The sequence below is a fragment of the Coenobita brevimanus genome, chromosome 88, assembly GCF_032717465.1.
Source record: "Coenobita brevimanus isolate Jiangsu-jjx chromosome 88, ASM3271746v2, whole genome shotgun sequence".
Lineage (NCBI taxonomy): Eukaryota > Metazoa > Arthropoda > Malacostraca > Decapoda > Coenobitidae > Coenobita > Coenobita brevimanus.
In genome coordinates, this window is record NC_137041.1 from 22,387,960 (window position 1) to 22,460,048 (window position 72,089).

Genomic DNA, 72,089 nt, shown 5'->3' on the forward strand with positions numbered 1-72,089 from the left:
ACAAAATGTACGATAATAGAAAAATAGTAAGTATACGTACCAGAGACAACATTACCGTATGTATACGATAATTATCGTACGTGTGGCAACACTGAAACAGCTGATTTGCTTGTTTCGGCACTGCTGCCTACTTCGTTACACTGTTTAGTTGGACCTAGTACTGAGCGTAACTCATATAAAGATACTTTTTAGGTATAGCCATTTGAGGGCCGAGATTCACCCGGTGCGGAACGATGCGTAGGCACGTCCTCTCTCACTCGTGTGTGTGTGTGTGTGTGTGTGTGTGTGTGTTACAACTCGCCTCTCATTTCACGTTTACAGATTTCTAAGCTGTACATTTCTCTGCTTCTTCTACACTGCTTTGCTTCCCTAACATTCAGTAAATCTCTTCCTCCTCTACCCCTCCCCTATAACATCTTAATAAAAAATATATTCCATTACTAAAGGACACTCCTGTGGCAAAGTTTCCCCTCCAGAGTCAACTATACAATTAGGGTGGGTGCGTGTGTCAGCGAAAATATAACTCTTTGGTGGGGAAGAATGGGATGAGATGTTCAAGGGGAGGAAGAGACAGGGAAGGGACGAGGGATGATGGAAAAAAAAAAAAAACAGGGTACTGGGAGTTAATTTAAAGTGAAGGGGGGAAAGGCAGATAAAGTGTGGAGAGATGAATGAATACATGACTGGGAAAGGAATGGGATGAAATACAAAAAGAAACGGAATCGCCTGGGAAAGGATGAGAGGGACTGGAGAGAGCAAAATTATTGCAAAAAAAAAAAAAAAAAAAGTTGTACAAAGGGAGTGATAGCAGCTGGAACAAGGAGGAAAAGGAAAAACGAGAGAGAGAGAGAGAGAGAGAGAGAGAGAGAGAGAGAGAGAATAGTAATAGGAACGAGTAAACAGAGAATCGGCGGGATGGACTGAGAAAGAGTATGCAGCGTCAACGAAATGCCTCTGAGGAACGTAAAGACAGTGAGGGTAAGAGGAAGAGAAAAATGGATCAGAAGAGGATGCGTGTGTGGGACGACAGGGTTTGAAATTGTGAGTGCAGAGATGAATATATATATATATATATATATATATATATATATATATATATATATATATATATATATATATATATATATATATATGGAAGGGGGGCGAGAAAATGAGAAACTTAATGGTAAACAGAATGATTAGGGGATGTAGAGGTGTGAAGAGATGAAAGAAAATATTCTGAGAACGGGAGAAAGAATGAACAGAGGAACAGGTTGAGGAATATATAAGAGAGTTTTCCTATAAGGGAATGAGGAAGAGGCGAAAATCAGGAAACTTGGGACTGTGAGAAGGGTTTAGGGTGATAGGCTGAAAAGCAGGAGAGAGCAAAGAAACGGCATGAGATGGTTGCAAGGTGGGATTAAAGACTAACCTATGTATCATGGCATGAGAAGAAATTGAGGTCCAGAGAAACGGTGACAACTAAAGAGAGAAAATAATCGTTGTACTGACGATTAAAGTCTGTAGGATGAAAGGATGTATAGTGCCGGATATGGCTGGAGGCAAAAATGAAAAGAGAGGGATTTATTATGCACAGAAGCCCATAACATTCACCTTTATTGAAATGTATATTTCTTTAGCATCGTCATACTTTGCATCAGTAACCTACATGAGGATACTGAAGTGTACAAAGTAATATGCAGAGTAACTCACTAGGGTGAGGTGTTGCGAAGTCTCCAAGGTCACTTTCAAAACTCGCCTTTTGTGATGAGTGTTATGCAGCATATTCTGAGTCCCAGCTTCTCGGGCTCAGGTACGGTGCGACCTTGGGTTCTTTGTTCTCGACCGGGTCAGTCACAATCAAGGAAGGAAAGTCCAAACACAACTGGTCAAAGGCACACTTATACTTTAACAATAAACAACTACACACACAATCCGTGATCTAATCTATGTGACATAAAATAACAAGACAATCTCAGAAGGCTAGCTCTTACACTTAATGTTTCCACCTAGTTCAGCGAATTTGACCAGTGCACAGTACCTTTCCTTACACAGGGCAATTCCCACACACTGATATACATATGGTCCACACAGTACACCAGATGTGCCCTGTCTCAGGTATATGGCAAATACAGTCACATGTATCTCAGTAAACCCAGACGCGTGACATAGACAACAGTATATACTCAGGTCCTCACATAAATAATCGCGTAACATGAACGGCCTCCTATGCTAGTTATATGCATCTGCATGATCCAGATGATATCCTAGCTACCCTTATGCTGCGTGTGCGTGACATAGGACAGGAGAATATAGCACTTACGGTCTATTCACGTGACAGGGGCCGGGGGGGAGGAAGATAGAGAGAGAGAACACTATGGTGACATAGACTTATCTTACAGGGCTGATTACTGGGAGTATACCCTCTATGCCACCTTCGATGTACATTGACATGGACAAGTCTGGGGGGGGGAGGGGGATGCGACACTGGTGCTGTCTGTTGGGTATAACACTTGTAGGGGGGGAATAGTCACACTTGGGGACGACCCAGGGCCTGGCGCCACACACTCCACGTGTGAGTTTCTCTGTGAGGAGTTCACTGTTCCACACGGGGGAGGTAACACGGGGGGGGGGACACTGGGAGCACTGGGGAAGAGCCGGGGGGGGGTGCACTGGGGTCGAGGCTTACAGGCACTAGGGGACAAACAACCTCAGAATCTCTTTTACTCACAGGGCAGGCGGAGAGGGGTGCTCGGGTCAGGGGAGGCAGGAAACCGTTACGCCGGAACCCGCAGGTGGCATCCTGGTGTCTGGGGTGGGCTGTCCGGAGTGTAGTCCAGGGGTAGGTCACCTGTGGGGTCGCCACAAGTCCCATAGGAGTTTGTGGGTGGCGTGGTGGGTGGCCCTCCTTCTATGGAGGCCCTGGGCGATGCAGGGCCCTTCGGGCTATGGCCGAATAGGGCCAAGAGGCACGCAGCACGACGCTGGCCCTTAGACATAGATGGGGTCCTGAGGGCGGACCTGGGGAGGCCCGGGCCGAGGGTTGGCTGCGGAGAGGGCTGCGCCTTGGCTGGGCTGCGGTCTCGTCCAGCAGGGGCAGCCATCAGGAAAGGACTATGGCCACCTGTGCCGGGGGAGGTCTGGAGGTGTCGAAGGTGACCCGCTGTTTCCAGGGGCTGTGGCCTCGCCTGCAGGAGGAGGCCATCAGGGGTGGACTGCGGCCTCTGGCTCTGGTGGAGTCCGACAGTGCCTGGGGGTGAGGAAGGAGGGGCTGCAGTGACAGGACACCTGGCCTCGGGGATGTCTCGCCTGGACTGGTCTCTGGTGGGGTACCTGTGGGGAAGCAGATCCCCCCCCTCGGGAAGAGAGACAGGGAGAGGGGCACTTTGCTCTGCCACATAAGGGGCGGGGAGAGCAAGAGGCACTACCCTCAGTAGGAAGTCTGGGACTCATGGAGGGGGAGCGGCCAGAGGCCTGCTCTCCAGCTTGGTGGGCCTGATAAACCCTGCTGAAGCTCCGGTCAGGAGCACGAGCAGAGCAGAGGCTGAGGAGGGGTCTGAGGGGACTCCTCCAGGTGCTGCAGAACCTGGCGACAGCTGGCAGAAGAGGTCAGGTGGGCACTCCTGGCAACAGTCCCAGCTCCGTTGGAGTCTGCTCTTCTGCCGTTGGGACTGGGGTGCCTGTCCCGGCGACAACCCGGTGGGCACTCCTAGATAAAGCCACAGCTCCTGTGGAGTCTGTCCTCCGTTCGTCGTGTTGGGGCAGCTTTGGAGGACGACCGGTGGCCTGTCCAGAGTGGTATCTCCAGTGGAGTCTACCCCTGGGCCCCCCCTCCCTCCTAGGGAGTACCGGCAAAGGTCGTCCATAGGACGTGCCGACGAGCTGGCTCCCAAAGGTGGGTGGCAGAGGATGGAGAACTGGTGGTCACTCCACCCACAGTAGATCCAGTGGGCGCTACTGTGCCGCCGCTCCCCTAGGGTGTAGCAATTCTCGAGGCTCCTCCTGATGCCTCTCCTCTAATAGAGGCCGATCCAGTGGCTATGGCATCCGAGGGCTTGCATGGGACCTTTCTTCTGCAAGTCCCACCCCAATTGTGGTTTGTGTTTCCTCTGCTAAAGTATAGTGTACTTTCACTGTACACTGCCCGGTGATCTGGCTGTGGGGAAGAGGGGCGTTGGATCGGGGGGAGATATGTCGTCCCTACCTGGACGGCTCGTCAGAAAAAAACAGTCTCCCCGTCATCTCGTGGGGTGGGTCTCATCCCCCTTTACTCTCCCGGGGTGGTGATGTCGGTCTCACCCCGCCGTGCAGGTATTTCAGTGAACATAGGGAGGGTTGTGTGAGTGTCTGAATGGGTGAAAGGTAGAGAAAATGGGTGAGAGAGGATGATACAGCAGAGTAAACAATGTGAATCTGAGAGCGTCAAGTGAGCAAGGGAGAGGTTAGGGATGCAGCGAGGGTGAGTGTATTGGGTGCGCTTGTGAAATGGCGGAAAGGATCGGAGAAATTATAAGATCCCTTCCATCCCTTGCTTTGCAGCACAAAGCAAGGGATGGAAGGAGATAAAGGTTAACATTCATATCGGTATTTCTCAGATGACCTGGAGTGGATTCCAAGAGTTGTTCCAACAAATAAAGAGATAATGGTAACATCGGCAAAATCTCAAGCTCCTATGGAGCACTGTTATCTGAATGGAATCGTCTTGCGTGAGGTAGAAAAGAAAATGGAGTTTTGCAAATCTTAAACGGATTAATTTATGGGGGAAAGGGAAGATGGTGGTGAAGATAAGAGAATCGATGAGTATGGGAATGAGATGCTGGGAGTCAGAAGAGGGAGTTGGAGAGGGAGAGGGAGATGGAGTGGGAGAGGGAGGGGGAGTGGAAGGAGAAGGAGAGGAAGATGAAGACGAAAAAGGAGAGGGAGAGGGAGAGGGAGGGGGAGTGGAAGGAGAGGGAGAGGAAGATGAAGACGAAAAGGAAGAGGGAGAGGGAGGGGGAGTGGAAGGAGAGGGAGAGGAAGATGAAGACGAAAAGGAAGAGGGAGAGGGAGAAGACGGGGAGTGAGAGAAGGAAAGGGAGACGTAAAGGGAGAAGGAGGGGGGTGGCGACAGGGAAATAAATGGAAAAGGAGAGGGAAAATTAGGCAGAAGGACTGGGAGATGGGGAATAAGAGGAGAAAGGTGAGGGTGAAGTGAAAATCAGCAGAGAAACTACGAGAGAGGATGAAAAAAGGAGCAAGAGCAACCACTTCCTAGCATGACTTCGTTTATCTTTATTGTTCGTATTTCCAGACGATTTCATTCAGTTTGGGGGAGGATTATCCAGCAGCAATAGTGAGATACAGATTCTTATTTTTTTTACTCTTACCAAGCCAAAAATGTTCTTTGTATTTATACAGTTACAAGAAAAAGGAATAAAATGTCATCGCCTTCAATGAAATGAAATTGAAACAAAGGATAGAGGTCATGGATCTCAGGTAACGGACTGCCTAACTGAAATACAGAATCGGACACCCCAAAAATGTAAAGTCCAAGCCGTGTTTCACATACTCCTCCACAAATCCATCCGTCTCCTTCCTGGTCTTTCTCTTGATATTCTCTCATCAATTTTGTTTCTTTAGATAACACTCTGTCAACATTTTCTTTCTCCTTGTGTTCCACAAAACAATCGTCGTCGAGTGAAAGGAAACATAAGTTTAATCCCTATCGACTGAACGAATGTCAATAAATAGCATGTGAAAGAAGACGTAAGTTTAATCCTTATCGACTGCACGAGTGTCATTAACCTGCCGCATTCCAGCAGTTTTTTCACCACTGCCCCCACCCCCCCAATCCCAGCATTTTTTTTTTTTTTTTTGGCTCAACCCTCTGCTTTTTGTGAGAAACAAGAGGAAATAACATAGAAAGTGCTCACCTAGACCTAGAAGTGGTCTAAACAGGTCACCCTTTGCACACGTGGTGCCATGTTCTCTGGAGGTGTGCTGTGGCTGTCATGTTTTCTGTGATAGGGATTAGTAGGGGAAACCACTCGGAAAAGGTAGATATTTATTAGTTTGGTACCAAAAAAAAAAAAAAATGTAGTACAACAATGTATTGGTTTTCAAGCAAAAATATAGTCTTTATGGTTAAAATGCGTGACTTAAAGAACAGTGCCCCCGAAATATACCATAGTGCTCCCGACAACGGGGCAAGCAAAATACAGCCCAGTATGCCCGGGAATGTGCCAACACCCCCACATGGACCCCACGGGGTAGCCGCCACCAGTCGGAACAACTCCCGGCAACAGCAACATATGTCAGCCCAGGCCGTGTGCCCCAATGTCACGCAGCCACCACGCCGTCGCCGTCGTAGGAGAAGGACACTACCTTCACGGAGTGGGATTGTTGAGCCAGCTAAGGGTGTAGTTGTCATAGGCACTCCAGACAGCACCCCTCTTCGTGAGACGGCCTATTGTCACTCCGAAAGTGCTTCGGTAGAGACGGCCTATTGTCGCTCCTGCCCTCGTGAGACGGCCTATTGTCGCTCCGAAAGTGTTCCGCTAGAGACGGCCTATTGTCGCTCCTGCCCTCGTGAGACGGCCTATTGTCGCTCCGAAAGTGTTCTGCTAGAGACAGCCTATTGTCGCTCCCGCCCTCGTGAGATGGCCTATTGTCACTCCGACAGTGCTCCGGTAGAGACAGCCTATTGTCGCTCCCGCCCTCGTGAGACGGCCTATTGTTGCTCCGACAGTGCTCCGGTAGAGACAGCCTATTGTCGCTCCCGCCCTCGTGAGACGGCCTATTGTTGCTCCGACAGTGCTCCGGTAGAGACGGCCTATTGTCGCTCCCTTCCTCAAGAGACGATCTATTGTCGCTCCGAGGGTACACAGAAAGAGGCAAGGAAAGAGACGTCACTATGACAGGAGACTAGAGCCCAGGCCTCCCATCCCAGAGTGATCCAGACAGGCCTCACAGCCTCCCCTGGCCTCTGCTCTCTGCGTCTGTCTCTAGAGCAGATGTACCTGACGGGCTCCAGTGGAAGTCGATGCTGCAGCCCTCCTCTGTCGGCGCCCCTAGATGCTGGAGACCGCAGTCCACAGTCTCTCTTGATTCTCCCCAGGACACCCGGGCGTGATCTCCCTATGCCCCCACGATGCCGTAAGGCTCTCACTACAGGCCGAGACTTACAACAGAGGTTCCTGGAGCTATTCGGCCCCAGTCCTGAAGGCCACACTCCTGAGCCCTGCCCGGAAGCCACGGGTAGCCCAGGACACGAGAGGACGCCCTTACGAGTTGTCCCGTGCCCTCTTGGCACGCCTCACATTGGCGGTGCCCCTAGCCCAGCAGGATCACCAACGGCATGTTCCCGCCTATCCCCATGATGAATACGTGTGATGCTGCAGTACGAGTGATTTAGGTTAAGTGTGATTTCCCCTAGTATAGTATTGTGCAGTGACTTAATATAGTGAATATCAGGGGAGTAAGATCCTAGTGAGAAACTAAAGGACGAGTGTGTGGAACAGGATCTGATGAACTATCTTTATGAGTGACGTCCCTTAGCCTACATACAATTAGTAAGCCTGTGCCGCCTGGAGATTCCTCTGTAGTGACATACCCCTAATACTGTGAGCTCTAAAGGAATATTATGAAGGAGAGTATTAATGGTATTCCCTTCTCCCCCCCCACGCTGCCCATAAATCTTGTATATCACTCTCATCCCAGTATCCCGAGTAAGTGTGAATCAAGAATAAAATCAATTACCAAAGTCCCTTGGCTAGTGGAAAACGTATATGCTTCACTGCTAATATCTGCCTCTCTCCAGTATTACCATAACTTTCTCCAAGCCGTCACAAGTCACTCCCCGCACCCTCCCCTATCCCCTCCACGTGAGACTCACCCCCCCCCCCCGTGACTCCCGTGCGCGCCTATATTCACTGCACCCTTGATACACTAGGATTGATTGTATTGTCATTACTGTCAGAGAAGCAAGTATCCTGCGAGATACCCATCTCCTAGATAAGGTTTTATATTGCTATGTATTGTGCTGTAATATCTGCTGACTTGTCCTGTGTCTGATTGTGGTAATATACGTGTAAAGGTTGTTGCCTAGAGTTTTTGTGTCCTGCCTCTCTTTATTGCACTAAGCTCCGGTCTCGAAAGAGGACCCCGCTCCACATTAGGTGTAATAGGAACGGGAAGTCGAGCCTAATTTCACCTAGCATTACACTGGTGGCAGCGGTGGGATCTAGACCCCAGGCGTAAAAGAGAGGTAATCAGGAATATTTGGCAAAATGGCAACTAAACCGCACGTTCAGTTACCCAAATTTGACCCCAACCAGTATGATATACACACATATCTGGCAATAATTAGACCCTTACTGGATATTGGCTTTGAAAATGACCAACAAAAAATTGCAGTCACATTACCACTGTTGGGCAAAGCGGCGGCGAACATAGCACCGAAAATCGTCCCAGAGCTCACCTGGCAGAACTTTACAAAATTCACTGGACAAGCCATCACCCCATCATTAGGGAAAGTGGTGGCACTATCCCAACTGGATAGTCTAAAATTTGACAGGAATCTAAATGATACCCTAACTCTGACAAGACACCGAGTCACCACTGCCTACCCGGAGGCAGATGAAGAAACCCGGGAACAACTCACATTTCATACACTCCTCAGGATTCTCCCCGAGTATATTAAAGAACATTTCATAATACACGAACCGACGGGAGACCTGGATAAAGATATCAGTTTAATGAGGCGCCTTCTAGCCGTCCATGCCACCCCTCAACGCATCGGCGAAATAAATCAATTCCCCATTGACCTCATCACCATCAACCCATGGGAATTTTCCCCTTGCTGCCACGGATGCCTGATCCACGACATCCATGAGCAGCTAGAAGCTGCCCAGTGCAGCCAAATGACACGAGGGCGCTTACAAACCTCCCCACCATACGGAAATTCCCCTAAGCCTCAGGGGAAGAAAATACAAAAAAGGAAACACAAAAAGCGCCCCCCCACTGCCCCCACCGTAATGGTGGGGGCCACCTCACCTCCCCTTTCACTATCTCTTCTATTCTACCTTCCCCTATTCCTGCCCCTATTTCTAACCTTCCCACCCCATGCACCACTATACCCGCTCAACACAAAACCTGCCTCCCTCTTCACAGGCCTCCTAGGACCCTTCCCTCATCTTCCAATAACCTACTTCCTAAAATCCCCTCCCCCTGTCTACTGCCTTCCACCTACCACCCCGCACCGCTCGCTTTCCCGCCCACATGATTAACTCATTCACCTTCCCTACCACACCCTCCTCGCTCACCTCCCCTACCCCACCTTCAACCTCACCATCCCCATGGACCACCACCTCGTCCCCAATAACCTCACCAGATGCCTAGCCGCCCACCACACCCCGCACCTCACCACCCATCACTCTCTCACGAGCTCAGCCCCCTGCTACCACCTGCACCACCCCATCCCTGAACATTCAGACAACCCCGCGAGGCCGCATCTCCCCACCACCACCGGCTCCCTCTCCCCCTACACCTCACCCCACCTTTCCTCGCCTCCGACGACACACACCACCTGCCACATCCCACTCCACAGCCCCTGCCAAGCCACCACGGTTCCAGCACTGCACGTCATCCGCCATCACCCCCACACCCGCACCATCCCCTAGCTTCACACCCACCGCCCACCCCACACCACTAGCACAGAACCCTGCTACCGCCCAAACCACCCCACCACCAAACACCCTGATGGCGCCACAAGATCGCACTCCCTCCTCGCCACCTACACTCCAAGCCACCTCTCCTGCCACCTCACCACTGCTACCGACCCCACACCCCCAACCTCCCCCTGCTCCCGCACCACCTGTCACTTCCACATGCGAGTGCTATATTTCCTCCTCGCCATCCCCCTCCACCCCCCCTACCACCTCAGCCTCCCCCGCCGCCACCACCCCCCGCACCTCACCTGACATCTCACCCACCACACCTCGCTCACCCTCACCCCTTCCCTCTGCAGCCTCACCCTTTCCACCCGAGCCCACGCGCCCCGCCCACCCCGCCACCCCCACAGGACAACCCACTACCACCGCCCTCTCCCATCCACACCTACGCATGCCCACTCCGACGATCTCACCCTTCACCACGCCCCCAACATGCGCAACAGCCCGTGCTAACCAACCCTGCCCACCCCGCACGCCCACTTCCCCACCCACACCCACCCTCAGGACCACCACCACCCCCTCTGGCCGACTCTCACGCCCACCCGCCCGATACACCCACACTCCAGCACCACCCACCTCCCCACGACTTCACACCATCAAGCTACATCAGGCCCAAATCCCCTCCACCTGTACTCCCCAGAGACTCAATGCCACATTACCACGGCACAAGGCCTGGCCCCTACTCTCGGTGTCCAACACTCAGCTTCCGACCACACTGACAGCCACACCAAACAAGATGAGAGTAAGACGGGCCATATGGGCACCTACCCTTGGCAGGAACCAAAGACTCCGCGGGCCACAACACCTGCTAACCCTCCTCCAGTCCACCACCACCGCCTCCACACTCTTCCTCAACTGCGACCCGGAGCAGGAAGAAAACCCCTACACCGTCGCCTGGCAAACTGTGCTGCAACACCTCCAGCCCGTGTACACCACCTCCAACACACAAGCATTCCACCTCCAGCCACGAGGACGTGACTTTTTACAGGGGGAGAGTGGTAAAATGCGTGACTTAAAGAACAGTGCCCCCAACAACGGGGCAAGCAAAATACAGCCCAGTATGCCCGGGAATGTGCCAACACCCCCACGCGGACCCCACGGGGTAGCCGCCACCAGTCGAAACAACTCCCGGCAACAGCACATATGTCAGCCCGGGCCGTGCGCCCCTATGTCACGCAGCCACCACGCCGTTGCAGTCGTAGGAGAAGGACACTACCTTCAAGGAGTGGGATTGTTGAGCCAGCTAGGGGTGGAGTTGTCATAGGCACTCCAGACGGCGCCCCTCTTCGTGAGACGGCCTATTGTCGCTCCCGCCCTCGTGAGACGGCCTATTGTCGCTCCGAAAGTGTTCCGGTAGGGACGGCCTATTGTCGCTCCTGCCCTCGTGAGACGGCCTATTGTCGCTCCGACAATGCTCCAGTAGAGACGGCCTATTGTCGCTCCCGCCCTCGTGAGACGGCCTATTGTCGCTCCGACAGTGCTCCGGTAGAGACGGCCTATTGTCGTTCCCACCCTTGTGAGATGACCTATTGTTGCTCCGAAAGTGCTGTGGTAGAGACGGCCTATTGTCGCTCCCCTCCTCGTGAGACGACCTATTGTCGCTCCAAAAGTGTCCTGGTAGAGACGGCCTATTGTCGCTCCCTTCCTCGTGAGACGATCTATTGTCGATCTGAGGGTACACAGAAAGAGGCAAGGAGAGAGACGTCACTACGGCAGGAGACTAGAGCCCAGGCCTCCCATCCCAGAGTGACCCAGACAGGCCTCACAGCCTCCCCTGGCCTCTGCTCTCTACGTCTGGCTCTAGAGCAGACGCACCTGACGGGCCCCAGTGGAAGTCGATGCCGCAGCCCTCTTCTGTCGGCGCCCCTAGACGCTGGAGACCGCAGTCCGCAGTCTCTGTCGATTCTCCCCAGGACACCTGGGCGCGATCTCCCTACGACCCCATGTCGCCGTAAGGATCTCACTACAGGCCGAGACTTACAACAGAGGTTCCTGGAGCTATTCGGCCCCAGTCCCGAGGGCCACACTCCTGAGCTCAGCCCGGAAGCCACGGGTAGCCCAGGACGCGAGAGGACGCCCTTATGAGTTGTCCCGTGCCCTCTTGGCACGCCTCACATTGGCGGTGCCCCTAGCCCAGCAGGATCGCCGACGGCATGTTCCCGCCTATCCCCATGATGAATACGTGTGATGCTGCAGTACGAGTGATTTAGGTTAAGTGTGATTTCCCCTAGTATAGTATTGTGCAGTGACTTAATATAGTGAATATCCGGGCGAGTAAGATCCTAGTGAGAAACTAAAGGACGAGTGTGTGGAACAGGATCTGATGAACTATCTTTATGAGTGACGTCCCTTACATACAATTAGTAAGCCTGTGCTGCCTGGAGATTCCTCTGTAGTGACATACCCCTAATACTGTGAGCTCTAAAGGAATATTATGAAGGAGAGTATTAATGGTATTCCCTTCCCCCCCCCCCACGCTGCCCATAAATCTTGTATATCACTCTCTCTCATCCCAGTATCCCGAGTAAGTGTGAATCAAGAATAAAATCAATTACCAAAGTCTCTTGGCTAGTGGAAAACGTATATGCTTCACTGCTAATATCTGCCTCTCTCGAGTATTACCATAACTTTCCCCTAGCCGTCACAAGTCACTCCCCGCACCCTCCCCTATCCCCTCCACGTGAGACTCACTCCCCCCCCCTCGGCGCCCTTGATACACTAGGATTGATTGTATTGTCATTACTATCCGAGAAGCAAGTATCCTGCGAGATACCCATCTCCTAGATAAGGTTTTATATTGCTATGTATTGTGCTGTAATATCTGCTGACTTGTCCTGTGTCTGATTGTGGTAATATACGTGTAAAGGTTGTTGCCTAGAGTTTTTGTGTCCTGCCTCTCTTTATTGTACTAAGCTCCGGTCTCGAAAGAGGACCCCGCTCCACGTTAGGTGTAATAGGAACGAGAAGTCGAGCCTAATTTCACCTAGCATTACAATGGTATTGTTCCATATAGTGATTGCCTGGTTATTGCCCAATTCTTGCACATATGACTCACTATGACTTGTGTCAACTTATATTTAATTTTTTCAACTTAATATTTTTCCACTAACAGTATACCCATTTCCACTTTATGTAACTGTTACCACATATTTACAAGCCTTATGATTATATTTAGCGTAATATTAGTGCATATTACATAGTGAGCAAAACTCTTTATGACTGCTTTTTCAACTTACATTCAATTTTTCAACATGCATAATACTTTTCCACTAACATTACACCCATTTCCACTTTATATAACTGTTATCACATATTTACAGGCCTTATGATTATATTTAGCGTAATATTAGTGCATATTTACAGCACTTAGTATTATAGTGAGCGTCAAATTATTGCATATTTACAGCACTTAGTATTACTGTGAGCATCATATTGCAAGCACACACAGTATCAGTAATGCAGTAAGGTGTAGTGTTCTTTAAAGCAAGGCTCAATGCACAATCCAGTGTTGCAATCCACACACTCGTACCTCGTGTAATTTCTCTGAGTGGTTTGTCTTACTTTGGAGTGACGGCATACATGACAGCGGTGCTGGGGTCTAGGGTGATTCGGGTGAAGAGGGATAGTGATGGGGAAGTGGTGTGTGGTGAGGCATAGGGGAGTCTGGGTGTCAGAGGCGGGGTGGGGGCGGTGGTGGGGCCTGTCCTCTGCATATTTTGCGATGATTTCCTGAAACAGCTCCCTCACAAACCCCTCGAAGGTCTCAGAGGTTCCTGTGGTCATGGCATGGAGGTAGTGGGCTTTCAGGACCGTGATATCGAGCAACTGAAAGAAGAGCTTTTTGTACCATTTCATCATGGTCCTGGCACATTCCACACTGAAAATCATGGAGTCAGATTGGTCTACTTGCCTCACTTTGAGACTGCAGTCCAGTACCAGTTCCGGTTTCCAAATGTAGGGCCTCCTCTCTCTGCAGAAATCTACGGAGTTGGTGCAGTGTATCACAGGGCAGTGAACCATCGACAGGAGGAAAACTTCCCTGTTGTGGTTCCATACGGTGAAGATGTTATATGACTTAAAAAAAAAAAAAAAAAAAAAAAAACTCAATCTTGTCAAGTTTCCTCCCAACCTTGACCTTATGGTGACGGTTTTTCTTTACTGTGCCACAGGCTCCGGTGTCATGAAGGTGGAGGTACCAAGCGAGAAGAGGGCTAGTGTACCAGTTATCCAAGTACAGGACATGACCGCGATAAAGGTATTCCTTTATCATTATCTTTACCACGGCCCCACGGATCCACTACTTTGATCTTCTGTTATGTATGTCTGTGTGCCGGTGTACAAGACTATGCCTTGCACATAACCAGTTTTACAGTCACACATAACAAAGAACTTGAACTCAGAATGGTGTCTCTTGCTGGTATGTACTGCTGAAAAGAAATATTGCCTCTCCACAACACGAGACTCTTGTCTATGACAAGGTCTCTGTAAGGATAGAAGGATGAGCGGAACTTTTCCAGCAGGTGATCAAAAACCATCCTTATTCTCCTCATTCTATCCGTGTTATTTGTATTAGCAGGATCCTCGGTATCGTAAAAGTGGAGGTGTCTTAGAGTTTGTTGGAATCTATTACAACCCATTATCTTTCCAAAGAAAGGTGTGCTGGTCATAGGGTCCGTAGACCGGTATCCCAGAATTTGTCTTTTCCGTACAGTACCCATCAAGAGAACCAGGGCTAAAAAGGTAAACATCTCACCTGTGGTACCTGGGTAGTCATATTGCTGGGAGTGCTTACTTGTCATACCTTCACGCTTACTTTCATGGCACTGGCTGCATGCGAATGTGTTAGTTTGCACCACAATTCGCTCCACAAACTCCTCACCAATAAGAACAGGTGGAAGTAATCCACCCTGGTGGAGCCTGCATGGAGTCCAGAAGCCATGCAGCCAGACTGCCACTCCTCTGTGAACTGGTGAATAATTGGTGTGAAGTCACTCCCATCCTCCAGTTCCACAAAACACCAACGTCTCCATCCTCATCTCCATCCTCACCTTTGTTGGGGTGTGGAGGAGAGGGTGGTGGGGGTGGTTGGTTGGGGAGATGGAAAGCAGTGCCCTTCCCCACTTGCACTCCTCTTCCCTCTCCCTTTTCCCTTCCCTTTCCTTCCTTTCCCCACATCACTTGGCTGTGCGGAGGAAGCGCAGGAATCTTGCAGAAAGGAATAGGTGCTAGGGAATGGCTTCCCACCTGCCCACTGCCCGGGTGCACCATGGCACGAGCTCGCCCTGCCTCCATACCACCACCACTTTCCCTTTCACTGCTCACTCCCACCACACCACTCCCACCTACCCCATACAAAGTACAGGCCCCATACCCCTTCAGCTCCCTGCGGCAAAATCCTTTCCCTCCCGAGCCACGAGGCAACACCACGTCCCACGGCTCCTTCCTCGTCCTCGTCCTCGTCAGACTCTTCCTCTAGGGGCTGGAGAGAGGTGCGTGCACGTGGTTGGGGTCCAGGCTGACCTCTCTAGCCGCACGATATGTCACATACTGCCACTTCCTTGGTAACGGTACCTCCTCATAACTGCTGGTTGTTTTGTCTTCAGGCAGCACGTAGTCCTTGTCCTCCACATCGTCATCGATTGGGGAATCTCTGTTGCCTGTGAAGGCGTCAAAGGCAGCTTGAATTTCGTCGTCAGAGAGACCTCAGCACGCCATGTCTGTGCTGGGTTACTGCTAACAGGTGAGTGACCAAGACAAGGCCGTGCATGGGTCACGTGGGGTTAAGGAGTGTCCCCACCTGGCAGAAGGTTAAGGAAGGTGTCCACGTATACGTACCAAAAATCATGCACGAAATTTGAAAAATGTGCAAATAACAAACCTCGCAATTGTTAAACGTATGAATGCATCATCGGGTGTCACCATGACAAAACGTGGTGGCGTGTCCATACATCAACGGGACACCTCGGGTTAAGTCAGGAAGACAGTTTTGTTAACCCCAAATCTTCCCCTAGAATACAACCTGTGTGAGTCAGTTTCATCCAGGCTTCTAACTGTACTACTGACACAATATACATGCGTATCATTTCACAGTTAAAAAATGGAAATGCTTCACAAACACCTTCATATCTACACATGTAGGCTGTTTCAGTGCAATGACACATTTTCTAATGCAAAGAAGAAGCAACTAACGGACAGAAGCCGGCAAGATTTTTCCTTCCAAGGGGAAAAAAAAAGTAAAATTCAAGATCCGTTCATTTTGAGGTGTCTGGACATACTCTGTTTAAAAGACTGGCGGCCACAGGCAGTGGGAGATAAAAACAGAGGAAGATACAGTAGTTCCAGAGTTGACCCGTTGCACACATAAAAGACTGGGAGTGACAGTTATCTCTTGCATAAGGGAGATGGACAGAAAAGGGATGAGAGTTAGCTACCAGATGGGAGCTACGCTTCTGCCTTAGCAGTCGGGGAATATGTGCCAACAGTTCAGAGGAACGGTGATCCTTGAAGTAGTCATTATTAGTGAAAAACATGTGCAGGGTACTCATCTATTTCTTTCTTCGGAATTGGGTGGATATTGGCTTATTCCAAGAATTAGGGAATGAAGAAGTACATGTGCATAATAAGAATAATTTAGAACAGGAGCCAATTCTAGGGAACACTTTTTCAAAACAGTTGGAGGAATGCCACATGGAACTGCAACTTTGTTGGTTGATAAATTTTCTTGGATGGATTTTACGTACTGAGTCCGTATCTTAAGTGGACCAGTTTCGAGAGAATCAAGTTCTAGTACAGGGACGTCCTGACTGACTTCCTCTAAGCTAGAATTTGTGGCTTACATTCTGGAAAGGATGTTGGCTTTTCCACGCGGGTATTTTATATTGTTACCATCGGAATATTTTAGTGGGGGGGAATGGGTGAAGACTTGTGAAAGTTATTACTGAAAGAGCTGAGAGCTAACCAGAATATTCTATTGTCATTAGGATCATTTAATAGTTTGGATGTTTGGTTAAGAGGAAAGTTGATTTAGCGTGATTCATTACTGCTTGTTTATGGTTTCTAGCAATTTTAATTGACTGATGGAGTCAGACTTTTTTTTTTTTTAATACAAGTTATATTCCTCGGACTTTTGGGTCACTGATCTGACACAATTGCTGTCAAATCATTTTGGGGAGTTCGATCTTTTAGTAAATTGTTTACTAAGTATGAAAAATTCCATACCAACTGGTATTAAGTCATTAATGTGGGACTGGGTACAAATGATGTCACGAGAAGAAACCCTGCAGTGGAATATCAGCTAGATAATTTCTAAATCCATCCCAGTCTGCCCTGTCAAAGTGCCATCTAGTCACCCTGATATGTTCAGACGGGGTTTGGGGCAACTGACTAGAAAGGTTTTGATGAGACTGTGACCGGAGGATCCAAATTGTGACAGTATTTCTATTCTGTATTGATCTGTGTTATTTATCAGGAATAGCTCCAAGAGATAGGTGCTATGGTCAGGATTATCAGGTATTCTGTTTGGATGTTTTAACAATAGGAGTCGCCACAAACTCCTGAAAGTTGCCAGTGTTTGCCAGATCACTACATTGCGTGGGGTCACTACCCACTCAGAGCTGGTATACCTTCCTTTAAAAAACTTTCTATCGGGATTATTACTCATACATAAAGCATTATACTAGTATTATATTCATCATAGATATTTTGCTGATGCTCTAAATGAGATTTACACTGAAAAGCTCTCCATGGAGTTTACTAAAAAAGCATGAAAGCTTACTGTGTGCTTTTGCATTCGGCACACTTTTACTAAGTGTTATGAATCTCAGTTGTTGGAAAAGTATATCCTACAGATTCCAAAGATCGTAATCTTTCATCTGGCAAATCCTGACATGATTCTATCCATTATACACATAATAATAGTAAGAATTGTACGGCCGAAATCTTCGGGGGACGAGATCAGCCGACCCGAATTTTTAAAGGCGTGATCTTCCTCTTGCTTTGAGAAAACATCTCATTTCTGCTACAGTCTAATTTTCCATATATATTTTACCTGCACAGTGGACCATGACAGTATATTTTCCGGAATCATCAGGTAATTTCAAAAGGCGGGGAATCAGGTGTGGTGTATACACACCATCAGCGGCACCCTGGGACCCTGACAGCAGGCGTACTAACTACGCCACGCTACCCATAAGAAAGCGCCTGCATAAATTAGGAACTCAGCGGGTTCATACGATCTTTGATTATTTAAGTACCATATTTTCTTCATTTCTTATGTAAGATACAATTTCTTTATACTCATTTACAATGTTTCCTTACAGATGTACATTCACCACCTAAGAAAATGATTGCGATCAATAATAATCGCATGTAGGGGAGGGCTACCCAAAGGAAACACTGGGAAGCCATTTTCCAAGAGGCCGAATTAACACGAAATAACAACAATCATGAAATTAACGTTAGAGACTTTCTAAATGAAAACCTGGACAGAATATCTCTTTACCCTTCAGCAGACCCAGCCAGACTAAATGCAAACTCCCTCTTCACTTCTCCCATCACCACAGGAGAAATTACAAGTATCATAAAAACCTAAAAAAGACCTGCCCAGGTGATAGTGGCTTCAATAAATCCATCTTAATGAACCTCCCCAACTCAGCCATAACAGTATTAAAAAACATATTTAATGCTACCATCTCCAAGGGATATTTCCCTGATAAATTCAAAGAGGCCAGTCTAAAACTAATCCCCAAAAAGAACAACAGTCCTCATCTTGTAGAGAATTACAGACCCATATCACTCCTAGAAGTGTATGGGAAGGTACTAGAACGCATAATCAACAAAAGGCTAAGAATACATCTAGAAACAAACAATCTATATAACGAAAATCAATATGGGTTCCGCTACCACAAAGGCACCACACACGCAACTGCCATCGCTACAGAAATTATTGCCATCAATAAATCCAATAAATGTCAGTGTCATGTAGTTCTAAGAGATATCACTAAGTCCTTCGATAAGGTATGGCATCTCGGCCAAAAATACAAATTGCTTAACCTCGATGTTCCCACCATAACTGAAAAATTACTATGCGATATTTTAGACAATCATAAAGCAAAAATTAAGATCAATAACTTCACTGGTACCAGCTTAACCTTGGGTTGTGGTGTCCCTCTGGGAAGCGTTCTATCTCCAACCCTCTTTACCATCTATACAAGGGATACCCCACAAGCTACACACGGCATTAACATCAGCTACGCCGATGACATTACCCAGCTCATTAAATATCCCGGCCCGTCAAGAAATATCATGAACTCCAGAACGAAACACGACGTTGAAAAAATTAGTTCCCACGAAATTAAATGGAAAATGCAAACAAATATCAACAAATTTTCCGTAATTCAGCTGACCAACACTAAACAAGAACCACTAATAATAAATGATGAACCAATTGAATTTAAAGATGAGGGTAAAATCCTTGGGTTTAAAATTAATACGAGGGGTTATCTCGCTAGTGTAAAGGACAGAAAACAAAATGCTTCTGGAACACTATCCCGACTTTACAGATTCAAAGATATGCCAACAAAAATAAAAACCCACCTGGTTAAAGCTCTGGTTCTCCCCATACTTGAAGTTCTCCCCATTCCTACACACACCTTCAGCCACACCCAGTTAAAAAAAAAATCAAATTGTACAAAACAAAGCTCTAAGATTTACGACTAATCAACACTACCCCTACACATTAAACGCGGAACAGATACACGAACATACAAAACTTAAAGCTCTAAACATCAGACTACACAATCAAGCTAAAAAAATTTGGGAAAAAGTCAATATACACAACAACGAGACTTACACCTATCTCAAGAACATTGTTGATGAAGAAAACCTCACCTTGCAAAAATGGTTTCCTAGCAGCTTTAAAGCCATTGAAACTATCCCTAACCCTATATACTAACGCTTCTCAACCACTGAACCTTCACCCTAAAAAGAAACAATAAACATCTACTTTATATCTTCCCGTAATGGGAACACCAAATACAACCTAACTAGCTAGCTAGCTACACTTAAAAAAAGAAAGAAAAAAAAAAACAAGGTGGTCAGCCCACCTCCTTTCCACTCCCCCTTCCTGCTTCTTTTCCTACTTTCCCCTTCATCTCTCTCCTCTTCTTTCACCCACCTTCCTTAAAAAAAAAAAAAAAAAAAAAAAAGGTGATGGTTCGGACAGTGGGATGGGTCGGACAGTGCATTCCCTGAGAAAAGTATGGGACATGGGGCCGTGTGATCTTGCGTGAAAATGGGAGAGTTTGTTTACTTTGACCACACGGAACCTCCAAGCTAGAAACGCCTCACCTTTTATATGCAGGTCAGATTTTATGTTTTTTTTGCATCTCCTATGTAATAATTTGACTATATTGTAAGCTCTACCATTATGAAAATGCCACGCATCGAACTGTGCATTATCAGGGTGAATCTGTGTTGCATGTAGAACATTGCTATGAAAGACGAATGTTAAACTCTCTCGTGTGAAACTTGAGAATACCCGTCAGTTAATTACAGAGATTCGGGATGATTCGGACAGTTGAGGAGAGGGATGGTTCGGACAGTCCGAACTATCGCTCCATTACTACCAAGTCATGATCTTATCAAATGATAACGCTACTTTTGATCATTTAGATTTGAATTATATTTGAACACATTGTGAAACACCATTCTTAATAGTTTTTAGGGAATATATATTAATAGTTTTATTTATTTAACCTAATCCTCAAAGTGTTAAAAGAAGGAAGGGGTATTACAGCTTCTATTTCAGTCTTGCAGGCTACAGTATGCATTAAAAGGCTTAAATTAGTCCATCTGAAATAAGTCCTAGAAAGTGAAAAGTGGAGTCAATATTCGAGAGAGAGAGAGAGAGAGAGAGAGAGAGAGAGAGAGAGAGAGAGACAGACAGACAGACAGACAGACAGACAGATAAAGAGAGAGAGAGAGAGAGAGAGAGAGAGAGAGAGACAGACAGACAGACAGACAGATAAAGAGAGAGACAGACAGACAGACAGACAAAGAGAGAGAGAGAGAGAGAGAGAGAGAGAGAGAGAGAGAGAGAAGGCTAATTATGCATTATTTTGTAGCATAAAGTAAGAGGTTAAGTCATTTATTAATATATCTGGTGAAGGTTAATTCAGTTAAAAAATATATATTCTTTTTAACAGATATCAAGTAGTTCATTTGGATTCCGAAGTTTAATATTGTACTTTAGGAAAATGACATATATCTTTGAATTAATAAATGTTTGTTTTTGTCCAATATAACTCACATAATTTTAAGAGTATGCTGAGTAATACATATGGCCGAACCATCCCACCCTACTGTCCGAACCATCACCACTGGTAGGGATGGTTCGGACGATTTGGTCACTTGTGTTTAGTTAACTATAGCTTAAAGCTGAAAAGAGCTAAGAATGTCATATTATCAACCTAAAGAGCCAAATGATGTGGCAACATTAAGCATAAACCAGATTACAGTCCTGCTAAAACCTGAATTTTTATAAATATATTAAAAAAAAAAAGTCCGAACCATCACCTCCGTACCTAGACTCTCCCTAAACTGAGATGGACGCAAACCTTCCATTTCTATTATATTTTTGATAAAGAAGCCATTTTTTCTCCAGTATTATATGTATATAAGTAAAAAAAAATCATATTTTTAGTAAAGTAACACAAAAATTATATAACAGAGAGTAATTCAAGTTGAGCCCACATTTGCATTTTACATTAAGTTATCTGGCGAGCGGTGGCATCTTTTCCCATTTTGTGGGGGCTCGTATTGCGTGAGATTAAACGATTCTGGAATCTGCTCGCATTCTAGACCTGAATAGTTAGTCCTGGCGGAATGCAATAACCATTCTAGATTATGGACGTTATAATACACAGTCGGATTATTATACCCATCTTAATAAACTGGTTTTGGAATAGCAACTCTGATATTTTCAAGGCACTTCACGAGACATAAGAAATCAGGACTGCTAACATAGGGTAAATAAATGAACTGTACTGTATATTGGTACAGGTAAGCAGATGGTTAAGTAGTACATTGTTGCAAGTATAACGATAGAAGATTGGAGTTTTCGAGGAACTGGGTGTCTTTGGCTCCTGTAAAATATAACACGTAATAGATAAATCAGGAGTTAGGTATACCATAGACTCATCAAGTGAGTGTTATACTGCCTTGTGACGGTCACTGCAAGAAGTGAGTGGAAAAGTGAATGGTGGAATCATCAGTGAATGAGTGAACAGGACTCTAAGAAGATTTTATACCACTGATGAATAAATGGAGGGGAGTTTGTGAAGTCATGGACATATAGCTGGTGGAGTCGCCCTAAGCCGCGTGGCCAATATGGTCAGGTTAAACCAGCCCTCCCTCTCATCGGCCACATTAGTGTAGGCTAGGTCGTGTGCCAGACCGCTGTGATAGCCTCACTGGTGCTGCATTATACTTTACTATATGTCTTTTTTTTTTTTTTTTTTTTAGTAAATTCTCTAAGCAGAGTCTTACAGGAGCTGCCTATGTTGGATCAACCAGCTTACTGCAGTTATCCTCTTTTTTCATGTTTTTATGTTCTTTTTTTTTTTTTTAGTTTTAGCGTTAACGCTTACTGATGGTTTCCCCTTGTATTATGTAAAAATATTTTACTCTCACCTATTTATTTTATAGGAACAGGGCCTTAATACATTTCACACAATACATACTACATTGTATTCCGCTTAGCAATAGAAACTTATTAATGAAAGTCCTACTTTTCTACAGCTTTGAGAGATACCCGTTCGTTTAGTTCTGTGACCTGCCTATCTCCATTTGTGTATCTCACCTGAAGACAGGTCTCAGACACTGCTTTGATTACCAATACAAGATGATTGTGAAACGGATCACTTTCTGCCATACGACTTTGTAAACCTGGAAAATACTTTTGTTCTGGAACTATGACAATACAAACTTGATGATATTTTGGGAAACAAATACTGACAGTTTGAATAAGGGTGTAGCCTACTTCATTATAAAGCAACAAATTTTCTCACTCCATGGATGAGACGATAGGTCAGTGGCTTCAACCTGGCAACCTGATGCCGACTCCATCCTTTACAATTATCTCCATGCGTTAGAGCACAGGTTAGTTCTGCTGACGTATGTCTTATTTTGCTTAATCCTCCACCACACGATATGGTTAAGCTTTGCCAGAAAAATTTAGTAGAAAAGTGGCTCGAAAAGTCTTCAGTATGCAGAGTAAAATCGTCTATAGACAGGTGTAGAGGTAAGGGGAACAACGACATGAGGCGCTTGGCCGCTGTGCTCATTTCCGTATCTTGATTGTGAAAGCCTGTGGCTGGTTGTTTCACCCACAATACAGGGATACAAGGCCATTGCATCATCCAAGTTACCACAGTTACCTCCCGTAGATGCTGCTGTAAGTACTCATTTTACCTACCAGCCCACAACGGGTGGATGGACACCTGAGGCGAGTGGCGCCACTCCTTCACTAGCACTCAGTCACTCCATCACTGTCACAGCCGCTCACTGAATCACTCACTTATTACACTTCACTATTACTATCAATCACCAGTCACTCCATCACTATCACAGTCATTTGCTGAATAAGAAAGGAATGATGAAGAATCAGCACAAAGAAAAAAAAATATGGCTATATGGCACTGTTGGTGAAGAGGGAAGTAAAGCCTGGAAGAAGAACAGAAAAGCCAAGCAGAGAGGTACGAGAGAAGAGCAGAAGAGCACATTAAGGAGCGAAAGATAGGAGACAAAAAGCCCCCCTTCTAGTAGTCTCATACGACATGCAGGAATACTGGGGAAGCATTCCTTCCCCTCCTCCAAAAGGGAAACCCACTCACTAAATTACTCATTTATTACACCTTGACATCATTTCTGCAACGTTCACGGCCTTTCCTCAAACTTTCTGTTGAACACCACCTCTCCTCCTCTAAACCTCACCTCTTCCTTACCGAGATTTAGCAAACCCTTTTCTGTATCCTCCTACTTCCTCTATACTCATTTCATAGCCAAAAGTGGCTGTTGTGTATATGTACGCAACGACCTATCTTGCTCTCGTTTTTCTGAACTTGATTCTTCTGAATTCCCTACTCTCTGGCTTCGACTCTCCTGCCGTTCTATGACTAAATATATCTGTCCTGTGTACTTATCTCCTAATAATGAAGAATTAGCATGAAGAAAATACAAATGGCTATATGGCACTATCTTACTTCCACGATGGAACACATTCTATCCATTTCTGCATTCTCTGAAATCTCCATTCTAGGAGATATCAATGTTCACCACCACCTCTGGCTCTCCTCTCCTTTCACTGATTCACCTGGTGAACAAGCCTTCATCTTTTCTATCCTTAATGACCTAGAATAGCTTGTACAGCACCTTACCTGTATCCCTGACCGCCTTGGAGAGAGCTCCAACGTACTTGACCCCTTCCTTACAACTAATCCTTCTGCTTACACTGTTAATCTTTTCTCTCTGTTGGGCTTCTTCGGTCATACTCCTATTACCTTAACCAGTCCTATCGCTCCAGTACGGCCTGTGGATCCTCCAAAAAAACGTTATCTGTGGCACTTTGGACATGTGGATTGGGAGGCCCTCAGGCAGTACTTCTTTGATTTTCCCTGGAATGATTATTGCTTCCATGGCCGGAAGCCATCTGAGTGTGTCTTGCGCGTTACTGAGGTTATTCTCTTGGACATGGAAACATACATTCCATTTTCATATCCTTTGACTAATGCAAGAAACCCTTGGTTAAATCACGCTTGTTCTAATGCTGTCCGCAACAAGGAGAGGGCCTATAAAAGGTACCGGAGCCAACCCACCCCTGAATCACATTGTTTTTATGTTTCTACCCGGAATCATGCTAAGTCTGTTCTTCGCTCTCCTAAAAATAATTTCATCCGTACTAAATAGTCTCAACTCTCCAACTCGAATTTTTCCTGCTCCTTCTGGCACCTTACCAAAAACCTTTCTAACAACTTTACCTCATCATCCTTCCCTCCTTTTTTCTATTCTGATGGCTCTGTACAATAGCTATTTCTTCTACTGATAAAGCAGATCTCTTCATTCAGACTTTCTCCTCCAATTCAAACTTAGACAATTCCGGTGCTCTTTCTCCATCACTTCCCCCCTCTGACTTCCTCATGGCTGACAATAAAATTTCTTCAGCTGATGTATTTTCTGCGGGCACTGGCCTCAGCACTAACAAGGCATATGGACCTGATGGAGTCCCTCCTGTTGTCCTTAAGAACTGTGCTTCTGTTCTTACACCCTGCCTAGGTAAACTCTTTTGCTTTTGTCTTTCATCTTGTACCTTTCCTTCTTGCTGGTAGTTTGCTCTCATTCAGCCAGTCTCAAAGAAGGGTGACATTCTCAACCCTCTGACTATCGTCCAATTGCTTTAACATCCTGTGTCTCAAATGTTTTCGAGTGAATTCTTAACAGAAAAAAATTAAAGAATCTTTCCTATCACAACCTTCTTTCGGATCGTCAGTATGGGTTCCGTCAGGGATGCTCCACCAGTGATCTTCTCACCTACTTTCAGACTCCTGGTCATCCTCCTTTCGGGAGTTTGACGAAAGCTTTGCCATTGTACTTGACAGTTTAAAGGCTTTCAATTAAGTCTGGCATAAATCTTTAATTCCCAAACTGCCCTCTTACGGTTTCTATCCTTCTATCTGTGTCTTCATTTTAGCTTCCTTTCTGGTCGTCCTATAACTGCTGCTGTAGACGGCCATCGTTCTTCTCCTAGATCTATCAACAGTGGTGTTCCTCAGGGCTCTGTCCTACTACCAGCTCTCTTCCTTTTATTCATCAATGATCTTCTAAGCTGTACATCTAGCCCTATCCATTCATATGCTGATGATTCCATCCTTCACCTTTTCATTCGGTTTTCGCATCGTCCATCCCAGCAGTTACTTCTACAAGCAAGGGATGAGGCTATGGCACACCTAATATCTGACTTGGCTTGTATCTGTGACTGAGGTAAAAGTAATCTTGTTTTTAATACATCAAAGACTCAGTTTTTACACCTCTCATCTCGTCAAAATCTTCCACAAGCATAACCACTAATGTTTAATAATATCTTGCTCAATCCTGCATCATCCTTGAACATGCTTGGGGTTTCATTCACACGGGACTTATCTTGGAAAGATCATGTTGCATTTCTTGTAAAATATGCTTCCGAGAGATTAGGTGTGCTAAACCGACTCTGTGTCTTCTTTACCCCTGCACAGTTGTTGACTTTATACACGGGTTTTATTCGCCCCTGTGTAGAGTACAACCCTTATGTGTGAGAAGGCTCCCCACATACAGCTCTTCTCATCAGGATGGAGTCAAAGGCTATTCATCTCATCAACTCTCCTCCTCTTACTGGAGTTCACCACCAGAGGGCCGGACATAAACAAATCATTGCAGTGTGCAGCTCATATTCCTGTTTTTTTTGCTGGTCTTTGCTTTCCAACACCCTTCTCTCATTGCAGGAAGCAACATAAAGATCTAGGGCTTACTTCACCGTTAGTTGTGTTTTTCTAGTGTTTGGACTTAGTCTGTAGTTTGGGGGAGAAATTCAGTACGGCAGACAGGCCCCCCTGGTCGGGTTTTCTCGTTTCTGCGCATGCGCAGTACGACCTGTGTGACGTCATGGACGTGTCACCCCACTTCCCCTACTACCATTGGTCTGTTCTGTTGTGCTGGTGAAGCTGATGCTCCGCTCACTCTGCTACCTACCTAGGTGTGCAGCATGGAGTACTCTGGCCCTGCCTCTCTTGAGGACCTTGAAGCTGACCTGGCATTGAGTGACGAGGATAAGATGACTCAGAGTGACTGGCCACAGCTACCACAAAGTAGTAGCAATGTCTCGCTAGCTGGGGAAGTAGCTAACGAACCAGCACTATCTGTACCTGCCGCATCTCACCTCATTGGCCAGGCATCTTCCTCTGCCAAGTACCCCGTGCATAACACCTCGGACAGCAACAGTGAGCCTTCATCCCCTGGTGCCAAATCTTCCACGCGGCAGGAGACTTCTGGTCCCCTGCAGAGGGCAACCGCCCTTGGATCCAACACTCCTCATCTCCTGCAGCTTGTTCAATCCCCCCAAGTTTTGCCATTGCTTCCTGCCTCTATGCCTCTGGCGTTTGCACCCAGCGCTGACTACATGAAGCTTTTATTCAAAGACAACCCAACTGTGGACATCAAACTTCGACGGTTGTCTGAGGTCAACCGTGCTTTTCACGTTGACCGCACCCAAGGGGAGGTCAAGATGTTTGCAATCACTTCCCATTTTTTCTACATGTCCAGACGTCGCAGGGACATCCTAGATAGCATAAATAATGGAGAGTTCCTATTCCTTTCTTTGGAAATTCAAGACTCATCTGAGAGGCCCCACAAGTTTCCTACTTACCTCCTTACACGTTATCCTGTCTGCACTGATCCCAACTTGGCCAAGGAGCTGCCAGGTATCTACTCAGCCTGACGTTTCCACCAGAATGGCACTCCTATCAACCGGCTGGTAGTCACCTGGGTCCTTCCTCACCCGCCACCACCAACTGTCACCTTCAGCTTCCTTCCCTGCCTCCCATCTTGTGAGTTTTGCAACATGAAGGACAAGCAACTGTGGTGCTTTCGATGCTGGGGCATTGGTCACATCTCCCGGTATTCCTCCGAGCCAGAACAGAGTGCATGGTGCTCTGGCCAGCACGACTCTCGGACGTGTCCTTACCGACCCCCTCCACCTGCATTTGATACAGCCTTGATGCAATCCAACCTGCCACCTCCAGATACCTTGCACTGGAAATGTCCCCGATGTCATCAAGAAGGGATTAACGTTTGGCATGGCTGCACTAGATGCTGGGATAACCATGCCCCCATTGCCAAGGGTGGGACTCCACAAGCGTCACCACCACCACCACTCTGCGCTGCCGCTCCCCTTGCCTTCACTGTCAGTTTGGACTCAGTTTCAGTCACTGAACTTCGCGATGCTGTTGCCACTCTCAGGACTCGGATTAGCTCACTTATGGCATGTTTCAGTGCAATAGAAGCCCACATTGATGGCTTGGTTAGCAAGCAAGCCACACTTGAGACAACATTAAATTCCCTGGTTGAATCACAACAAGTCATTATTACGACTGTCACCACCCTTACGGAGAAGCTGGACTCCATTGTCACTCCCATTGGATAACTGAATGCTCCCCCCAGGGAGTCTTCCCCTCGTGGCACGCCCCGTAGCATCTCTCATGCTACCACAACTTCCTCATCTGGCACTCGAAAACGTCATGGCAAAGTTCGATAACATGGCACAACTGCATGCCATCTCTCGGAATGCCTGTGGTGTTACTAACTGGTCTAAACATACTGCACTCAAAGGATATGTGTGCAGTCGCCACCCGGATATCATTTTCATTCAGGAATCCTTTGTTGGTTGTACGCTACTCGGGGTAGAGGCACCGACTCTCAGTGGTTAAGTTTCTTACATAAAATGAGTTAGGAATAGACTTGTCACGTATGTCCACTCCTCCAGCCAGCACCGTTTCCTCCATAGCTCTGTAGATGACGAGACAACCTTCCAGCTTCTTGAGGTCACCATTGAAAGTGGCACAATTCGGTTGTGCAACATGTACTCTGCACCAGGCAGGTTGAATACAGCTGCTCTCCCAGCTCCCACCATCCATGGCATGATATACGAGTACATGGGGGATTATAATGCCCGACACCCTGCTTTGGGGGACCTTTCTGCCACAGTTAACCGTAATGGGCCTAAACTTCTTGAGTATAATCGTTGTAATCAGCTCGCCTGCTGGGACACCGGTGGGGCCACACACTCTTGAGGAGGCACACCAAATCACGTCCTTACAACCGGCCTCGTCGCATCCCAGGTCAGCTGTTCATCTATCCCTGTGCTCTTCTCTGATCATATTGCTCTCAGCCTTCATTATTCCCTCCCTGCTACACCTTCTGTACACAGATGCACTCTCATTGCAATCCCACCCAAGTACTGTCCTACATACATCTCCTATATGACCAACTTTATTCCCACGTTCGACCTTCATTGTCTCAAAAAGTTGTATTCATCACTTGTCAGCTCCACTCATGGCTCCTACACCCATTATGTCAGCAGGCCACACATTACATGCCATTATGATGCCCACACCTGGACACTGGTGGATAATTGCATTGCTCAGGCAGAGAGGAAGGCGGTGGAAGGCGGTTTTGCCTTTCAAAGACGACCTTCCTCCGAGAGTCTCCATTGGTATCGATTGTCAAGGGATGATCTAGTTGCTCTCCAGCACTGCATTTATGCCGATTCGTGGCATAAACTTACCGATAGCTTCAACCATCAAACACCTGTTGGTTCTATGTGGCGCCTGATCAACAAGGTTGTTAAGAAGCCCCCTAGTGTCCTCCAGCACTGTCCAGCACAGTATGCACAGGATCTGGTAGATGCCTGGTCTGCACAGTCATGGGCTTGCGCCCTTCCCACACACATACAGGATGTGCTCTCCACCCAGAAAAATTTTCGTGCACTCCGTCTCACTGCCGCTTTAATGAGGGACAGATGATAAGGATGGTGTGACTATAACTGATGATGAATTGCAACAGGCCCTCACCAGGGGTAGGGTAACGGCTCCGGGTGATGACAGCATCACTTTTTCTGTCCTATATGTTCTCCTGAAAGTTCCTGGTAATCCCCTTCTCCAGCTGTTCAACCTTTGCATCCGTCTGAGATACGTGCCACAAGCCTGGACCCACATTACAATCGTGCCTATTCCTAAACCTGGCGCTGATAAATTCCTGCCTGTTTTCCTCACCTCCTGCTTCAGTAAAGTACTAGAATGCATCCTTCTCACAAGACTCTTGTTTAGGTTGCAGGACAAGCTCTTGCCCCGACTGTACGGCTTTTTACCACAGCAAGGGACACATCACTTCCTCATGGAGCTATACACCCTTCTATCCCCCACCAGTGTGGTGTGACTGACATTGATTTAAAGAGTGCATTTGATGTTGCCAACAGAGACATCATCCTCGACCAGGTAGTGGATTTTGGAGTTAAGGGAAACCTGCTGCGATGGATACATGGTTACCTGAATAATAGGTCCTCTCGTGTTTTTTTTAAGGGTGCATACAGTACTGTTAAGGATTTTGAGCTTGGTACTCCAGAAGGTGGTGTCCTTAGTCCTTTTTTGTTTAATATCCTCATACATCATCTACTCACCCTCCTTCCTGACATCCCTGGAAGCACAATTACTTGCTATGCTGATGACATCTGCATTCACTCAAATTCTCCAGCAGATCTGCAACGTTTCCTTTGCTTGTTTCACGAGTCGGCTTCCAAATGTGGACTTATCTCTCCAGAAAAGAGTAGAATCTTCACTTCTTGTTCAGCAAGAACATTGCCTGTAATCTCTGTCAGGGACTGTGTTATTCCTCTGCACATGCAGTACCTTTATCTGGGGGCATCTGTATGGATTTCTCCCTCCATTCTTGCAAGACAACACGGGCATCCGAGTGTTCAGGATCTGCTGACCTGGCTGCAGCACTGCCTAAAACCTCTCAAGTGGCTCACTAATTATACTGCCAGGGTGTCTATTCCTGTAGCATGAACTATATACATAGTGTTTATTCGATCAGTTGTTGATTATCTCTCCCCTGCTCTTTGTCAACTTTCCAGAACAGCCAAACAACCTCTTGAGAAGTTCCAAAATGCAGTAATGAGACTCGTCCTGGGCTGCCCTGGCTCAACCAGAATTGTCAACATGCAACTTGAACTCAACCTTCCTCTACTTGTTGTGAGAATATACTCCGTGGTTACATACTTCAGCATTAAGTGCCTGCATTATCCTCAGCTTTCTCCCCACTACTCTGACATCATTCAGACTTCCCTTGATCCCATTGCACCTAGGCCTCTGCTTCGCAGTGGTGGTCTCTCACTAGTTAACCCGCCCCGTCCCGTCAACGTATGGGTACGTTGCAACATTTTGCATTACCAGTCCCAACAACGTACTGGTACGTGGTGGAATTGCAAGGTCCCTCATTTGCACAATTTTCAATTTTCGTGCGTGATTTTTCGTACGTATACATGGGACACCTTCCTCTATTCCTCTACAAGATGCCAAGCAGGGACAATGCCTTACACTGCATAACCTCCCCCTCCCCCCCTGCACGCGGTGGAAGACAATTCACCTGTTACCAGTGACCTGGCCAATAAAGACATTCAGGGCCAGGGTGATTCCCCAACCGATGACAATGTGGAGGACAATGTTTACATAGCATTAGAGGAAGAAACAGTCAGAAATGATGATCAGGTAATGTGGCAAACGAAGGTCAGGTATGGTGATGAGTTAGTGAGTGAAACAATGCTTGTAATGCCTATATTACTGTTTGAAAACCAATATACTCTCATACTACATATAAATTCGTACCAAGTAAATAAATAAATACCGTTTATGAGTGGTGTGAAATAGTTACCCTCCCATAGAACTCGTTTTCTTTGGTGCCAGCCTGTTAGAAAACCCAGTCAGGTAAGGAGGTACTGGTACCTAGATCGAGTATTTTAAACCTCAGGTGAGCAATTTCTCTATGAAATTTCGATGTTTCTCACCAAAAGCGGAGGTTTTAGCCACACACAAAAAAAATCGAAAATACCTCGGGACTGGGGGGGTGTCGGAGGTGCGAAATAGCTCGGGACGTGATGGGTTAATACTGTTTGTTCAAACGTCCGATAGCTAAACATCAACGTACCGGTGCTTGCTGAGGAGGTGGACTATGGCATTCCACCTTGGCAGACCCCTGTGCCTGCTATCTCATACACTCTGGCTCCAAGACTGACCTGTCTTTGCTTCAGAACAGCTAGCTTTAGAGACTATCGCCAGGCTGTCATCTTCCCTCCCTTTGGCCCACCATATCTACACTGATGGCTCCCTGCAGGAGGATGGCAGTGCTAGCTGTGCTGTATTTTCCCCAAGTCTGGACCCACCTCAAGGGGGCTGGTTGGGCCGTTGACTGCCAACCTCGTCGAGCTCTACGTATTGCGAACTACTTGGACTCCTGGATGCAGTTACTTTATTAATACGGACGAACAACAGTGGCTTGATCATCTGTGGCTCACAGCCAGCCCTCCATGCCCTCTCCTCTCCCAGGCCTGCACATCAACACCTCGTTCTGCAGATACTCCATCAATTGGCCACTGTCCACGATCGTTCACTGGTGGTGCACTTTCTGTGGATTCCCTCTCACGTTGGTCTCACAGCCAACAACACCGCTGACCTTGCAAGGACTGCCTGTGGACTGGATCTGCCTGCTGTGGATGTTACTAAAGCGTCTACCATTTGCTACAAGCAGATCATATGCAGAGCAGCCCGCTCCTCTATTCTCCACCGTAGAAATTCTGAGAGGGCTCAGAGTGCATCTATCCAACATTATGACCATTTTCTCCCTCGTCCCCATAGATATCACCACAGTGGTTTTATGGTTCGTCGACTGCCTCTGACTGGGCTACCGACCCATGTGGCAGGTGGCTGGGGCGGGCAACGTACCTCATTTCTCCTCCTGTAAGCTGTGTGATGCACCCAATGTCAACACCCTTGACCATTATTGCCTGCAATGTCCACTTGCCTCTAATTTAATACCACACAGACTCACATAAGTGGACACTTGTAAACATTTGTTGGAAGATGATAACCTAGATGTTATTCTCATGCGTCATCCACACTTTCGTGGGTGTTAATTTATTATAGTTAGACAGCGTGTCTTTCGTGGCACGAGCTTCCCTGTACTCACCTCACATATAGCTGCATGGCACTGTAATAGGTTTGTCGCCTTTGAGTGTAATAAATTAATCATATCAATCCTCTTACCGGTTCCCTTCAACCTCTGTCTCTTTCCCGCACTGTTGCCTCTTTATCTCTTTTCTATCACTACTTCAATGGTCACTGCTCCTTTGAACTGTCTACTTGCATCCCTCCACCTCTACGACGGGATGTAGCACCCGTCTGGCAACAAACTCTCATCCCTTTTCTGTCCAATTCTCTAATGCAAGAGTTAACGTTTACTCCCAGTCCTTCATTTGTGCAACAGGGCAACTCTGGAACTGTCTCCCTCTGTCTGTATTTCCTACTTCCTATGATCTCCAGTTTATCAAACGCAATGTGTCCAGGCTTCTCGAAATGAATAGATCTTGAATTTGGCTCTCTTTTGTATTGTTTTTGTCCTTTTTTCTTGGAAGGAACTGTTTTGTGGGGTGAGCCTTTGGTTCCTTCTTCGTCGCATAAAAAAAATATTACTCACTTATTCACTCCATAACTATCACAGCCACTCGCAAAATGACACAGTCACTATCACCATAACTCTCTCGGTCACTCCTTCATCAACACAGGCACTCAATCACTCGTTTACAGTGGCCACAAAAGTTTTTCCCTCATATACCTATTTTCACTCATAGACCTATTTTCACCCAGGTGTATGGACCTACATACCCCTAGACAAATATTTCTCAATTGAACCAACATACTCCTATGAACCTATTACTCATGTGTAACTTTTTTTTTTTTTTTTACCACGTGGAATATGGCATCCCTGTGGACCTATTTTCCACTCTGGACCAGTTTCCCTATAGACGTATGTTCACCCAGCAGGCTATTTTTCCTCATGGGCCTCCTTTCTTCATAGACCCTTTTCCACCTCAGTACCTATTTTACCCATGGTCCCCCTGTTTTTTTTTTTTTTCTACAATGACCCATTTTCACCAGTGACTTGTTTCCCCATGGACTATTTCCATTGATGAACTTTTCTTTTTTTTTTCTTTATGGACCCATTTACATCATGGACATGAATCCCTTCCAAGAACTTATTTTCTCCCTAAAAGAACGAGAGAATCCAGGTGCAGGAGTAGATGACGTAACAGAGGCTGTCGATGACGTTTTTGAGAATGTGGAGAATGATTTTAATTTCAGGCATACTCCCGAGGATTAATGCAGGGAATGCCTTCTTCAGCAGAGCATTTAGTATACGTAACAGAGTAAAGTCACTTTGCTTACAGGAAAAAGTTGAGTTCATCGACACGTGGAACCAGTTTCATGAGCAGCAAACACTTTTTGCGAATAATGGAGTACACTTGAATGCCGTTGGTTCGGCCCGTCTTGGTCATTTGCTTAGTGATGCCATACGATTCTTCTGGAGAAAAAACAAGACGTAGATGTCATACGATCCGATAAATCAATAAACAATGGATGCTCCCCACATCGGAAAGGAAAACACACTAAAGCTTGTAAATGCACCTAGTCTACATAATAAATTTTCTGATTTAGAGGCCCTTGTCTTTACCGAAGATTATGATGTAACTGATGTAACAGTATCGTGGCTAAATACTGAGCAGAGAGATTTTTTAGCAGAGTTTAATTTACCAGGCTATCAAATTTTCAGTAGTGAAATGATGAATCGAGCAAGGGGCGGAGTGTTGTTATATTTTAAATCAGGATTTCATCCAGTCGAAATTACCAAGCCATGTATTAAAAACATTGACACTATTTATATTCATAAATTCACTCTTGAGTTCATTGATTGTCCACCTGGTCAGCCACTCAACATCGATAATGAAATCTACAATCAAATTGCCGAAATATCTTGTATGCAAAGCACTGTAGTATTTGGTGACTTTAATTTACCAGATCCAAAATGGGGAGAAGCCCTATCCTCACACACAGGGTTAGACCTATATGCAAACTTGCAGGAAAGTTCTTTGTATCCATTTGTAAATTATCTGACACGTGGAACTAACATCCTAGATCTTGTCTAAGCCACATCAGAAAACGTAGTAAGTAATGTTACTGTAGGAGAAGAATCTAGTACAAGTGATCATCGTATAGTTACATTTAATATTAAATTCAGTATAGACAGTGCCAAGGCCAGTTGCGAGAAAGTGCCAGGCTTTAAGAGAACAAATTTAAAGAAATTAAAGGCAATAGCAGGTGCAGGTGACTGGCATCCCATTGTCGAGACTTTAGATATCAATGATGCATGGAATTTTTTTTTACAGAAACTGTCAACTTTACCATCATGTTCTGTATTCCAGTGTACAACGGAAGGCCTTCCAGAAATTCTAAACCCAAATGGTGGAACTCCGACATTAAACATTGTCCTGAAGCAAAAAATCTTGCATATAAGAATTATAATACCACAAAGAGTCAAAGTGATAAAAAAGAATACGATGTCCTTCGACGAAAAGCCAAAAAATTAATTAAATGCGGTGAGAAAAACCTTGAGACACATATTGCAGGTATCAGTAAATCAAATCCCAAAGAACGTTTCAGTTTTATAAGAAGCAAAAAGGTAATAATTCCATCAATCGGTCCCTTAACCCGTCCCGTCCCGGAGACGTGAATTCACGTCCTCACATGATGTGCACTCATACCCCTGAGACGTAAATTAATGCAGCAACATTGCAAGGTCCCTAATTTGCACAATTTTCAATTTAATTTGCACAATTTTCAATTTTCACGTGTGATTTTTGGTATGTATATACGGGACACCTTCCTCTACAAGATGCCAGGCAGGGACAATGCCTTACACAGCATGACCTCTTCCCCCCCCTGCATGCCCTTTTCTCAGCAATTCACCTTTTATCAGTGACCTGGCCAGTAAAGCCATGTCATGCCACGGTATGAAATTCAGGGTCAGAGTGATTCCCCAATCAATGACAATGTGGAGGACAAACATTAGAGGAAGAAACAGTCAGAAATGATGATCAGGTAATGTGGCAAAAAAAGGTCAGGAATGGTGATGAGTTAGTGAGTGAAACAATGCTTATAATGCCTATATTACCATTTGAAAACCAATATACTCTTGTACTACATATAAATTCATACCAAATAAATAAATAAATACCGTTTATGAGTGGTGTGGAATAGTTATCCTCCCATAGAACTCGTTTTCTTTGCAGCCAGCCTGATAGAAAACCCTGTAAGGTAAGGAGGTACTCCTACCTGGATCGAGTATTTTAAACCTCAGGTGAGCGATTTCTTTATGAAATTTCGATGTTTCTCACCAAAAGCGGATGTTTGAGCCATAAAAAAATAGGTCCAAAAATGTTGGGACTGGGGCGTACCACTGCCCAGAAAACGTCGGGATGGAGGGGGGGTTAATTACAGATAACGGAGAGCACAATGATGATGAAACTGTGATGGCAAAAGTTCTTAATACTTTCTTCGCGTCAGTATTTACAATAGAAAATATACATACGATTCCTACTGTTTCTCCCATGCCTATAGAAGAGGGCAATATAATCACTGACATTACAGTTACCGATCGCGACGTAATGCTTGCAATAAACATATTAAAAGAAAATAAAACACAAGGACCTGACAAAATATCGTCACGTGTATTGAAGGAACTACAGAATGAAATGCCAAAGCCTTCTTCTGAAATTTTTAACTTACCACTTAATAGCAGGAAGGTGCCACATGAATGGAAACTTGCTAAAGTAACGCTAATATTAACCCGTCATGTCCCGAGGTTTTCCGCACCTCCGACATCCCCCAGTCCCGAGGTATTTTCGATTTTTTTTTTGGGGGGGGGTAAAACCTTCGCTTTTGGTGAGAAACATCGAAAATTCATAGAGAAATCGCTCACCTGAGGTTTAAAGTGCCCAATCCAGGTAGGAGTTCCTCCTTACCTGAGTGGGTTTTCTAACATGCTGGCACCAAAGAAAACGAGTTCTATGGGAGGGTAACTATTTTATCCACTCATAAACGGTATTTATTTATTTACTTGGTACGAATGTATATGTAGTATGACAGTATATTGGTTTTCAACCAGTAATAAAGGCATTATAAGCATTGTTTCACTCACTAACTAATCACCATACCTGACCTATTTTTGCCACACTACCTGATCATTATTTCTGGCTGTTTCTTCTTCTAATGCTATGTAAACATTGTCCTCCACATTGTCATCGATTGGGGAATCACTCTGGCCCTGAATAACTTTACTAGCCAGGTCACTGGTAACAGGTCCTTTGCCAAGATAATGTCATGAGGGGGGGAGGGGGGAGGTTATGCAGTGTAAGGCATTGTCCCTGCTTGGTATCTTGTACAGGAATAGAGGAAGGTGTCCCGTGTATACATACGAAAAATCACGTGCGAAAATTGAAAATTGTGCAAATTAGGGACGTTGCAATTGCACGACGGGACTGGCAAATGCGATTCGTTGCAACGTACCCATACGTCGACGGGATGGGGCGGGTTAAAAAAGGGCAACAGAGCCCAACCAGAAAACTACCGCCTAATTAGTTTAACATTAGTGGGTTGCAAATTGCTTGAAACTCTTATCAGAGACAAGTTCGTGAAGCACTTAGAAACAATCTCATAAAAGATTCTCAACATGGTTTTCGTAATAATTGCTTCTGCCTCACGAATCTGCTGGACTTTTTCAGTGATATACTGAACATGTATGACGAGACTAAATGTGTTAATGTGATCTACCTCTGTTTTCAAAAAGGCTTTTGACAAACTTCCACACAAAAGACTCCTTCAGAAGCTAAAGTCACATGGTTTCAACGGCCGTTTTCTCGGGTGGGTAGAAAACTGGCTCACTGGATGAAAGCAAAGAGTTGTAATAAATGGAAAAGAGTCAGACTGGACAAAAGTTACAAGTGGAGTGCAACAAGGTTCAGTGTTAGATCCTATTCTTTTCTTAATATATGTAAATGATATTGATGAAAGAATGTGTTTTAAGATTTCAAAATTTGCTGATGATACTAAAATGGGTAACAGAGCAGATACAACACTGCAAAGGCAACCAATTCAGAGAGATCTTGATCAACTGTTTAACTGGGCCTAAGTCTGGCAAATGGATTTCAATATTAATAAATGCAAAGTGCTGAACATTAGCAGTAAAAATGTAAGAGCAAGTTATAGCATGAATAATGTCCAACTTGATAGGGTAAACCATGAAAAAGACTTAGGAGTTATAATAAACGATTTGAAACCAAGCACACAATGTACAGAAGCTCTGAAAAAGCAAATAAATTGATTGGATTCATAGGCAGAGCATTTGAATATAAATCTGATAATATCGTCCTCACTGCACATACACCTTAGTATGCCTGCACTTGGAGCATTGCATTCAGTTTTGGTCACTGCATTATAAAAAGGATATGGAAAAGCTTGAAAGGGTGCAGCAAAGGACGACAAAGATGATACCTAGATTGAGAAATAGGCCGTACGAGGAACGTTTAGAAGCCCTGAATCTATTTACCCTGACAAAACGGAGGATACGAGGAGATTTAATTCAAGTATTCAAAATATTCAAAGGACATGATAACATGGCTGTTGATAAATACTTCACAGTTGATCACTTGAATTATGCTAGAGGCAAAGGGCATAAAATAACTGGCAAATGATTCCACTCGCATGAAGCTAAGCATTTCTTCTTTAATAGAGTTGTAAATGTATGGAATAAATTACCCTCCACTGTAGTAAAATGTAATACAATACAAACCTTTGAAGGTCACCTGGATAAGTATTTGTCATCTAACCCCTACCTTAATATGTTTACTCCTGAATAAAACACTTGTGTATAATTTATTTTATTTTTTTTTATTTTTTTTTATTTTTAGAGCCTGGATGAATTTATTAAATGCAAATATAGTATATGTACAGACTAGGATATGTACAGATAGCCCTGTTATTTCCCGTGGCATGCCAGTGCCATTTTAAAACGGTCTGACATAATGGCGTGGCCAGTGCCAGTGCCATTTTAAAATGGTCTATAATAAAAAACTTCACTGTGACTGCATTTTTCAAGATTCACGAGTAAACATTGGCAGGCATGTAAGGTAACTACTCCTCTACCATCCCCCAGGCTGTCAAGGCCATAGACTCACTCATTTCCCCCCCTCAAGCTCGTTCTGCCTCACTCTGCCTGTGTGCCTCACTCAGTGCTGTACATAGTGAAGGAATTTTGTAAATACTTTCATGTAAGTGTAAGTTGTAAATATTTTCTTGTAAGTGTAAGGACTATAATAGTGAAGTCAAGTTTTAAATACCTTCTTGTAAGTGTCAGTATTGTACGTAATGAAGTCAGGTTGTACCTATCTTCAAGTAAGCGTAAGATAATGCATTCACAGTGAGAAAGACATGCAAATTGTGATAGATGCTGAAGTAATAAGTGATCAGAAAAGTGTACTGAACATTGCTATGCCTTCCCAGCATAAATACCTGAGTATACCTTACATAGAAAACGGCTTTCTCTCACGTACGTGGTGAGCGTGAGAGAGCGGCTATACCTGTACGCAAGTATGCAGGACTCAATAAAACCCATTTCCAAGCCTTGGTGGGCATTTTAATGGTGAAATTCGTTGTGGCACGCGGCGGGTTAAGGGTCACTACTCATACTTTCTACCAGTGATGGGCTGTGGATCACTGAGGGTCCCTGTTAGTTAAGTGGCCACTATCATTTTTTTTTTTAATGGACCAGGGGTTATTGCTTCAGGAGGTGACTTGTGTGCTTGTCCTGCATGGGAAAGTTCCTAGTGGAATGAATGGAGCTGGGGCCTGATAGACTGCTGCCTACCTTAATAGCACCAGGCAAGGCTGCCGCACCGCCCCTGAACATCCAAACTGTGCACTGTGCAATTTCCATGCTGTGTCCACAGACACCCCATCAACTCAACGTACCTGTACATAGTGACATGCATTAGTTATTTATTTATTTGATTATTCATTTTACTGTACTACTTCCTCTTTCAGGTTATTCATACTGGTAGCTTATAGATAATGTATTATAGAACGTAGCTTTTCCTTTTCAGTCTTTCCTATGAAATTTCCATGTCAGTTTTTCCATGCTGCATGGTGGTTTTTCTCACTTTTTCTTGCAAGTTTTAACTGGAGGGTTTGGAGGCAGGAAGAGCCTTCTTGCATGTCACTATGTACAGGTACATTGAGTTGACGGGGTTTCTGTGGACACAGCATGGAAATTGCACAGTGCACAGTTTGGACGTTCAGGGGTGGTGCGGCAGCCTTGCATGTAGAGTTAGACCTCGCAGTCATAGTCTACTCTGTAACAAACAGCCTCGAAAGGACCATAAGATCTTTGCTGTTTGGTTTCCTTTGTACTCTTTTGTACTCCTTTGTATACAGCTGTTTTCTAGCATGGACTTATATTCCCACGACCGTGTAAAAACATTATGACATATTTCATCAATTATTTATTTTCCCATGGACCCACTTTCCTCGAACCTTTTTTTATTTTTTCACCATGGCCTATATTCCTCATGGACTTATTCCTCCTCAAAGATTAATTTTCTCCCTAACCCCTCTGGTACGCAACTCTCCAGCCTTGACTACCTCCCACGATGCCAAAACAAGCCTATTTTTATACTTCCCCGAAGGTTAAACAATTTATGCCCGATTTATAGAGCTTGAATTTACACACATGAAAACTCAAACCCCACCCTCGTAGACCCAACAGTTATCGAGCTATGGCCAGTCAAAGTTGATAATAGTTACCTGTCGCGGCCCAGGCAAGAAAGAAAATATGCCGCTCGCACCCGTTTTCTTCCCTAAAATATGTACAAAAATCACCAAAATCAATATTTCTTGGTGTGTATAAATCTTATAAACCATTGTAAAGTGATTAGAAAAAAAATACAATGGTCACAAACCACCCCCTCCCAAAATGATAAATAGTAAAAATTACCCTCCCCTCCCCACCCTCCCCTACTCTCCCTTCACCTAACTTCCTTTCCCCTCCACCCATTCTATTCCCCCCTCCCCTCCCCTCCGAGCAGTCAAATATACCTCAGGAAAATAAAATTTCGAATAAAGACAGGCAAATAATTATGTATGTATGAAAAAAGTACAGATATAAATATCTTTATTTGTAACAGCAAAATAGCTTAAATACACTAAAAAAAAAAAAAAAAAAGAAAATACGCCATAATTGACTGGTACACATCACCTGGTAAAATAGGCAGGTAACAAGGATTTTTTTTTGTTAATCAGAATGCTAATTTGGAGACAGATAGGCAGAGACAGAGCTGAAACTATAAACAAGTGATAAGGAGTGTTAACATATGTTCATAGATATAAAATGTACAAAGAAATACATATGAATGAAGAAAATACGCTATAATCTTTGACAGGTACTCAGTTATGTCCATAGGCGGGTAAAGTAGGCAGGTAACAGGGATTCCCCCCCTTAAAAAAAAAAAAAAAAAAAAAAAACATAAAGTATTTTTGGTATGCGTATCTGTATGCAAAGACACGAATAAAACACAGGTAATGATTTAAAACACGCGACATAAAGCGTAAAAATTACTCAAAGTATTTGAGGCCGGGAGAGGGGTTAAAGATACTCCGTGCTAGGGGGTGGGGGATGGTAGGGCACGGAGGGGGTGTACGGGGATGGAGGGATGGCAGGAGACCACCATCAGACACAAAAGAAGGGCCCCAGTAAAGTACAAAATCAGAAATAGAATCAGAATTTTATTTCCATTATTAAAATGGCTATTCATTACAAAAAGAGCATATATTAAAACCTACATTTACATATATGTTTATATAAACATCTGTATAAACATACATATACATACTGTAAATGCCAATCTATGTAAATACACACAAGTACACGTGCAGACTTATACAGACGCCTACACACACACACACACACACACACACACATATATATATATATATATATATATATATATATACTGTAGGCCTACAGTATTTACGAACGTGTTGTCATAGCAGTGGGCATTAACATTATCAGTAGAAATGTTACTGTTTAAACTGGGTGACTAAACAAAAAATTTTCAGCTGTTTTCTAAAGGAATATATTGTATGAGTGCTGGAAACATTAGATGGGAGACTGTTCCAGAATTTAGGTCCAGCCACCTTAAGGGACTTTGCTCCGATGGTAGTGTTTGTATTGGGGACGTATATATGTTGTTGTTGTCCTGTTTTGGTAGTACTGATTTCTCATACTTTAGGGAGCGAGAATTGCCAGTTCGGAGCTGCTTCGTTTATTATATTTTAAACTGCTATTCCTAGAGAATACTTATATCTCTGATGAAGTCTTAGCCACCCGAGGTCTTTTATCCATCCATCCATTGCCAGACTCCATGTATCCCAAACGGGGTGGTCAAGGGCTTAGAGTTAATTGTTTTACAGGGAGGGGCACTAATCCTCCACCAACCCCACTTGACACGTAGGGATGCCAACAGCATCTGGTGTTCCCAGGCGGTCACCCATCCAAGTACTAACCAGACCCAACGTTGCTTAACTTCGCTGATCGGACGGGAAGCGGTGTACTCAACGTGGCATGGCCGTTGGCTGCTGCTTCGTTTATTATATTTTAAACTGCTATTCCTAGAGAATACTTATATCTCTGATGAAGTCTTAGCCACCCGAGGTCTTTTTTACAGGGTGTAATATGATCATATTTAGAGATACCACCTACTGCTACTTTACCAGTGAAGTTTTGAAGTTTTTGTACCCGTTCGAATTGTGTTAAGTTTGTCGCACCCCATAATGTTAAGCTATAATTGATAATACTTACCTTAGACAGCTAACGTGGGGTATCAGAAACCCCCATCCCCGAAAATTAATTTTAAAAAATATGAGCATAACGTCTACAGATCTGTCCGTCTCATTACCTTCCTGTCTAGTGATGCTCTTCATGGGGATGATGGGGTCATAGATGTACTGTACCTGGCTCTGATTTTGCTCTATAGGGCCACTGGGGTATGTCATACCCCAGGTTACCTATAATGTAACCTCAGTTAAGCCCTCTTGTGATTTATTTAGTGTAATTTGCTGTCTTTCTCCTTCTGTATACAGATGGTCCCAACATCGGTCTACTGGAGGCCACCCAAGGAATCATGATATTACTTATCAGTTTTGCAAGATTTAATTTTATAATTTGTTTACCTAATTTTTAATCATTTTTGTATAAACTTTAAATTTTTTTCAATTAAACTATTTTTTCTGGCCCTATTTAAAGATAATGGGTTGAATTATTTGTGTATTGAAGCATTTTGAAATATCTCATACGGAAGTATTTTTGTTTTATTTTTTTCCGTGGGGTACGTCATACCCCACGTTACCTAATATAGTAAAAAAAAAAAATGGCTACCTATCCAGGGTTAATACTGGTGACTGTACTACAGTTATTCTTGTGGTCTTTTCAAAATTATCCTTTATGCGATTAATGTACATAGGAATACAAAAAAAACTTTTTTACTCATTTTGTCAATATGTGTGTTGAATGTAATATAGTATTATCAAGGTACACACCTAACTTTTTAAAGGAACTGCTGGGAAAGATTTGGATGCCATCAATCTGCATGTGAGTGTCTCGTGGGATCCATGACAACAGTCCACTCGTTCCTATAGACATACACTGGGTTTTATTGGTGTTTAACATTAAACCATTAGTGTGATAGTATTCTTTAGCACAAGATAAGGTTGACTCGCATCTGTGAATTATTTCACTTATATCGTCAATGCTGTCAGTGTGGATAAATTGAGTCTCATCTACGTATTGTACTATATGACAGTCAGTTATTAATTGTGAGAGGTCATTAACCCTTAAACCGCGGGCTTGTTTTGCTTTGACTTGCGGCTCCCTCGGGCATATTCGCGCTCCGACAGACTCTCTAAAAATATTTGCCAAAAATAAGTTATTAGTCCTCGAATATTAAAATTAAATTTGCCTATGGCACATACCTTCAGCTTTCTCCTGGGATGTTTGTTGAGCCTTCGTCGAGTACCATAGGACTTGTGGAGACCTCTGAAGTTGGGTAACGAAGTCTCCACTTTACACTTCCTGACAACCGGTAATATGATTACCACAGCCTGATATTATCACTAGAAACACTATTCTATGATTCTCAAATAGTTTGGAATCCATACTCCAAAAAAAAAAACACTGTGAAAGCAATGAAAATTACGAGGGCGTATGACCTTCCCACTTGTGATCGTTCGCCGCTGGTGTTCTGTCATTTATTATTCATAAAACTCCTCACACTTTATATTTCTATTACTATATAACACTTATATATATCAACAGTCTTTATCCATAAATTTCCTTCAGTAATAGTAGTTTATTGTCACTGTAGGCATTCAATTTCTCTTTCAGTAAAATACGTAGCATTCACTTGCTCGTCCTGTATACAGGTAACTCGCACGGAACACGAGGGTTTCGTTCCTACCGTGCAGCGTTACAGGCGAAATCGCGTATATTTAAACTACTCCGTATTTTGCTCCCTAGACCCCCCAAATGTGTTGTTTTGCTGTTATCTGTCACTGGTAATCACTAGGAAGCACTTTAAGTGGTTAGAAGGTTTATTTAATGTTATAACTCACAAATACAGTACTCCAGAGCAAAACTTCAACACACAAATACTGTACGTAAACACAAGGAAACATTCCGACGCCGATCATAGGTAATCATATAAATCAGGTTAACTGGTACCAGTGCTTTATTTAATGCTTTATTTTTTTTGAGTGCTTTAACTTACAAGTACATACCAGAACAGTACATATTTAACTTAGAAATGCAGTACTGTGGAAAAGCTGTTCAGCAAGTCTTTAACGAACAAACAAAAAAGGCAATATTCCGACGCTGATCATGGGTAATCATATAAATCAGGATAACTGGTTACAAGGCTTTATTTAATGCTTTAATTGCTTACAAGTACATACCAGAACAGTAAATATTTAACTTACAAATACAGTACTGTAGAAAAGCAGTACAGTAAGAGTTTAACGAACAAAAAAAAAAGGTAATATTCCGACGCCGATCATGGGTAATCATATAATTTGGGTTAACTGGTTACAAGGCTTTATTTAATGATTTAACTTTATTTAAGTGCTTACAAGTACAGTACATACGAAAACAGTAAATATTTAACTTACAAATACTGTACAGTACTGTGGAAAAAACGAACAAATAAAAAAGGCAATATTCTGACGCCTATCAGGTAAACTGGCTATAAGACTTTATTTCTTGCTTTAACGTTATTTAATAGCACTTTAAGTTGCACATAAACTTACCAGAACAGTACAGTACTGTAAATATTTAACTTACAAATACTGTACGGTGGAAAATTGTCAGCATTCCTACACCTTCTTCGGAGTTGGCTTATAACCAGAAGTGGATGGCTGGGGCTCTGGGCCCGTACTTATAAAAACTACATCATAGTTAGATGAAAGTCATAAATGTGAGACTTAAGGAGCACCTTATCATAACTAAGTCGAGACTTTGTTAGGTCGAAGTCACAAGCTGCTGAGTTAGCGGTTGGCGCTGCGTAGCACTTGAGAGTTTCGAAAAATGAAGAAAAATCTAAGAAAACAACAGAGAAAAGATGCTACAAAAAATCAGAAATTACTACGATATTTTCTTAAATGTTTTCAGGGTAAAGTAAACAGATTAATGTCATTTTTTGAGGAATTATTAATTTACCGCTTTGTGTTGTGGACGAGGACATGTTGCCTCTCCACACCACCCTGTAAACAAACACCACCACCGCCATCCAAGCATGGAGAACTCCAACAGTGTAACAAGCAAACGTTCCAGAAAGCAAAATTGGACCCCCGATGCCACATATAAGCTGGCACAGTTGTATCTTGAGAACATACACGTGCTGAAGGGGGTTAAAGCCTTGTTTCTTGCCGTTGGTCTTGTTAGTGTCTCCCGCACCAAATCGGTCACAAAAATTATGCCTGCACGGTCCAAACGATATCTCTTGACCAGTTCTGCATCACTTAGTTCGTTAAGCACATCTTTCCTTTCACGAAAACGTCTTGGTTGGCGCTGGCGATTTTGTTGTTGTTGAGGTGCGGCGGCCATCTTTATTGTTATGATCGAGTCATAAGCCGCGTCCGAAGCGCTATAACCACTCGGGAGGGGTCTTAAACTATGACTCAGTTTAAGTCGAACATAAGGACTTATGACTCGCTCCTATGAATTTAGGACAGACTTTCGCCTTATGACTCAGTCTTAGTGTTTTATAAGTACGGGCCCTGAAGACTCTGGTGCTGAAGGGGTTCCTGATAAAGGTGCTGAAGGTGTTGAAGACGAAGGTTGGGAATCTGCTGGAGCCATGGGACATCGTGACTTAAGGAACATCGTGATAGGGAGCTGTTTCCTCTGCCTCTTCATCTGGTCATACAGCTCCTTGTATGCCTGCATCCCTTCGTCAATAATCCTTTTAAATTTAATACTTCGGTCCATGTTAGGGTCATTCTCTATGGCAATATCCTGGAGAATACGGGCTTGGCTGAAAAAGTGGGCAAAGGAATCCAGGGTCCACCCACTAGGGGAAGCTTGTTCCTCGTCATCGTCATGACTATCTTCATCTTCCTCAGAAGACCTGACAAGCTCCTGAAGGTCGTCATCTGTCAGTTCTTGCCGGTGCTCATTTATATGCTCTTCAACCTCCTCCTCCAGCATGTCAGAGAAACCCTCGCCTCTGACACTCCTAGCCAAATCGACGATCTTTTTTATTTCAGGACCGACCTCGGGGAAGCCCTTGAAATCCTTCACGACCTCGGGCCACAAAGGCCTCCAGCAGGCATTTATAGTTTCACACTTCAGACTTCGGCATGCTTCGTCGATGTACGTGATGCAGTCTGAAATCTTGAACTGCTTCCAACATTCAGTAAGTTCAGCATTGAGGTCGTCGTCGATGAATTCTCGAATCCTGGCAAAGGTCAAACGGGTGTAGGCTGCCTTGAACACTGCTATTATCCCTTGGTCAAGGGGCTGCAGTATCGAAGTCGTGTTTGGCGGAAGGAAAAGAACCTGAACATTCTCATTCACGTCCATGAGGGATTGTGGGTGGCCTGGGGCATTGTCAATAATCAGCAGGACCTTGAAGGGCAACTTCTTGCTCTCGAGGTAGTCCTTGACATCCGAGACGAAATAGCGCTCAAGCCATTCTGTGCTGATAAGGCCCGTCACCCAGGCCTTTTTATTGAACATGTAGTGTACAGGAAGGTGGTTCAGGTTCTTCCCCTTTAGTGCCCGAGGTCTCTGCGCTCTGTAGACAACTGTTGCTTTAAGCATATGTCCTGCAGCATTGGCACACAACATGACGGTGATCCTGTCTTTCCAGGCCTTGAACCCTGGTGCCTGTTTCGCTTTTTTCTGGATATAAGTCCTGTTGGGCTTCTTTTTCCAGAACAGGCCCGTTTCATCCATATTGAACACCTGTTCTGGAAGGTAGCCTTTCTCCATGATGATCTCCTGCAGCTCCTTCGGGAATTCTTGGGCGGCGCCTATGTCAGCAGAGGCAGCCTCACCAGTAATCTTGATATTCTTAAGGTTGAAGCGCCTCTTGAAATTTGCCACCCATCCAGGGCTGGCAGTGAACTCCTTTTGATTCTCCACAGGAAGTTCAGCCCGAAAAGACACGTAGAGGGATTTAGCCTTCTCAGACAATGTGGCGCCGTCCACAGGAACTCTGCGTTGAACCATATTCTCCAGCCAGAGACTCAGAGCCTTTTCTGTCTTCACCAGGGCTTTGTCCCTGGGGAAAAAGCACACTTTCGCTGTTGTGGGGGTCAAGTCAGAGTAGGCCTTACGAATCTCCTTCTCCTTGGCTCTAATTGTGCGAATGCTGGACTCGTTTCGTCCCACTGCACGTGCTGCACTACTCACAGACATACCTAACCTTAACTGATCTAAAACTTTCACTTTCTCAGCAACTGTCAGAGCACTACGAGACTTTTTAGGCTTACCATCCTCAACAGCACTGTTAGATGATCGCTTAGGCATTATTCACAGAGCAAAGGAGTCGGAGCACGGGATAAAGTCCTACTGTACTCGGGAATGTCTCACTCAATGACAGGGTTGCCAAGTTGCACCATGCTCTGCCCGTGGAAACCCAACTGAAAACCAGCCCAAAAGTAGCCCAACACCAATAATTATTTTAAAAATCCTCTTATTATGCAAAATTAGTGTTTTATATTAATAAGAGAAAATCCTCTCTACTGCAGCAGTGCTTGCTGGCAACGAAAATTGGGATAAAACAAAACTCTCTCCAGAGTCTCCGCACTGGCTGCATCCACTGGTCCCTGTGGGAGTATTAGGGAGTCTCTCTCCGCCATATGTTTAAACGCTCTCTCTCTCTCTCCCTCTCTCCCTCAGTAGGTCCCGCCTAGATCGTTACATAATCAAAACAAACCACGTGCTGCGGTGACGTTCGAGGATTTGATCTTTCAAAGGCCTCTTCTGCGTTAATTTGTAGTTTTCATAATGGTTCTTTAATCTTACGTTGTCTTATATGTATCCCAGCCCTTACCGTGTATAATTGCGAGCGCGTTCCGTGAGATCGTGTTCCGTGCGAGTTACCTGTACTAGGATTGAGAGTGAATGTCACTTTCACCTTCACTCTCATAACTCATAGTATTCATACATGCTAGAGTGAAACTCACTTTCATTAGTCCTAGTATATATACTCATATTCTTATAATCCTACTCATTTACATTTCTGTTTACATTCTCTATTTTATTTACATTATTTACATTTCTATTTTATTTCCAGTGTTAGGCAATGTCACTTGCAGTAACTTATAAAACTATTTTCCACTGTTCACTTATATTTACATTCATTGCTTTCACTTGCTGTTTACACATTATTTACACATTATTTTCATTTCCATTTGCACTGTTTTACTCACCAGAAAGATCGTAGCCACTCTCTATCATTTGTCAGCCCTTTACCTCTTTCCACACTAGGTTTAGTAGGGGGTAAAGGTCACAGGGCCCTTTGCTTGGGGCTAAAATGCAGCGGAATTTGACAGGCATGAATCCAACGTACTTTCACCTTGAAAGACAACAGTAAACTGATGGTGGCCTGGCTAGGGTGAGTGCAATACTGCAAACTTCAGCCTTGTGAGACCTGTTAATATATAGCAATGAAATGATTGGCAGGAAAAAAAGACAATACCTAATTAATTAGGTAGTTCCAGGTGAATGTAAATATCACTTAGGCTTCTCCCTTCCCTCCTTATATGTACATTTATTACAAGAACAGATTATACAGCATATTTCATGGGGAAATAAACAGCGAAAATTAGCGAACGAGTGCACGTGAGGTGTTGTCAGGTGATAATTAGCCAATTCTAGGCACTCTCACTTACCTTATTTCTTTCTTGTAAATATTATTTGATATAAGAATAGGGCATAGGGCTTATTTCAATGGATGCAATCAGTGAAAAATTCCAGGGAAGATTTACTTAGCATAGCACGGCCGGGCAGGCGAGAGGAGAGGGTAATGGAGGGGAGGTAGGGAGGGGAGTCAAGAACGGGGAGAAATGGCTAAATTGTCAACAATGGATGGGAGTACAGATGAGATTAGGAGTGCTGACTAGTGTTGGACACTGGCAGTACTGATAGATGATATAAGCCACCACTTGAAAGCCCGAGCGAATTCAAAATAACACAGAATCACAAAAGTGACGCCCTGCGGTATGATCCCTTGCTCCCAAGCGTCACGAAAGTGATGCCCCACAGTTAAGGGGTTAATCCTAGAAGGGTATCCTGGGATTTGTGTAACAGTAAGGGTAGGCTATTGTCGGGTCTGTGAGACCCAATAGGAAAAAAAATTAATGAAACTTCATGTTTGCTCAATTTATTGACAAGAAATATTACACAGTAACATTGACTTATATTTTACCTGATTAATAAGCAAAATTGGAGGAATTCAAGGTTTAACCCGCCCCATCCCAGCCAATTTTCCACCACTGACCCCCCAATCCCAGCAGATTTTGGATTTGTTTTTTTTTGGCTCAAACCTCCACTTTTGGTGAGACACGATGGCAGATCACAGAGAAAGTGCTTACTGGAGACTAGAAATGGTCAAAACAGGTGAGTCACCAAACACCTGATACCGTATTCTGTAAAGACGCTCAGCTGCTGTCCTGTTTTCTGTGATTGAGGTGCATATTTGAAATCAATCAGAATTGGTAGATATTTATTAATTTGGAGCAGAATAACATGTAGGACAAGAATATACTGGTTTTCACACAAAAATAAAGGCGAAATAACCATTGTTCCATTGAGTGAACATAGCAAAATTGCCCAAATCGGGCACATATGATTCGCTATGACTGATATTCAACATAAATTTCATTTTCTCTACTTACATAATACTTTTCCACTATCATTATACCAGTTTCCACTTTATAGAACTGTTCTCACATATTTACAGGCCTTACGATTATATTTAGCTTAATATTAATGCATATTTACATAGTGAGCGAACTTGCTATGACCGGTGTTTCAACTTTTCCACTATATGTTCGTCAGACTTTGGGAAGATAGCTGTATTTGTACATAGTGAGTGAACTTGCTATGACTGTTGTTTCAACTTACACTCTTGTTTTTCAACTTATATAATACTTTTCCACTAACGTTACACCCGTTTCCACTTTATATAATTGTCACATATTTACAGGCCTTACTATTATACTGAGCATCATATTATCGCATATGTACAGTTACCTCCACTTCTAACGAGTACAGTGGGTGGTGTGTTTGGTGAAATGTGGCACCACTGTGTTTGTTTAAATCAGAGTAATAGTAATTGAATGGGCAGACCCGGCAGAGCTTCCCCTCCGCTACAGTATCTAGTACCCACAGAAACTATGCTTTATCAAGTCATACTTTGTCTGCAAATACAGGAGTTTGTCACGTATGTATAGCGGAAGGTAGAAAGAAAAATACTGATGCCATTGGCTCCCACTGTTTCTCTGACAAGAGATCGCTGTGAGACGAGGTGGAAAAGAGGGGAGGGGGGAAGCATGGTGGGAGCACATGTAGTGAAACTTTGTCATGTTTCGTTTAGAAAGATGAAGGGTGTGATTATACAGATGTTCTGAGGTTATTGCTTACTCAATTTGCAATAACGTGTATTGATGAATGTTGGAAACTTAATGTTTGTCAAACAATGTGGTGAACAGATGTAGTTAACCATAAATGTTAGAAGGTGTGAAGTTCAGTGTCTCGAAACGTGGTTCACCTGACTCTAGTGAGTGTGCGACTCAAATGCTGAAACATTTTTGTGGCTGAACCAGGGTGGCCATAAAAATGATTTGTGATTATCAATGTGACACAACGGTCGTGCCATGTTGTGCATCATCTAGTCTGTTTTATTGCGAGGAAAAACAATCATCAGATTCGCAAACCATGGTATAAGTAGATACCCTGTTGCATAGGATTATAGCTACTTAGAGTGTTGGACAGCTATTGGCTTGTTGTGCAAAAATGTTGTGCAGTCATCGTACTGATGGATCACCTGGAGGTAATGAGATTATTTGCATAATGAATGCATATCTTGTATTATAATAACTGAAATAACGGTGTTACGGATGTCCAGACCATAAAATTATAATGTCGCTTTCTTCGAGGTGCTATTCGTTAGTCTGGATAGCTGTGACAACATCCACAAACATTGATCATCGTATATTATACTCTCTTTAAAACATTCATATACTAGTTTTCATACAAGATCCGACACATTCAGGCCCTCCTTAGCTCCAGACGCATTATACTATTTAATCGTGTTTCTACATTCACACGCTGTTCATCCTGAGGAAAACATTCCATTACCATTAATGTTTGTTGGCTGTCTGCCATTATAAACCGAGGTTTTAGTATTTAGCCACGGCTACACAAAATATATCGGTGGCGTGGTGCTGGTGGGAGAGTGTAAAATAGCGTATAGTCTACGTGTGTTTGTGCAGGGAGTCTGGCAATACACTTCACCGACTAATTCACACTGATGCCAAGATAGCAGACAAAGTCGCAGTCTTCGTGACAACACTGACTGACCATTGAAAACACTTTCACATCCCAGCAGTCTGAATGAGATCCTGTTTTCAGCCAATAGAAACATTAAGTAATACAATGAACAATGCAATTAACTATGTAAAGCAAGGAGTGTTTTATGCACCGTGTCATCGTACAGGGTTATACAGTATAACACAGCAAAGAATAAGATGGACCTACAGTAGGATAAAAGTTGAGTATTGGTGGAGAGTTCAAGTAAACTTAAGCAACATTGGTGCACCAGCACCTGGATGGTAAAACTCAACCGCTGCGCTTTAGGCAAAATACTCCCGGGTTCTGAAGCTACCCCACGTCATCCAGTAGATTTACACAAGGTCATTGATAAGACTGCAGTCTCGTCGTAATGATGCAATATGATAAGGGAATCAATATCAGGTTTCGTTACTCATTATACAAGGAAGCGACGGATTTTGTGTGTGTGTGTGTGTGTGTGTGTGTGTCAGTGTGAGAGAGAGAGTCTCTCCTTTTCTCTTTCCTTATAACTATCTATCTACCTATTATCTATCTATCTACCTATTATCTATCTTTCTACCTATTATCTGTCTATCTATCTATCTATCTATCTATCTATCTATATATATATAACAAAAGAGAGAGAGAGCGAGATTCTCCCTCTCTCTCTCTCTCTCTCTCTCTCTTTCTCTCTCAAATAGCCTGTAAACAAGGAGGCTTGTTATTCACACACTGTCACGGGTGGGTGATATGAGGCTACCGTCACTGCAGAAAGACACCCACGCAATGCTGGGAACGCTACTAATAAAAAGTAGCGGCGCTCCCATTTCCGTTACTAGCTCGTAAAAGTAGTGGCGTTACTGGTTTCGCTACTTGATACGAAACGTAGCGGCACTCCCGCTGCTTTGGATAAGAAAGAGGTACACGAAGGAATGGTTAACAAAAATCTGTGATGTAGCAATACACTATATACTGTTTTGATAATATTGGTCAGTCTGAGTGATTATGTTGTGTATCAGTAATGTCAGTATCTACTTATATTGACAAAAAAAAAAAAAATCATACATGTCGGTGTCACTTAAGCTTAGAGCCGAAGGTACAGGAAAAAGCTATTTACTGTATAATGTAACAAATGTTCTTTTACATTGTTACCTAGTATACCTACTGAAAGTAACATACGTAAATAAAAGGCAAAATAATGTGGCCTACCATTAATATTATATAGATTTTTTTTTATTTTTAATGATACCTATTTAAGATATGTACGAAAACGAAGGTAAAAATGAACTGTTGCTTTCTTTTAAAGGCTGTTTATACAATAGCAATGTTTTTTCCATTACTTTAAACTGAAAGTAACATAATTGTTACGAAATAATAATGTAGTTAGTAAGAATTAGTCTGAAAGAGAGAGTGAGGGAGAGCGGGAGTTAGAGACGGGGATAGTTAGAGGTGTGTGTGTGTGTGTGTGTGTGTGTTAGCATTGCCTAAATCTAGCTGACATCCTTATTTGTCTTTAGGCCTACTTAATTTAAATGATCGCTAATTAACTAGCAATTCCTGTTTAATTATTGCACATTACTAATAAATAATATATATAGTTAATAAATTACTGATGTAATGTAGAACAAGCATCTTTAATTGACAATTGACGAAAGTATTATTTTTCGTCAGTAATAAATACAACCAAACCGTCGGCATATCTGTATGTACTCACCGACTCCGGACCTGTATTCGTCGTGTGAGTACCGAGGAGCGCGGTAACGCGTGAGTACGGCCAAAAAGTAGCGGCGCTCTCCGTTCCGCTACTGCCTAAAAAAAAGTAATGGTGTTACCACCATCGCTATTAAAATAGTAGCGGCGCTATTCCCAGCTTTGCACCCAGGGAGAGAAGGATCACCCTATCCTTCCCTGGGCCTATTATGTCGTATTGTAGCAACTTGTAATGACGCCATGAATGCACCAGTCTGTCTGTGTGTCTGTCTGTCTCTCAAAATTCCGGTCCTTCCTTGTTTCATGAGTAACGAAACCTGATATTGATTCCCTTATCATATTGCATCATTACGACGAGACTGCAGTCTTATCAATGTCCTTGTGTAAATCTACTGGATGACGTGGGGTAGCTTCAGAACCCGGGAGTATTTTGCCTAAAGCGCAGCTGTTGAGTTTTACCATCCAGGTGCTGGTGCACCAATGTTGCTTAAGTTTACTTGAACTCTCCACCAATACTCAACTTTTATCCTACTGTAGGTCCATCTTATTCTTTGCTGTGTTATACTGTATAACCCTGTACGATGACACGGTCCATAAAACACTCCTTACTTTACATAGTTAATTGCATTGTTCATTGTATTACTTAATGTTTCTATTGGCTGAAAACAGGATCTCATTCAGACTGCTGGGATGTGAAAGTGTTTTCAATGGTCAGTCAGTGTTGTCACGAAGACTGCGACTTTGTCTGCTATCTTGGCATGAGTGTGAAAAAGTCTGTGAAGTGTTTTACCAGACTCCCTGCACAAACACACGTAGACTATATGCTATTTTACACTCTCCCACCAGCACCACGCCACCGCTATATTTTGTGTAGCCGTGGCTACATACTAAAAGCTTGGTTTATAATGGCAGACAGCCAACAAACATTAATGGTAAAGGAATGTTTTCCTCAGGATGAACAGCGTGTGAATGAAGACACACGATTAAATAACATAATGCGTCTGGAGCTAAGGAGGGCCTGAATGTGTCAGATCTTGTATGAATACTTATATATGAATATTTTAGAGAGAATATAATATACGATGATCAATGTTTGTCGATGTTGTCACAACTATCCAGACTAACGAAGTAGCACCTTGAAGAAAGCGACATTATAATTTTATGGTCTGGACATCCGTAACACCGTTATTTCAGTTATTATAATATAAGATAGGCATTCATTATGCAAATAATCTCATTACCTCCAGGTTATCCATCAGTACGATGACTGCACAACATTTTTGCACAACAGGCCAATAGCTGTCCAACACTCAAAGTAGCTATAATCCTATGCAACAGGATATCTACTTATACCATTGTTTGCGAATATAATGATTGTTTTTCCTCACAATAAAACAGACTAGATGATGCACAACATGGCACGACCGTTGTGTCACATTGATAATCACAAATCATTTTTATGGCCACCCTGGTTCAGCCACAAAAATGTTTCAGCATTTGAGTCGCACACTCACTAGAGTCAGGTGAACCACGTTTCGAGACACGAACATCACACCTTCTAACATTTATGCTTAACTACATCTGTTCACCACATTGTATGACAAACATTAAGTTTCCAACATTCAATACACGTTATTGCATACGGAGTGAGCAATAACCTCAGAACATCTGTATAATCACACCCTTCATCTTTCTAAACGAAACACGACAAAGTTTCGATACGTGCGCTCCGACCACCCTTCCCCCCTCCCCTCCTTTCCACCTCGTCTCACAGCGATCTCTTGTCAGAGAAACAGTGGGAGCCAATGGCATCAGTATTTTTCTTTCTACCTTCCACTATAACACTTGTATTTGCAGACAGAGTATGACTTGATAAAACATAGTTTCTGTGGGTACCAGACACTGTAGTGGAGGGGAAGCTGTGCCGAGTCTGCCCATTCACTTACTATTACTATGATGTAAACGAACACAGTGGTGCCACATTTCACCAAACACACCACCCACTGTACTCGTTAGAAGTGGAGGTAACTGTTCATAGTGAGTGAACTCGCTATGACTTTGTTTTAACTTACACTCTATTATTCAACTCATATAATATTTTTCTACGAACAGTACACCCGTTTCCTCTTTATATAATTGTTATCACATACTTACAGGCCTTACTATTATACTGAGTGTCATATTATCCAATAGGTACAGGCCTTACTTTTACTGTGAGCGTCATATGATCGGAAGCACACACAGTATCAGCAGTGTAACAAGGTGTGATATTCCTTGTCAGGGTGGGGAGGAGAGGGTTGTGAGGTTGGGGAGGAGGAGAGTGGCACCCTTCCCCACTCGCATTCCTCTTCCCTCTCCCTTTTCCTTTCCCCTTTCCCTTCTCTTTCCTTCCTTTCCCCACATCACAGGACTGTGGGGAGGAAGTGCGGGAATACTGTGGGGCAAAAGACGTGCTAGGGAGCGGCTCCTTCTCGCCTGCCTGCTGCCAATGTACATCACGTGCTCGCATTGCCTCCCTCCCACCATCACTTTTCCCTTTCCCCGCTCATTCCCACCACACCATTTTCCCTTTCACCCTTCACTCCCACCACACAATTCGTGCCTTCCCCAGACAACACAGAAGGACCATACCTTATTTTCCTTCTTGCCACACCTTGCCGGTGTATATGTACCAAAAATCACGCGCAAAATTTGTTAATTGTGCAAATGACGGACCTCGCAATTGCAAAACGTATGGATACGCCATCGGGTGTCACAGTGACATAACGTGGGAAAGTATCCATTCGTCGTTGGGACGCCTTGGGTTAACTATTATTGGGATATTATGGGAAAAAAATTGCAAATTTTTTTAATGACTAAAAGACATCTTCACTTTTAAAATTATTCAAAGAAAACTAATAATCAAAACTTTTCAATATTAATGGGACTTCTTCTCCGGACCACCCACTGCCTTGTGCCCGATATCCAACTTGCCATCATGACCCTGACCTAGGGCAACTACAGGTACAACACCCATACCTCGCAGGGTATCGTTGGATCTGACAGACTCAACCCTTCCCCCCAGGAGCTGATGTAATTGAAGTACAGATTAGAGCACATAGGACCAATAATGACTCACTGAATCAGGAAGGTATAGGGAGAGTCAAGGTGGTGCTCCTATTTGAAATAGGTGAAACTAGCATAAGGCACTAGGTGGGTGGGTCTCTCAGACCCAAGGATACCCTTCTAGGGTTAACAGAGATAATAGAATAGGGCCTAGCACAGGTCCCTGAGGTACTCCATACGAGATTTCAAGTTTGTCTGAGACAAAATTGCCTATTCAGACAAAATGAGTTCTCTTACTTAAGTAGCTTTTAAACCAGAAGGAATCTACATGTACGTTTAGACTTTTGTTAATTAATACACTATGACAGACACTATCAAACGCCTTGGAAAGATCACATGGTGCAAACAGAGATACTTTTCTGTTATCTAGGTTTTCATATATCTTACAAGAGTGTTAAAAGAACATTTTCAATAGAAAGATTATGTCTATTGCCATGCTGAGAATTACTAAGGAGATGATTCCCTTCTAACTGATCCAGTTGTGATGCTACAATCTTTTCCAGTATTTTGGAAAGTATAGGTAACAAAGATATTGGACGATAGTTGGAAGCTTCATCCATATTGCCAAATTTAAAAACTGGGACCACTATGGAGTGTTTCCACACTGTAGGGAAAACTACGGTTACGACTGGTGTATTATGCAACTGAAGTATGGGATGATCACAGGAGGGAATCTCTCAAGAGGCGTAGTTGAATACCGTCTGAGCCACAGGAGTTAGTATTTTTTAGATGCTTTATCACTAAAGTAATAGTATTAACATTTACTCGTTCAGGTCGAAACATATAATTCGCACTGGCAGGGCTGTGTGATTCATTATTACTGAGTTGTTGTATGCTGTTATCGTTTCCTAAATATTGTTGAGACTTCTCAGAAGTGTTCTTTCCCAAAATTACAAAACATCTGTTAATCTCGTTTACCTTCTGTACGTTTTCAGCAGTGTCACTAGTGAGAAGTCTACTGTTATTTTTCTTACCATTAGGAACCAGCTTTCCAAGGGTTCTCCATGTGGCGTCAGTATTACCTTTGGTTTCCTCTAATCTTTTATTGTAATACTTTGATTTAGCTCTGTGAACCTGCCCTATAACCTGCTTTTTTTAATGTTTTATATTTGTCTTGTATGTCTACATTATTTCTATGAATTTTGAGATTATATCATACATTGTCTCTTTCTTGCATCAAAGCTCTTATGTCACCTGTTATCCAAGGGCAGAAGGGTCGTTTAACTTCTTACGTCACCATTGGTGCACACAAGGCTAGGCATTTATTAAAACATAGTTGAATAATGTAACATGCGTGTCAGTATCGTCAGTTGCAAGTATCTTATTTAGACTGGGACTTTTTTCTATTAATAGACTGCACATAACCTCAGGAGGGTAATTTCTTAGTTGTCAGTAAGTTTTAACTGAAGGTTGTCATTTAGGTTTACGTAAATCTACTTCAGCAATAAGGAGTTCGTGATCAGCTACAGGACAGGGAACTGTGTCTGCATAAAATACTAAGTCAGGTTTGTTTGTTACAGTTATATCTAGTAAAGTAGCAGAGATGGGTGTTATTCTTGTGAGCTTATCCATTAACTGGTATAGTTTCATATTGGAAATAATTTTGTTCATCTTACTGTGTTTAGATTATAGGTCATCATTAAGATCACTGAGGACATAGAAAGACTAATTTCGTAGACGAATGAAATTAGAAATGTCTGTACTATAATCAAAAGTTAGTGAATTAGATTTTTGGTGTCGGTACATACAACCAATGATGAAGGCAGCATAAGATACTGTACCGTAATCCATATATCTCTCTCCCCTCTTCTGGTCTATCTATAGGTACATTAATGGGATTTACGGTAAAATCGATGAGTTAGTGAAGGTTTTTCAAAATTACGGACTTGATATTTGTGCTCTGACAGAAACTAGATTAATTGGAGTCGATAAGTTGGATTTGGAGGATGGTATACGTTTATTGATATCTGGCCGACAGGACGGAATGCATTATCAGGGAGTAGGATTGTTGCTGGGTTGTAAGGCAAATAAGGCTTTATGTGAGTGGGATCCTATAGATGAGCGATTGTTATACGCACAGTTTAAATCAAATCATGGCAACATCAGTCTGTTTGTGTGTTATGCACCTACTAATGATGCACTCGATGAAAGGAAAGACACATTTTATGAAAAGTTGCAAGAAGGAGTAGGAAGGGTACCTAGACATGATGTTTTGATCTGCGTTGGAGACTTTAATGCAGTAATGAGCTGTTCAAATGAGGGATTTGAGGCATGTATGGGTAAGATGGGAGTTGGCAGTAGGATGAGTGAAAACGGAGTGAGGTTTGGAAGCTTCTGTCTAGCAAATGACCTAGTCATTGGGGGCACACTCTTTCAGCATTGCAATATACACAAGACAACTTGGGTGTCGCCGTGTGGAAAATATAAAAATCAGATTGATCACATCGCTATCAGTAGGAGGCATAGAAGTTCTCTGCTAGATGTTCATGTTAAACGGGGAGCGGATATTGGTAGTGACCATCAACTCAGCATTGCAAAAATAAGGTTTAAACTTAAAAATCAGAAGAAGGAATACTCTGGTGTTGGTAGATACGATATTGTTAAGCTTAGAAGGGAAGGAGAAGAAAAGGAGGAATTCAGATTAGAATGCAGAAATAGGTTTTTAGTGTTGGAAACGTTGGAAGAGGGGGAGAGAAGTGTAGATGAGATGTGGGAGGATGTGAACAAAGTTTTGCATGAGACTGCTGAATGTACGATTGGAAGGAGACATAGATTCAGGAGAAAGAAATGGATATCAGAGGAAACGTGGGATATGATAAAAAAGAGAGGTGAGGCTATATTGAGGAGTGAGATGCAATGCGTTGATGAACGAGAGATTGAATTAGCAAGAGCTGCGTACTGGAGTTTGAATTCAGAAGTAAGGTTAGCTAAGAGAGATTAAAGAAGATGTGTGGATGAAAAGGTTGCAGAGACTGAAATCTTAATAAACAAAAATGATGGACAGAGTCAAAGAATAGCATATGAATCGATTAGAGAACTGAGTGGTAATGCAGGTAAACGCAAGGAAATACCAGTTAGAGGCAGGGAAGGAAATTTATTGACAAAAGATGGAGATATTAAAAATAGATGGAAGGAGCATTTTGAGACAGTTCTTAATAGACCAATACCACCAGAAGAGGATATACCGTCTGCTCAGGAAGATTTAAATATAGAAACAGGAGAGTTGAGGCTTGCAGAAGTGGAGAAAGCAGTAAAACAGTTAAAGAATAATAAGGCACCAGGAGAGGATGGTTTATTTCCGGAAATGTTTAAAGTGGAGGGGGATAGATTAATAATGATCTTGACCAAGCTATTCAATAAGATATGGGTGACGGGGTTACTACCATCAGTTTGGAAGAATGGTGTAATTGTTAAAGTTCCGAAGAAGGGAGACCTGAGTGAATGTGGTAATTGGAGGGGGATCTCTTTGTCACCGATAGCTTTGAAAGTTTTCAGTAGAGTGTTGTTAAATAGGTTGGAGCCGGTGGTTGAGGGTATTCTGAGGGATGAACAGGCTGGTTTTAGAAAGGGACGTGGTTGCAATGATCAGATCTTTATAGTTAGGCATTTGATGCAGCAAGTTAATGAAATGAGAGTACCGTTAAGTCTTTGTTTTGTTGATTTTGAAAAGGCTTTTGATAGTGTTTCGAGAGAGACTATGGGGAAGATCATGAGACATTATGGAATACCAGAGGAGTTTGTGAGGGTCATTATGAACATGCATGAGGACACATTTTGTAAAGTGATGGTTGATGGTTGTCTGAGTGATTCGTTTGAAGTCAAGTCCGGAGTAATTCAAGGTGGTGTTCTATCGCCTTTACTATTTATATTGGTCATTGATTACATTATGAAACGCGTTGGAACAGAAACCGGTGCAGGTATACTTTGGGGAGAGAACAGGAAACTTTTGGATTTAGATTATGCAGATGATATAGTTTTGATTTGTGATGGGCCGGAAGAGATGCAGAGAGTGTTGGACTGTTTGGTGAGTGAAGGTCGCAAGGTGGGTTTGGTTATTAATTATGGAAAAACTGAAATAATCAATATGAATATGGAAAATGCGCAGGAATGTGTAATTGGAGGTATGGTTGTAAAGCAAGTTGATAGGTTTAAATATTTAGGTACTTATTTAGCTAAGGATGGTTCTTTGAACTTTGAATTCGAGGAAAGGTTAAAGAAGGCTAATCAGGCAATGGGAATGCTTAAAAATATTTGGAATAATAACAATTTTTCTGTGCATACAAAAATCAAACTTTATAAGGTAATGGTTAGGAGTATCTTAATTTATGGACACGAGTCTTGGTACAGCACAGTGACTATGGAAAATAAATTCTTGGTGTTTGAAAACAAAGCACTTAGAAGAATATTAGGAGTTAAGTGGTGGGAAAGGATACCAAATAGTAGAATTAGAGAAATAACGGGAGTGCAGCCGGTCGATGAATATGTTAGGTTCTCACGATGGAAGTGGCTAGAACATGTGTATAGGAGACAGGGAATAGTACGAGGTACACCAGGGTGGGTGGCACTTGGTAGGAGAGGTAGAGGAAGGCCAAAAGAGACGTGGATGAGGACAATGAGACGGGAAGCTGGAGATGAGTGTTGGGGAGATCTTGAGGAGTTAGCACAAGATAGGATGTGGTGGTGTGAGTTCATCGAGGCCCTATGCATCCCCGAGGGTGCCACAGGAAATGATTGATTGATTGATTGACAGTATGAACAACTTTTATGTGAAAACATACACCACCTCCTCTGCCCTTGTCACATCTAAAAACTTGGTAATTTGGAATAGAAATATGGCTATTTAGAGTTTGTGGAGTAAGCCAAGTCTCACTCGCATAGCACATCAACTTGTACCTTTCCTTCTTGCTGGAAGTTTGCTCTCATTCAGCCATTTCCAAAGAAAGGTGACCATTCCTAACCCTCTAACTATCGTCCAATTGCTTTAACATCCTATGTCTCAAAAGTTTTCGAGTCTATTCTTAATACAAAAATTTTAAAGCATCTTTCCTATCACAACCTGCTTTATGATCGTCAGTATGGGTTCCGTCAGGGGTGCTCCACTGGCGATCTTCTCACCTACCTTTCAGACTCATGGTCATCATCATTTCGGGACTTTGTCGACAGCTTTGCCATTGCACCTGACATAAAGGCTTTTGATTGAATCTGGCATAAATTTCCAAACTGCCTACTTACGGTTTCTATCCTTCTATCTGTGCCTTGATCTATAGCTTCCTTTCTGGTCGTTCTATAGCTCCTGTTGTAGACAGCCATCGTTCTTCTCCTAGATCTATTAACAGTGGTGTTCCTCAGGGCTCTGTCCTATCACCAATTCTCTTCCTTTTATTCATCAATGATCTAAGCTGTACATCTAATCCTATCCACTCGTACGCTGATGATTTCACCCTTCACCTTTCCATTCAGTTTCCGCAACATCCATCTCAGCAGTTAGTTCAACAAACAAGGGATGAAGCTATGGCACACCTAATCTCTGACTTGGCTTGTATCTCTGCATGAAAGACTCAGTTTCTACACCAATCGACCCATCAAAATCTTTCACAGGAGTACCCACTAATATTCAATAATATCCAGCTCAATCCTGCGTCATCCTTGAACATGTTTGGGGTTTCATTCATACAGGACTTATCTTGGAAATATCATATTGCATCTCTTGTAAAATCTGCTTCCAAGAGATAAGGTGTGCTAAGCCGACTCAGTGCCTTCTTGACCCCTGCACAGTTGTTGACTTTATACACGGGTTTTATTCGCCCCTGTGTAGAGTACAACTCTCATGTGTAGGGAAGGGTGGAGTCAAAGACTATTCGTCTCATCAACTCTCCTCCTCTTACTGGCTTCCTTCAACCTCTGTCTCTTCACTGCACTGTTGCATCTTTATCTCTTTCCTGTCGCTACTTCAATGGCCACTGCTCCTCTGAACTGTCTGCTTGCATCCCTCCACCTCTACGACTGACGTGTAGCACCCGTCTAGCAACAAACTCTCATCTCTTTTCTGTCCAGCTCTCTACTGTAATGCAAGAGTTAACCGTTACTCCCAGTCCTTCATTTATGCAACAGGTTAACTCTGGAACTGTCTCCCTCTGTCTGTATTTCATACTTCTATGATCTCCAGTCTTTCAAACGCAGTGTGTCCAGGCATTTCGAAATGAATGGATATTGAATTTGGCTGTCTTTTGTATTGTTTTTGTTTTTCTTCTTGAAAGGAACCTTTTGCGGCTTAGCCTTTGGTTCCTTCTTCATTGCATAAAAAAAGTTCCTTTGATTAAAAGTTCAATTTCTTCACTATTTGCTATGAGACTGTGCGTTTAAGTGTTCTATTTTTAGAGCATTAATCACTTTTGTTCCCATTCTCCAGCATTTCCTACCTTGCCAGACTCCTAAGGGTTGTAGTAATGCCATACTTTCCGTTTGTGCCCCAGCATGTTGCAGAAATTGCACATCAGCCGGTGGTCAAACCTGCAGTTAGCCTGGCGATAGTTAAATTCACCACAATTATGGCATCCTCGTACATTGCCAGAGTGGGTGTGTAGAGGGGGATTCTGGTAGGCAGTGAAGTCTTGGCCGTGGTTGGTGCTGTTGGCCTAGCCCCCTTCACCAGTGCCATGGCCATCTAAGGGTGTAGAGAGATCCACACCGCTCATGCTGGGCCCCCATTGCTGAAGATCGTCCTCGTATTTGAAGTGGTATGTCAGGTGTGCAGGAGGAGAGGGGGAGGGTAGTAGCAACTGTGAGGGCTGGCAGGTCGAGAAGGGGCAGGGAGTGGCCTTGATCGGGCATTAACTAGGTCACATGTGCATGGCAGCAGCTTATGGGAGGGGTTGTGGAGAGGGGGTACTGCTGGGCCTGGCCACTTTGTAATCCTCCCTGCCTGCTCCCAGTGGGGCTAGACGTGACAGGAGGGTGGTGACAGCCTGCTTTATGCTGCGGCCAGTTGTTCCTAGGTGAGTGATGGAATCCCCCACCATAGTACCCCTCCTCCTTCTGCCTCCATCCCTGGTACTGGGATGGTGGGGAGCTAGGTTGTGGGTGATGACGTCTGCACTTGTTGCCACCCACTACCTACCACCCATACTTACTATCTCGCATTGTTTCCCTGGTCACAGACTGAATTTTCAACTGGTTTAGGGTATCTCTTGCTTCATTTACAGCTCCGTCATGGTGAGGTCCTTGCCAGGAATATTTTTCTGAGTTTGTCTTAATTTGCTGGTGATTTAGGCAGGCACTAAAGGATGGGTACTGTTTAGCTATGACGCCAAGTAATCTCACCACTCCAGTGCGGTTCAGGAGAGAGCCTTGGGTTTCGCTATCAGATAGAAAGCATGACTCGTCTATGTCGCCTGTCCCCAGACTAAACTCTAGGTCTGGTTTGATGGTCACAATCCCATTATCTCTGGTCCACTTTGAAATTTGTTCAGCAAGCTCAGCAATTTTATCCTGAAGTATGTCACACTGCAGACTAGGCACAGGCTGGCACACATATATTTCCATGCTTTCGCTTTTGGCTTTCAGATCAGCAATTAGCCTTCCAAGGTTATCTAATATGTTTTCTGGAGTCTTGCCCATCAGTATATCATAGAGACCACAGCAGATAATGCACCTTGTGGGACGCCATGAAAGTTTGTCCTGTACCCAGCACTTCATCAGTTCTGTGTCAGCCTTATGCAATGTCCTGATTTCACAGTTTTTCAAATCGGGTGATTTCACATTGCCCAGAGTGGTGTCACCGAACAATAGGGTTTGTTCTTTTATGTGGGACAAGTTTACTTTCCAGCTGGCCTGCATGTCATGCTCTGAGGATTGTAATGCTTCCTATAAGGCAAAAATTTGTTTCTCCATGAGTGAGCATCTTTCATTCGGTGGTGCTTGTGCTGCAGCATTCACATAGTCCATTCTGTTTGCATTTATGTTGTTCACTCTCTCCTCTAGCTTTTCAATACGTGTGTCAATTTCCTGGAGGCGGGCGGTCACGTGATTAGTCACTTGTGTGGTTTTAGGTGTCGCACTGTGGGAAGCCCTCTCTAGTGTTGCCATGTCACAAAAAGGACTTTGTAGTTACTTGTAGAGAAGTTTTGTGGTTTAGTTCTCACTCTCGATTTCTTGTACTAGGAATTAAAGATGAATACAAGGAGTTGATCTTCATTTATTATCTTCAGAGAAATCTAAGTTGAGCAGGGTATGTCTTACAGAGACAGTATAATAAGTAAGTCTAGTTGAGCCCCTCTTCTCTTGTTCACTCTCTCCACTACCTGTCGGTTCAATCGCTAGCCTCCTTCTGAGCTCTCTTTCCTAAATTCTGGTGAAACAGGGGTCGTGTCACGTGTGTTACACTGTGGTTGGAAAGTTCCAGAAACCTGTGTGTGAGTATGTGTGTATGTCACTAGGCTTTGTTCCCCTGCTATCTCGCTGACACACTACCTGCATCATCTCCTGACATTGCTACTTCCTAATCTGTCGTCAGCATTTCCTCAGTTAACTTCCAAGATCATTTCTCTTTCCCAGACTCTCATAGAGCTGTCTATCTGTCTATTTATCTATCTATCTATTATGATTTGTAAATATAATATGGACTCATAACATTGCTCGGCCACGCCGCTGAAGGTCCTCTGACAGCAATTATCATTGACATATGCTAATCTATTAGTACATAATATTGATTATAATATTGTATACATATAACATTCATAGTAAATAGCAATTATCCAGTAATATTACATTTTAAACAAGTTGTATACATATTTGAATAAATGCATTAAAAGTAAACTATTTAACTGTAATACAGTATGTACTTGGGTTATTGTAGTGAAATGCATGCGTGCAAGAAAAAAAAATAGATTAAAATTAAGATTATGGTAAGAGTTATTAATATTTCATTTAAAGATAATGGTACTGGTATGCCATACTTCTATATCATGGGTCATTCTTCTTTGTATTTTTCTTTATATAATTAATACTATATACAAAATATGTACACTTCATTCAGGGGGGGTTAACTTGGATGTTAACTCTCCCCCCCACTAAATACTGACTCCAAATTTGCAAATCTTGCATGCATTCTGTGCATTGCGAACAGCAGTACTGCAAATACAATGCAGAAGATTATAAAGACAGTAGGTGCTGGGCTATACACATAATATGGGTTGAACATACTCAAACTCAAATCTTCCCAGGGCTTCATTGTTTCATTAATCAGCTGCATAGTTTCAAACTTAGGTGAAGTCAACTTAATACTTGTGCTCATGTTTAAGTCCATATCAGGCAGTGGGTGGAAATGTTTGTGTGTATGATTGAGAATGGCGTAGTGATTGATGGTGGATAAAGTAGACATGGCTGGTGTAAATACCGCACAGTAGTCTGGTGCTATGTATAATCCTGATGCTGAAGTATGAGATGGTGGTATATCTGGACAGACTATGTAAACTGATGTGTTGTGAGTGAAATAAAAAAACTGTGAATGTCCGATGCGTTGATGGTGTACAAGTTTATCTGGAGCAAAAGTGAAGTTGCAGTGTTTATGAATATTGTCATTTCTGATGATAGCCATTTCACAAGGGACTGTATCAGTAGGCTGAAACGTGAAAATGTACGCAGGACAAAGATGAACAGCATGTAAGGATGTGCGGCACTTTCGTTCAATCGTTCATTCACTTGCGAAAGTGACAGTGTTCCGTCTCTTGGAGACCATGATGAGTTCGGTGTCTGTGTTGATGTTGATGATGACCAAAGTGTTGTTATTTTTATAGGGGAAGGGATGTATTTGGTATACTGTGAAGAGGTCTTCAGTTATGAATGGTACATGAACTACTACTGATGTTGGTGTTAGTGTTGCTTCTAAATATGGATAATATTGCATGAATTCCCTACTGCGGAACAACGGCTTCAATTTATGTTTATGTATGCCTTGACTAATTCTCTGACGTAGCTCATGAACTGGGAGTAAGTCAATTGTGATCTTGCCATCACCAGCATTCGAAATTCCTTGCGTAAGTGCCCTGAAACGATCTCTAGTGTTGTCTAATTGTAGTAGTATCGTGTCAATATGTTCTGTGATGATGGAGAAGTGTTGGAAAAGTGTAATGTTTCCTTCCATTTCATTTATTTTATCTACACTCTCGAGAGCTATGTTTTCTGCCTTTTTCAGATTTTTCACAATTGTCTTCATTGCTGAGTTCTGTCCTGTGATGAATTTATCTTGATATGTTAGTATCTGAGCTATTTTATTAAATTTGTTGTTTATTTCTTTAAGGTCATCCTTTGTAGCCAATCCAAAGATGTTCCCAAGAACTGCGCCACCCAGGTCGAACAAACCGCGCTTTTGGCGAGTACGTGTGATGTTGTTCCTGTCGCTCAGTACCTCCGTTCCATAAGATGGGAGATCTTGGATCATGATGAGCATAGTTGACTTTGCCTGTTCTAGTTTCCATTTCGCTAACTTTACCATTTTATTCACTTCTTTTGTGCTATGTGCTTGTGAAACATAATTTCCTATCATGAAGTCCAGAGTTCGCATTGGCTTCGCAAGATTGTCTAGATAAGTAGGTAATTCATACAAGTAATCTAGACTTATTTCAGTACTCATGACGTCCTTAACGATTGTAGTCGTGGCCGTTGGAGCTATGAGGCATCCTTGTCGTACTATGTGTTGGGGGTCTAAGTGCGCATATCCTCTTGCTATGTAGAGGAGAATCCATAGGATAAGTTCCTTCATCGTAACCTACCGAAAAAAAAAAAAAAATCTATTAATTTCCTAATATGGTCATGCTGTGGTCGATGATAGTGATGATGTGCGTTACGGTTGATTGTTATTTCATTTATAGAAGGAGTTTAAATCGATATTTAATTCTCGTAAATGATGTACTGTAGATTTTATTGGAACAGTTGCACCTATGTTCGATTGTTTGGTATATGACCTTAATTTCTTTTTGTAATTATTGTTGTTTTCTTGCTTGGTTTCTTGAGGTACGTTCGCCTGTTCGGTTGTATCCGAGGCTGAATAATTATTGGATAATTCCCTTGAAACTCGTTTTAAATGGTCAATATGAACTTGTTTCTCTTCGCCACTTGACAGTGACTTAATTAAAACTTTGTTTGCTTTTATGTTAATTACTCTGTATGGGCCCTCAAATTTTGGGGATAACTTATTGTCTCTCGTATGAATGATACCATAAACAATGTCCCCTAAGCTGATAGGTGAATCTCTTGCCTTCTTGTTAAATGCCTCCGTCATTTCTTCCTTGGACATCGTTAATTGTTTTTTGACTCTCTTGTGTATGTCCTGGAATTCACGTAAACGGAGTTTAGAGTAATCATCGTAATTGTATATGGGCATACTGTCACCCTCTAGGAGCTCATATGGTAGTTTTTTATCTGTTCCATATATAATGAAGTGTGGTGTGTCACCTATGGATTTATTTATAGATCCATTAATTGAGGCTTCTACTCTGGGAATCCAATCATCCCAGCTTGCATAATTTTCACAGAGAATGTGTCGTAGCACATCTAATACTTTTTTATTTTGTCTCTCTACCAACCCATTTGATGCTGGGTGATAGGCTAAAACGTTAACCTTTTTGATGTTGTATTGTTTACATATTTCTTGTAAGATCTCAAAATTAAATTTTCCTCCATTATCACTTATTAGTACCTTTGGGATAGTAAAGCGACATATTACATTATATGTTATTGCCTTTGCTACTGTCTCTGCTGTCTTATCTTTAATTGGAGATAAAATGACATAACGGGAAAAATGATCCGTTGCTACGAATAAAAAATGGGAGAAATGGAGTTCCCCCGAGCTAAGCCCTGTATTGGACTATATAGCCCCGCTAGGGTTACAGGAGCGAGCTACCACTCCCGGCACGGCAGCCCGGGCGAGGCTCGAACTCGCAATCCCCCGATTACGAGTCCAGCGCGCTACCACTGTGCTACCGCGCCCCCCTGTTGCTACGAATAAGTATAGGTTATTATTGTATGATAATGGCATCTTGAGTAAATCAACAGCGACAACGTCCCATGGTTGATGTGGTACAGGGTAATTACCCATCGGTGCAGGTGTGATTGGGTATCCTTTGTGTTTCGCACATGATTCGCATCTGTCTATATGATTGTTTATATCTTTTCGTAATGAAGGCCAGTAATATAACAGCTGGGCTTGGTTGAATGTCTTATCCTTTCCAGGATGTCCTGCATGTGGGCTATCGTGTATCGTTCGTAATACTTGGGGTATCATGTCATTAGGTACTACCAACTGGTTAGTATTTCTTTGGCGTTTTGGTTGTTTAGAGTTAATTTTGTATAATGTATTATTGACCATTGTGAATTGTTCGAGTGGGACATGCAGTTTGGGTAATTGTATGTCATCTCCACTTTCTAACTTGTATATAACTTTAGACCATATTGGGTCAAGCCTTTGTGCCTTTACAATATCATCGTGGTTTGGGATATTTCCTTTGAGATCTAATGCCGCGACCTGAATTGTGTTCGGGTTCCTAGATAATGCGTCAGCTACTATGTTCATTTTACCTTGTATATAATGAATTTGTACATTGTAGTTTTCAACTGTACATTTCCATCTTGCTCTCCTCCCAGAAAGGAGTTTTTCTTTAAACATATCCACCAGTGGTTTATGGTCGGTGAATAAGTGGATTTCGTAACCATATACCAAATCTCGAAACTTTTGTAATGCAAAAACCACTACAAGTGCCTCTAAGTCCGTAGTGCAATATTTTTTCTCTGCACCTCTTGTTTGCCTGCTGGCAAATGCAATTGGTGCAATGAATGAATGAATCTTCCTGCATCAGTACAGCCCCTAATCCTTTAACTGATGCATCTGTACAAATAAGAAATGATTTTGTGTAATCTGGATATGCTAAACAAGGAGCATTTGTTAGTTTAATTTGTAGATTGTTAAATGCCCTTTTTTGTTCTTCTTCCCATTGGAATACAGCACCTTTTTTGAGTAGTTGGAATAGAGGAAAGGCTATATGAGAGAACTGTGGTACGAATGACCTATAGTACCCAGCCAGACCTAAAAATTGTCTAACTTCGTCAGTCGTAGTGGGTTCAGGGAAATCTCTCACTGCCTGTAGTTTGTCATCAGTGGTGTGAATACCATTAGAACTTAATTTGTGGCCTAAGAAATTTATTTCCTTAAAGCAAAATTTGCATTTAGAAAGTTTAATTTTTAAACCAGCATCACTAAGCTTTTGTAAGAGTAAGTCTAATTTCCTGAGATGATCCTTAATATTCTTCGTTGCGATTATAATATCGTCAAGGTAAACAAATATTACTTGTCCTAAAATTCGGGACAATACGTAATTCATAAGACGCTGGAATGTGCCTGGGGCTGTCCTCAGTCCCATTGGCATTCTTGTTTATTGATAATGGCCTCTGTTTGTGGAAAAGGCAGTGTATTTACGTGACTCCTCCGAAACCGGGATTTGATAATAGCCGTTTAGGAGATCGATGGTTGAGAATGTTATTCTCAGGACCAATATTCTGTAGAACGTCGCTTAGCATAACAGCCATTCATACACTCAAATGTTCTATGGCTGCTGATATTTCTCTTAGTTCTGCATCTAAGGTTTCAACATTGCATTTATGTACATCACTGGGGTCATCAGGCATCCTAGTAGTATTTGGGGGGTTACTAGGTGGTTCGTCCGCTACATTGGTAATGCACTTATGCACTGGTAGAACTTGAGATGGGGCTACATTGTCTGTTTTTTCATGTATTTTTTCAACGAGTTTATCTTTCGGGATCCACACATTGGACACACTAAATTTCTCGACCGTATTTTTGGAGCTGCACTTTGGTAAAATTGTCGTTGAGGAAGTCTGTCGTGGGATGAGTTAGTGATGGCTTACCATCAACCTGGTGCTGTGAGTTTGGTGACGTAGATGGTGAAATACTGTGCTCCGCCATGCTTGGTGAAGGTTGTAGTCACTGCTGGATGTTCATTAAAATTATGTCACATTACAATGTACGACCGTGTAATGAGCGTGTATGCAAGATAGTTAGCTGTATAGACTTCTATATCCATGGGGAGGAGAGGGCTAGGAGTGGAAGAAGGGACATGGAGAGAGGGTAAGGGAGAAATACCAAGAAGGGACATGGAGAGAGGGTAAGGGAGAAATACCAAGAAGGGACATGGAGAGAGGGTAAGGGAGAAATACCCTACTCCCAGATAACTGGCGGGGGGGGGGGCATTGGGGGATACACATCAGAGGGGTGGAGGATGCATGAGGAGAGTGTGGGAGGAGTAATGGTGGTGATAAAAACAGAGGGAGGTAGGGTAGTAACAATATAGTGGGGTAGACTGACACGGCAAGAGGGAGGTGGGGGTACACCCCCCACCGCCTTGGTATGGGCCTGGATCCTCCCTCCTGCATGTTCAACACTGAGTTTTGATTGGTCAGAAGCCATGTACGTCACAGCAGGGGTGGAGCAAGCTGCCGTCAGATATTTGTGGAAATTGCACAATGGACATTCCTCGTCCATTTAAAAAAACTGGGAAAAATCGTCACTCGTCAAGCTTAGTACTTTAGGGGTAAGGATGCACAGAATCTCCACATGGACCTATTATCACACAAGGTCTTACTTTCCCACGAGTCTTTTTAATTATTCAAACCAATGTTTCCCCTTGGGCCAGTATTACCCCATGGACCTATTTTCCCACTCCGACCTACTCCTGAAGTGACCTACTGTATATTACCCAACCACCCACACACCAACCTAAATATATAACCACTTGCCCAGTGTAGTAAGTCCACCACCTGCATTGTCCTCTGGAAAACCACAAATCAACACATCCACCCAGTAAACACACCCACCCACCCACCCAACTCACCCACACCCACCCCTCCACCTTGCATGCTCACCCATCTATCCCCACACCATCCACCAACCTATTCCACCCACCCAGGCTGAAAGCCAACCCACGCACCCACCCACAAAGACCGTCTACATACCCATTACATCCACCCCACTAACCTATCCTCACACTCACCCACCCACCTCCCCATGCCTGCTTTCCAACCCACATTAGCAATTCTGACCACTAACCAATTCAAACCATCAACCCCACCACAGCCCACCCACTCTGGCTGCCACACCTGTCCTACAACTAACCCACCCGATTACCTAGCTATAGCAGCAAGGTGAAGTGTAAAATTTAAATCACACTTGCACTAGAGAGAGAGAGAGAGAGAGAGAGACAGTAGTTATGGAAGAGATGAATAAACTGTAAACGAGAATCAATTGACGACCCTGTATAAACCTATGGATATAACCAAGTTAGCACTCAAACTTCTATGGTCATTGTCTAGTTTTAGCTGGGAAAAGATAATAGAGCTGTCCCGACAATGAAACGGGTAACGGTTTAAGAGTTAACATTCGTTGGCTCCTATGACTTGCTCTCAGCTATATATATCTTCCTAGTGTTCACGGAGAGGAAAAATGGAAGAGTTGTCCCTTCGAATGAGAGGAGTAGTGACTGCATTAACACTTTCTAGTCCTTTTGTTGACTCATTGCTTAATGAAATTGTTGGGCATTACAAAGAATAAAATGCTAGAATTTACCCAACCATGTACAGGCTATCAGGGGAGTCAACAGGAAAAAAGACAGAGGGAAATTCTGTACTACTGTATATGTTACCAGTAAAGCGGATGTAATAGCTGAG

The 72,089-nt window shown here is 43.4% G+C and overlaps 1 non-coding gene across 1 annotated transcript; it reads right to left on the reverse strand.

Moving 5' to 3' along the window:
• Positions 1–41,946: 41,946 nt before the first annotated feature.
• Positions 41,947–42,065, reverse strand: LOC145411300 (5S ribosomal RNA). Its single transcript, XR_013899409.1, has one exon. It is a non-coding gene; the product is annotated as a 5S ribosomal RNA (ribosomal RNA).
• Positions 42,066–72,089: the final 30,024 nt, after the last annotated feature.